Here is a 72089-nt window from a genome sequence, read left to right as displayed (position 1 = left end):
TGTTCTCTTCTCATGCTCCTCTCTTTCTTCTCATATTCCCCCCTCTCTCCTCACACTCCCTCACTCGTTCCTTATAGTCTCTACTCTCTCCTGATATTCCCCCTCTTTCCTCATTCTCACCTTTGTCTTCTCATGCTACCCCTGTCCCTATACTCCCCCTGACTTCATATTTCCCCCTCTCTCCTCATACTCCGTCTCTCTCTCATCATACTCTTTTTTATCTCCTCATGCTCCCACCTCTCTCCTCATACCTCCTTTACTCCTCATACTCTTCCATCTACTCATATTTTTTTCTATGCCTTCATAGTACCCCTTGTCTCTTAATACACCCTCTCTTTTCTTATACTCCCGTTTTCTCCACATTCTTTCCCCTCTCTTCTCATACTCTTCCTTCTCTCCTCATACACATTCCTCTCTCCTTATACTTCTTTTCTCCTTATACTTTCCCCTCTTTTTCCATACTTCTCTACACTTCATATTCCCTCCTGTCTTCATATTCACCCCTGTCCTCATAGTTTATTGTCTCCTCATAGTACCCCCTTTCTCCTTATACACTCAGTCCTCCCTTATATTTGTCTTTTTTCCATATTTTTGTCTCGCTCTCTCTTTATATTCCTTCCTCTCTTCTCATACATACTCTTCTCTCCTTATATTCTCCCTTTCTTCTTATACTCGCTCTTCTTTGCACATACTCCCTATTCTTTTCTCATACTTCTCTCTCTCTTCTCATACTCCCCCTCTCTCCTCACACTTCTCCTCTATTTTCTTATACTTCCCACTCTCTCCTGATATTTCCCCTCTTTTCTCATTATCACCGTTCTCTCCTCATTCTCCCCCTGTCCATATACTCCCCCGTCTTCATTTTCTCCCCTCTCTCCTCTTACTTCTCTCTGTCTCATCATACTACCCCCTTTTTCTCATATTCCCTTTTGTCCTCATACTCCTTCTCTCTGTGTTCATATTCTCCTATCTCTGTTCATATTCCTCTTCTCTTCTCATTTTTCTCCACTCTCTTTATACTTCCCCTTTTTCTTCATACTCCCTGCTCTTTTCTCTTTTTCCTCCCTGACTCTCTGCATACACTCTGCAGCACTTTCCTCATACTCCCTGTCTTTTCATACTGACCTCTCTCTTTATATTTTCTCCTCTCGTCATACTCCTCCCTCTTTCCTTATACCCCTTTCACTCTTCATAATCCCCCATCTGTTTATACTCCTCCCTTTCTCCTCATACTGTACCCTCTGTTGTTGTACACCTCTTTTCTCCTTATGCTCCCCTTTTCCCCACATTCTCCCTCCTCTCTTCTGGTACTCTCCTCTCTCTCCTAATACACACCCCTCTTTCCTTTTACTCCTGTTTTGTCCTCATGCTTGTGTCTCTTGCCACATATTCCTTCTTTTCTCTTCATAATCCTTCTCTCTCTTCTTATAAAGGCCCCTTCTCTCCTCACACTCTCTCTCTCTTCTTATACTCTCCTTTCTCTCCTCATACTCCCACCTCTCTCCTCATACTCCCCCTTTCTCTTCATACTTTCCACTCTCTTCATACTCCCTTCATACTCCCTTCATCCCCTTATACTGCAGTGTCTACTTATACTCCCCCTCTCCTCATATTTTCTCTTGTCTCATACTTCTCCTTCTCTTGTTGTAACTCCTTCTATTCTTATACTCCCACCTTTGTCCTCATAAACCCCTCTTATAAGTAATAGAATAGTATATTTTATATATTTATTTTTATAATGTTATATATATTTCGTATAATAGATTCTATTTATCAACACTGAAAAAAATTCATCATGCCTTCAAAAAGTTAAAAGAGGAAACAACAAAAGAAAGCGTATTATTTAAATAGAGAAGTCATCCACAAGATTTACCTAAAGAACAATGTGTGAACAAAAAGAAAAAAAGTCCTGGTAACAGAACAAAGATTGTTTTGAGGAACTTATCAAACAAAGGAGTAGTGTGCACAATGTTAAAAATACAAATTTTGTATCTGCAAATAAAAAGAAAAGCAAGAGAAAAGAGAACAACCATGGGAATTCATCTTATAAAAAAACAGTGTATAGTAAAAGGAGGAAGAATCAATTTCAGGAAATTAGAAAAATAATTTTTCATAATAGAGTTTTGTCGAATTTGAATAAAGAAGTGAAGAAATGTAAAAAAAAAACAGCATTTTATAAGAAGAGGAAACGTATAGAAAATATGGTTGAGAAAGCTTTTGAATTGAATTTTTTATTTTCATTTTAATAATCAATAGAATTCGATCACTAGATAAGCCAATCCATTTAATGAAGGCCAAAAAGTAAGTGGAGAAGAGTAATTAACAGAAGTAATTTTTCTGAGGTTTTTTGGGTGAATGGAAACAAAGTTCGAGTTCTGAGCCTTTTTTTAATGAAGAGAGTAATATTCAGAGTAATGATTTGTTGCATGCAGTTGATACTAGTGGTCGTGCTTATAAGGTTAGAAATGGTTGTCCGATTGAGAAAGAGAAAATTGTTCCTAGAAATGGAGAAGGTGTTAGCTGATGAGGTTTTAGGGAGACGTTCTAAAGCTCCAGTGTACACTTGCAATTTCAGTAGTATTTGTAGTGTACAACAGGAATCTATTGTTTTTTTACACAATTTCTTACGTAACTATACTAAGAAAAGTGTTAAACAAAAGATTAAGATGTTGCAAGGACTAGACCCTCGCACAGTGAGAGAAAATACTGGTTTGCAAGGTCATTGTCTGGCTTGTCTTTCTAAAAAAGTATGTCAAAGTTTTTTTCACCATTTCAGGATGTTAGCAGTACATCATACTCAAATGAGGAAATTAGTCTGAACATCGGATTACGCAAAAAGTCCAGCACTAATGTTAAAAAAGTTGAACAGTGCTCTTTTGCGTGGATCTGTATCAGATGTAATGAACGTTTGTGATGAAATTCAGGTTAGTTACTTTGGTCCTGAGGCAGACAGTGCAGAAATTGATACATTAATAGAAGGAAATGTGGAAGAGAATGTACAACATTGTAGTACAGAAAATTGTGAGCAAGAAATTACAAAGGTTAAGGTGATTTCAGGTGAAAGGCCAAATTATTCTTGTATTTGTTGTCAACGAACTCATAATAAAAATCAGACCAGGACTGTTGATCTGAATTTAAAAAGTGAAAAGGAAAATAATAATGAGTGGATGGAATTTGCAACTTATTTGTTGGTAGAGGATTGTTTTGATTTGTTTTCTGATCAGCGTATTTGTAAATAATGTAATAACAAATTGGACTGAATATTCCTTCTGAACTGATGGATTTAAATACCTATGAGTCTATTCTTATTCAATGTGTGCATCCATTTCAGGCTATTGTTCGTATGGAGCCTAAGACAGGAAAATTGCCTACTTCAGATTTACAGAGAGGATTAAAGGGAATAGTTGTATATTTGCCTCTAGATTTAAAGAAAAATATTGAAACAATTGGTGTAAAAAATGTAGAAGATGAACCTTTAGTTATTCTTGTTAATGACGTTCCTACTAAGTGTAAGAAAATCTGGCAAGAATTAGTGGATGTTAGGAAAGTGAAAAAGGCAACGTTGTATCTGGTAAAAAATAATCAATACTATAAAATTGTGTATGTGGGAGAAGATGAAATAACTGTAGAAGAAGATTGTGACTCGCCATCTGGACAAATTGAAAAAGTGGATGTGTCCAGAACTGAGGAAATCTACGAACATTACAGTGTTCATCCACTTCATTCCATCCAAAGAAGTGATGGGGCCTACTATAGAGTAATTTCAAATGAAAGAAGCAAAGGGAAGTCCCATTAGTGTATGGAAAAAAAGTTTGGAAGCTCATTGTTTCCCTCAGTTGTTTCCAACAGGAAAAGGAGGATGATATGATGACCGACCTGTGCAGGTTCCTGCATCTGAATCTCGGACATCAAGATTAAATGCAGAAAATCCAAGATTTCGACAATGTATTCTGTATTTTTTTCATCTTTTGTTTGAGAGTGACTTGTCTGGACTTTCTTATGCAGTGAACCATTTATTGAAAACAGGTGTACATCTACAAAATGTTTCAGCAAAATAATTTATGGATAATGTACAGCAGAAAGATAATGTTTTAGAATCTCAGCTAATTAATCTCATGGCATGTCAGCGTGAAACTAATAAGTATTGGTACAGTCGTCATGGAGAACCTAAATGTATGCTAAGGAACTTAGGAACTCCTAGCTGTGCTGAATATGCTTGGGATGATTTACTTCAATTTCTTCGAGAGGCAAATCCAAATATATTAAATATTGAATACAAGACACCTGGAGAATTGTGCTCTTTGGATCCAGTTAATGTATGCAGGTGTTTCAATCATAGATTTGAAGGTATGATGTCTTTTATCACCATAAAAAATTCTCCTCTTGGAGAGGTTCTGGATTTCTTTTGGAGAAAGGAGTATCAAGCGAGATGTGCTCCTCGCATACATATGCTAATATGGATCAAAGATGCTCCCAAGTATGGAACAGACTCAGATGATACTGTGTTGTCTTTTATTGAAGAATATGCTACATGTGATTAACCCTAAAGTAGAAAAGATAAGGACTTAAGACAACAAGTCTTACGATTCCAAACCCATCGTTGTGGGAAATACTATCGTCGAAAGTACAAATCTAAGGACAAATTGTACACCAAATGTCATTTTGTATTGCCACGTCCTGTAATATCGAAAGGAAGAGTGAACAGTTTTATGTCATCTTTGCGACATACTATTACAAGAAAGTCTCCAAATATTACCTACAACTTAAGAAGAAACGAAGACTCAAACTACATAAATGACTACAACCCAGTCATTTTGTCCATGTGGAATGCTAACATGGATATTCAATACGTTGCAGACAATTCCATTGCTGTTGCTCAATATGTAACATCCTACGTAACAAAATCACAAAACACAGAATTGAAGGAAATGTGGGAAGAGATTTCCCACCAGAAGAGTCTAAGTAAGAAATAACATACTTACAGTTTGAAGATGTTATCTCATCGAGAAATTGGAGCATATGAATGCTCGGATCGCTTTTCAACTGCAAGTCTATACTCCTAATCTAGAAGAATCATTTGGGTGAGTCTAGGTCTTGCTGCAACATGAAATTGAGTACTTTAATCTGTACAAGAAATTTAATTTTTAGCTGAAAAAGAGCCAGAAAGTACAGATATTGTGAAAACTAATATGTTGGATACATATTATCCAAATAGAAGTCATCATCTTGACAACATTTGTCTCTATGAAGTGCTGCAAAACTATATTTTTAAAAGGAATATTACAGAAAACATCAATAATGGTATATATGCTGTGATTGGTTCTGAAGGATGTTTTGTAAAACAAATAAAAGGACCGTAAACTGAGCTGCAAAACTCCTGACAAAAGGGAATAATACTATTTACCTCTTTTGCAACTTTTCAAGCCGTGGCTCTCAGAATTGGAATTACTTGGAGATTTTGAGAGCTATGAAGATTCCTTCAAAGCAATTAAAGATACTATAGAATGTCCTGTTTTTGCTAATTATGTGAAAATGTTGAACGACGAAATTGAGCAAGAAGCTCCATTTGCAGCTGAGATTGCTAGAGACAGTTCTCAAGACAGTCAAACTTCTGCTCCGTTGAGTCAGGATCCACTAGGAGAGCGTGATGCTACCTCTGATAGAGCACTGGTCCTGCTCTGGTCGTTGCACTGAGTATATGGGAAGTAATAGGCAGTGAGGAGATGGTGTAAACGTTTCTATGTGTGCCCCGGTGTTGCGATATGACAAGCTTCTGTAAAATGGCGGCGCTCTGCATTATACCTTCATCAAACCCATGGCAGACGCTGCGCAAGTGAGTGTGCAGCTGGCGCTGGCGGCGATCTTGTAGAGACAGCGGAATTCTATATCTAATCCCCATGCTGGGCGGCTATGAGGTGGCACTCTATGTGATATTGGTGGCAGTGTTTAGAGTGCATATCGGAGTGCTGCAGCAAAAGTGCAACACAAATGACGCTGACTACGCGACGATCCAGGGACCTATGTCAGTTGGTGGGATGCCTGCAGCCTGAGAGACAACGTGGAGCATGGACACTGAGAGAGCCTGGGAGTGCACACAACAGAAGTAGGTTGAATCCCTTTTAGAAATGTTTGGGGGTTATCAGATCTTCACACTGCAAGAGGCCCGAAGAGCTATCAGGCTGACGCCCCGGTACACCCTGGTCAATTTTGTTTCTTGGACACATTCTGACAAAATTGATACACTTGGACACATTTCACTTCGGTTCACCTAATTTAGGCGCCATTTTCTTCCTTTGCTTGCTTCTTCCTACCCAGCCATTTTGAGGCTTCTGATTTCGTATGAACCAGTGGGACAGAAGAGGTCCTCACCATTGAGATAGAAAGAGGACTAATTGAACTTTTGCAGCTGCCATCTTGGCTTCGGCCAGCACCTCTTTACCCGACCTGTCCATTTCAGACAAATTTGACCAGGTCTTAAAGACCATGCATCCGGTCTTAAACATCGACCGCTAGGTCACAGGAAGCCAATGAAGCTGCTTCGTATGCATCACCATGCTCCAGCAACTGTTTGTAATCATGTAACTGTTACCAAACGACCTATCCCCTCCCCGCTCTACTCCTCTCCTCTTTTCTACTACTGACCTCTCCCCTCACCTGTCCTGGTCCTAGTCCCCACCCTTTTTACCTGCTAATTTTCCCTCGTCATTTGAGATCTAGCTATTTTGTCTGATGCCCGATGGAGCTACCTGGTTAGCTATAGGGGAGACAGGTCGGGGATTCCCTCCTTGGACGTCACCTACCCAGTCGGTCTTTAGCCAGACTTCCTTTCATCTCTCCTGTCGTCTCTTCCTACACCCTCCCTCTATTTATGTCTCTCCTTCTCTCCTCTCCCAATGTATTGAGACTGAACTATTTTGTCTGATGCCCGATGGAGCTACCTGGTTTAGCTATTGGGGAGATGGGCCGTGGACTCCCTCCTTGGTCGTCACCTACCCAGTCGGCCTTTAGACAGACTTAATTTCATCTCTCCTTGTTGTCTCTTCCCCTATCCTTCCTTTCTCACTGCCCATCTACGCTCCATGTTTTTTGCCCTCCATGTTCTTTAAATGTTTCCCATTGAGACCCAGCTATTTGGCCAAAGCCCGATGGAGCTACCTGATAGCTGTAGAGGAGATGAGTTCTGGGACTTCCCCCTTGACCGTCTGGACTTGAGCAGACTTTCCTTCGTCTTTCTGCCATATCTCCTTTCCACCCGTTTACCCTTCCCCCCATCCCTTCTACCCTTCACTTATCTCGCTTTCTATGACCTTGTAATTGTTTGTCTAGGAACTGATGTAAATTGGAATTGATGTAATCTTGTAATTTTGTGGAACCTCATTTAAAGCGCTCTGATACCTCCGGGTCTAGCCAGTGCTATATAAAACTCTTAAAATAAATAAATAAATAAATAAATAAATAAATAAATAAATAAATGTTGAGCAAAAACAAATATATGAGCAAGTGAGAGAACAGATTGACCATGGATTACTTCATGAAAAGAAAGAGTGCCTTTGCTCATAATTTCAACCTATCCAAATGTATGTCAGTGGACAAGCTGGAACAGGAAAAATGTTTTTTAATTAAAGTAATTACAACTTATCTACAGAAAAGAACTGAGTCGCATTTGTCTTGTATTGTTACTGCTCCAACTGGGTTGGCAGCTCACAATATTAAAGGAATTACTTTACATCATTTATTAATGCTACCAGTAGAGCATGAAAACAAATCAGAATACCACAAGCTATCTGGAGAAGCTTGTTGTGAAGTTTCAAGAGTATTGAAAAAAATGAAACTGATTATTGATGAGGTAAGCATGGTATCAAACCTAATGCTTGCCTTTGTGCATTTAAGAATGCAGCAAATTCTTAAAACAGAGTATGACGTATTATTTGGAGGAAAGCACGTCATAGTTTTTTGAGATCTACTACAACTAACTCCTGTAAAAGGACAACCAGTGTTTAAAACACTGGCGCATGAAGATACCAGAAATTCTTTGGGAAGCATTGGAAATGTTAACATTTGGTCATTTTTTGAATATAAGGAACTTATTAAAAATATGCGACAGGCAAATGATGCTGATTATGGCAGTATTCTTCAAGATATAAGGATTGGAATAGTGACTGAACATGGCAAAGAAGCTCTACAGAGACGATTACTTTCCAATTTGTTTCCAAATGAAAATGTTGTTCCTGAGAAAATATATATGAGAATTGCAGAAAACAAAGCTGTAATCTGCTTAATGCCAACTTTGCGTGAATGTTCTATAGTCAATGAAGACATTTTAAAGTTGGAAAATGGAGAAATGATTCAATTGGAAGCTATTGATAAAATAGAACATGCAGGAACCACTATTATTCTGAGCAAAAAGATGAAGTGGAAATTTGATTCTTTAGAGAAATCGATAAGTAAAACTGCTGGTTTAGAAAATAATTTATATGCATGTGTAAACTGTAGGGTAATTTTACGACGTAGTTTGAATGTGGAAAAAGGTTTAGTAAATGAAGCAATGGGTAAAATTGTTGATTTCCTTAATTATGTAAATAGAGATGGTATTCAATTTCTAAAAATCAAAATTGATTAAATTGAAGAAGTACAGCAGTTTAGTCGTTGTTAAGCTCGGTTTTGCTTGTAAAAGATTTGTATGTTCGCAGAAAACAGTTTCCTATTTCTTTGGCGTATGCAGTGACCATTCATAAATGTCAAGGTTTAAGTGTAGCTAGTGCTTTAGTGAATATCGGAAGTACCGTGTTGAAAAGAAGGTATGACAATTGCTGCTTTGTCTCGAGTGAGAACTTAATCTGGATTGTACTTGATTGATTTTGATGAGACAAAAATTAGTGCACATGCGAATTGTGTGAAAGAGTATAATAGGTTAAGAAGAGAATATGCACCCATTTTAGGTCAATATCCAGTATTTGAAAAGCGTGTGGTAGGTAGAAAAAAAAGATTTGAGAATATCTGTAGTGAAGTTGTAGAGAAAGAAAAAAACAACATGAAGTTGTGATTGCAATCAAAAAGAAAAAGGACAGTGATGGAGCAAGCTTCAGAAATGATTTTATTCTGGCTCGTGATATAAAACTCTCATAACTTGAATTAACATATTAATGAGTTATTGCATGGTTTGATGTATTAAACCAATCTAGAGTAAAATTCCATATCATTACATGGGACTAATGTGCTTTATGTTGCATTTGCAAGTTTGTTTAATAATTCATAACTAATGTTGTTTTGTCTGTCCTTTTGACTTTGTCAACATTAATGCGGCTGATTAATTAATGGCTTGTGCTCATTTCATATGTGCTTTTGTCTATGTTGTGTATGTTTATCTTTTTCAGATATATGAAGAATCCTGCTGGACATTATGAAGAATGGTAGATTTTAAATGTGCTGCTTTTCTGTGTGCTTCTGCTAGGTGACTTATACTAATGGGTTAACATTAGCTATGAAGGTTCGAAACAGAATGACTTTCATTTCCTGAATTAATTATTGTTTTGGGTTTGTTTAAATATTAGTTTTCTGAAAAAGTGACGCGAGCTAAAAGTGGCGCAGTTACGCAAGCAAAAGTGGCGCAGAAAATTGATGCTTTCTGAAAAGAGGCCTGCTGATGAAAAGTCACACGAGAAAAACTTATTTTGAAAAAGATGAGAAGCCTATGAACTTTTATTGTGAAAAGTTTTTGAAAAGAACTGCAAAAGGCGACTCTGTGGAAAAGTTTGCTAATGTGCCATGGGAAGCTCAGAACGGACAGGCTCAAGGCCAGGAATGTGAGTCGCAGCATTTTTGTGCACTACATGAACAATCTTTGCTACAAAATGTAGCAGCCTAAGGAAGTGCTGCCAGGACTCTGTGCATGAACAATGGCTTTGTGTAAAAGCCTGAACTTGAGGTGGAAGATGTCACAATTTACTGTGGCGTGAGGTGGTTCAGCCAATGGGGAGCCAGAATTCAGCTGTTGGAATGTGAAATTAGTTAGTTTAGCCATAGTTTTGGGGTATAAGAATAGGCTCTAGTAGCAGATTTTTGGCTTACGCTTCTTGATTCCAGAGGGACGTGTTCGGCTGTTCGATGAATACACGTAAGGAAAGGTGACTTTAAAAGACTTTGTTTTCAGGCGATGAGGGTAGAGACAGAGAATTAGTTAGGATTTGGAAATGCTCTTTTTCACTTATTTCTGCTAATGAATAATATTTTCTTGAATTAAGCTCTATTTATAAATGCTGAATAAAACTTTCTTATGACTTTTTAAAATGCTTGCTTAATAAAGTTCCAAAACCTAAGTTTTCCTGAATATGTTTGAATAAACTTTTAAAATGACAAGCTGGTCTTGTTTATTGTAGATAGTTTAAACAACATATCAGATCCATTCACCTCATGATTCAGCTGCTCTGTTATTCTTATGGGCCTGGTATTGATTGGTAAGTTTGGTGGTAGATAGTGACATCATTTTTGCAGAATTTTAGTACGAGCGCTGGATCAACAGTGTTGAAGAGAATGTTGGTTATCAGTTTGAAAATAGTTCTGATGTCAACTGATATGCTAATGTAGTTGTTAATGTTGTTTTTTTCCTTGAAAGTTTGCAACAGCAAATTGTTAAAAATCGGGAAGAAAGATTCTTTTCATTGTTGTAATCTGTTTATGAGAAATGTAGTAGTGCTAAAAGTAAAATACAAAGTGTTTCTGATATTCAAAATGTTTTGGACAAATTTTCTGGCTGTACTCAATATATGCAGAATATTCAGCAAGATTGTCAGGAATTTCTAATGTATATGTTTGTTGTATTAGAAGATGAAGGTATAGATATTGAAAACCTTTTTGGCCTTTCTTATAAATGGCAACATGACTGTGAAAATTGTTTGTTTACATGTAGCACTAACATAGACACTGAAAGATTTATATATTTTACTTTACCAGACTGTGAATCAGTGTCTTTTAACAATCTACTTAGAGGAGCAAGTCAAAACATGGAGTGTAGCCAATGTAAATCAGAAATGTCATAAACATTATTTATAAAAAGATATGGACATTATGTAATTTTATTGCTGCAACGTTGTAGAGCTGATGGAAGGAAATTAGAAACTTTAGTTAAAAATGTTATAGCTACTCAACTATCAATATCAGGAAGAACTTTTGTAGCTGTAGCAATTATTTTTCATGATGGACCTTCTACAACATCTTGACATTACACTGTTTATTTAAAAAGTCTGAAAGGTTGGCTACATTGTCATGATATTCAATTGCTTTTTAAACATTTGCCTAAAGAGTTACCAAATTCTTACCTTATATTTTTAAAGCCAAAATTTTAGGAACAAAATTTGGCCTTTCAGGATTACTGCTGTTAATGTAGGTTAGTCTGGTGTTGTAGAGTAGTTTGTAAGTGAGGGTGAGGAGCTTGAAGGTGACCCTTTTGTTGACATGAAACCAGTGAAGATCTGTCAAGGGGTGGGTGCTGTGGCTGTGGCAGGGGACATTGATGATCAGTCGGGCGGAAGTGTTTTGGACTCATTGTAGTCGTTGTAGGTGTTTGTCCGAGTTGAGATTTAGAGAGTTGATCCTCATGCAGTTGGTAATGTCTTTCGGTGGTGAGTGGCTCCTTGGTGAGGAAGAATATGAGTTGGGTGTCATTGTTTTAGCAGATAATGTTCAGGTTGTGATGGCAGGCTACTTGTGTGAGGGTGCCGTGTTGATGTTGAATAGTGTCAAGTTGGGGGACGTTGCAAATGATGTCGGTGGTTTTGGATCAGAAAGGTGGGAGACGGATGCTGAGGATTAGTATTGAAGAACTTCTGAACTAAGAATTTGAGATATACTATTTGGCCATGAGGAAAAGTATGTAAAACCATTAAGGACTATTTGTTGTATATTTTGTCAGCATATATCTGTAAGTAACTTTATTTGCAGTGTATGAAAATTAATGATAGTGTTTTGTTATTTTAAGATTGTTTGAGATATCTCATAGTTATGTAAGAAATTGCTTTTAGAAAAAACATTTACCATGTGTTTTATTTCTATTTTCTAGATTGTTATTGATAATGTTGAAAGTTTTTTTTTAAGATAATCGTATTGATTGTCTTTGTTTTGCCCGCTGTTATGTGATGAGTACTATTGAACTCACTGTTTCTTGTAAAATTCAATATATTCTTAGAACAGCAAAAAATGCAAATGAAATGCTTTACAAAATATTTTATGTTGTAAAAGATATATTGTAACTGTGTTTTTTTTGTCTTCCACAGATGCTAATTTTATAATATATAATTTTTTTATTATTTATTATTTTTAAGGTAAGTATAAGTAATCAATACAATTATTATCTTTTACTCATGTATACAGTTATATACACCAACTGAGTTATGTATACACACAACACATCACTCATTTATGCAGAGACTAAGACATACTTCTTGTCTTTTACAATCACTGATACAAGCAGACACTCATTTATACACCCATTCTTCAAATAACTTACTCTCTTGTATAGTCATTTATATACTGCATCACTCACATATACTGCTTTAAAACATATTTAGTTACTCACACATATACCACTGAGACATTCATTCACTCACCAACACAGCCATACACACAATCACTCACCCATACAGCCTTTTTCCAGATGCACTTTTTTGAATGCATACAACCAGTGAATCACCCACTCAGACATCTGTGCACAGTTACACCCCCCGTCCACCGAAACACACGGACACTCAGGCACCCATACAGATACTCAGACTACAAATCAATAACCTACATAGATGCTCATGTAGGTATTGACCAACCCATGCTGCGGCTTACACACCAATTGAGAGCCTAATACAGCCTTTCATACAGTTCAGTCGCTAACCCATGCATTCAGTAAGACTTGTTCAATCACTCACTTATACAGTTAGTCACGCACCTACTAAATAATCCATTCAGGCACTTGTGAATCTACTCATTCTTCAATACACCTTGGCATAGATATATATGAAAAATATGTAAAGTTTACAGAAACACACATTCACTGGATGATTAATCAGTGCAGTGATGTCATCAGTGATGTCATTTGAGATGTCATCAGGGATGTCATCACTCATGTCACTGACCATGTCATGAGTGATGTAATATGTGACGTCATCAGCAGTGCATTGCGGGCGAGCAAGTTATAGTTAGCTCAACTAACTATAGTTGGAGAGTTTCTCTGGTTTTATATGAGTCAAATGTCCAACTAACTATAACCTCCCTGAAACCTATGTTTTGTTCTGATACATATATATATATATATATATATATATATATATATATATATATATATATATATATATATATATATATATATATATATATATATTTATATTTTCACTTAAAAAACCATAGGTTTTAGGCCTTATATAGTTAGGAGTTAGCATTTTAAAAATCTTGCAAATTCACTTAAAAAACCATAGGTTTCAGGCCTTATATAGTTAGGAATTAGCATTTAAAAAACCATTGAAATTTCTCCTATATAGTCAGTTGTACTAACTATATTTCGCGCACCCGCAATCCACTGCTGATGATATCACATATTACATCATTCATGACATGGTCAGTGACATCACTGATGACATCACTGATGACATCTCAAATGACATCACTGATGACATCTCATTTGACATCACTGATCACATCACTGATGACATCATCCAGTGATTGTGTGTTTCTGTAAAGTTTGATTATGTTTTACATATTGAAGAATGAGTGGATGTATAAGTGTCTGGATGAAGGATTTAGTAGGTGCGTGACTGACTGTATGAGTGAGTGATTGCAGAGGGGGAAATAATTCTCCTTGAATACTGGGGGTCCCTGGGGGCCAAGTAGCCCACCAGGAACCACCAGTATGTGCTAGGGGGCTGCCTTGCAGAGACATATTTATTTTATTTATTTATTTAATTTGTATAGCGCTACAGCTACCCACCAAGGGGTTTCCCGGCGCTAGTAGTTCAGAAATGTGTATTTTGCCAGTCAATATCAGATGTTAAAAAGCCACGTTTTTAATGCTTTCCTAAACTTCACATGGCTGGCTTCCGAACGTAAGGAATGAGGCATCTTGTTCCAGAGGGATGGGCCTAAGAAGGCAAAGGATCTTCCCCCCATCCGTGATAATTTGATTTTAGGAATAATGAAATTGTTAGCGGTTGCTGATCTAAGGACTCTCGAAGGTAAGTAAGGATGCACAAGGTTCCGCAGATATTTAGGAGCAGTTCCAGTTGAAATTTTGTGCATAAAGCATAAGGATTTGAACCTAATCCTATTTTCAATTTTCAACCAATGGAGGTCACGGATGTATTTAGTAGTGGGGCAGGACATAGGGATTTTGAAAAGAAGTCCCGCCGCTGCATTTTGTACTAATTGCAGCCTTCTGATTGTAGCTTTCTTTGCCCCTAGGTATAGCACATTACTATAATCTAGCCTTGAAGTAATCAAGGCATTGATGACAGTTTTTTTGGTGCCATCAGGGGGCATCCAGCAGATCTTCTTTAGCCATTTTAAGACTGCAAAACATGTAGCAGAAGTCTTAACGGCTTGCTGGTGCATATCTAAAGATTCGTCAATGATGACTCCCAAGTTACGTGCCTGTGAAACAGGTATAGGAAGAGTGCCCATTTCAGATGGCCAGTGTTGTGGTCCCCAGGCCTCTCTATTTTTTCCAAGAATAATTAGCTCCGTTTTCTCGCCGTTAAGCTTAAGAAAATTATCCTGCATCCATCCAGCGATCTTACCTAACCCTAATTTTAGCATGGAAGGATGGTTACTTTCGGCTGAAGAAAGAGAGAAAAGGAGCTGTGAGTCGTCAGCATATGAAAACATATTCAAACCTGTCTCCTCAACTAATCTCGCAAGAGGACTCATATACAAATTAAAAAGCAGTGGACTTAAAATTGAGCCCTGTGGTACTCCATGTTTAAGAAGTAAAGTCTCAGAGCAGGCAGACTGAGAAAAAACTTGAAACATACGATTGCTTAACAGTGACTCAATCCAATTTATGGCTGCGCCATGAATACCTATGGAGGAGAGTGTTCGTAACAGCACCACATGTGAAACAGTGTCGAACGCGGCACTCAGGTCTAATAATATGAGTGCCACAGTTTCTCCTCTATCTATCATGGCGCAGATGTTTTCTGTCACTCCAAGCAACATTGTTTCCGTAGAAAAACCTACACGGAATCCAGATTGTTGTAAAGGAAGGAGATCGTGTGTTTTTATGAATTCCGACAGCACCTGATGCACGTGCTTTTCCAAGATTTTTGAAAAGATAGGCAGAAGAGATATTGGTCTAAAGTTGGAGGGCATATTTGGATCTGCTCCAGCCTTCTTCAACAATGGGTGGACCATAGCATGCTTCCATTCTGCTGGAACGTATGCTTCCTGAAGAGAGGCATTTAGTAGATCTGTAATGGACGTCAATACATTTCTATTCAATTGTTTTAGGACAGAGCAGGGTAAGGGGTCCTTTGGTGAGCCGGATTTGATCGTATTTAGTAAATTGACAACCATGTCGGCATTTAGCGGTGGCCAACATTCTAAGGTTGCATGTCTTTTGTCAATGGCACAAGAGTCCAACTCTTTGGAAGCATCGCCAACTTCCATAATTGGATTACCAGGAATGATCGTATTAAGCTGGTGTTGATCGTTTTGTGCGAGCTCTATGCCCTTATGAATTTTGTCCACTTTGTTGACAAAGAAGGAAGCTAACTGATCACACTGTAAAGAGGCCACACTCCTTTTTACACCTCTCTGCAATGCAGCCCCCTGACGCATACTGGAGGTACCTGGTGGGCTAGTTGCCCTCCAGGGTCCACCAGTATTCAAGGGGAATTAGTTCCCCCTCTGCAAACGCGCCAGGGGGAGCATTTGCAGAGTGGTGCACTCTGTCACCTCAAGCCCTGCCCCCTCCCAGCACCTCTCAGCAAACACGCCCACTCGCGTGTTTGCAGAGGGGGAAGTAATTTCCTTTGAATACTAGGGTTCCCTGGGGGCTAACTAGCTCACCAGGTACCTCCAGTAGGTGCCACGGAGCTGCTTTGCAGAGTGTTGTAAAAAGCGGGGTAGCCTAATTACACCTCTCTGCAATGCAGCCCCCTGGTGCATACTGGAGGTTCCTGGTGGGCTAGTTGGCCCCCAGGTACCCCCAATATGCAAGAGGAATTAGTCCCCCCTCTGTAAACGCACCAGGGGGCTGCGTTGCAGAGAGGTGTAAAAAGGCGCGTGGCCTCATTACACCTCTCTGCAATGCAGCTCCCTGGCGCATATTGGAGGTTCCTGGTGGGCTAGTTGGCCCCCAGGTTCCCCCAATATGCAAGGGGAATTAGTTCCCCCACTGTAAACGCGCCAGGGGGCTGCATTGCAGAGAGGTGTAAAAAAGGGTGGGGCCTCATTACATATCTGTGCAACACAGCCCCCTGGTGCAGGGACCCCCAGTATGCAAGGGGAGTTAGTTCCCCCTCCACAAACATGCCAGGGCGCTGCATTGCAGAGAGGTGTAATGAGGCCACGCCCCTTTTTACACCTATCTGTAATGCAGCCCTCTGGCACATACTGGAGGTTCCTGGTGGGCTAGTTGGCCCCCGGGGACCCCCAGTATTCAAGGGGAATTAGTTCCCCCTCTGCAAACGCATCAGGGGCTGCCTTGCAGAGACGTGTAAAGAGGCCACGCCCCTTTTTACACCTTTCTGCAAGGCAGCTGCCTGGCGCATACTGGGGGTTCCTGACCCCCTAGGCCTGCTCAGGGGGTCCCACATGTTACCTCAGGCTCCGGCCCCTTCCTTCACTATTGAGCACAATATTCCTCTAAAATCAGTGGAACTATGAATTCCGATGTACTCACCTATTATCACGAGAGATGTCAGTGCTGCATCTTTAAGCCCAGTACGGACCCTGAAAAGTAAATCTAAGCGTACTTACCAGTAACTTGTATTTCCTTCCATAGGAAACTATTTTGTGGTTTTCACCAGAAAAGTTTCTGTCTATTTTTGAAACGTACAAATATTCCTCTAAAATCAGCCGAACTACGAATTCCGATTTACTCATCTGTTATCAGGAGAGACCTCAGTGCTGCATCTTTCAGCCCACTACTGATCCTGAAAAGTAATTCTAATCGTAGTTACAGTAACTTGAATTTCCTTCTATAGGCTAACATTGACTGATTTCACTTGGAAATTTTTCAAAGTGTGCAGTTTTGGAACTTTAAAAAATTCCTCAAAAATCAGCCGAACTACGAATTCCGATTTACTCACCTGTTATCCGGAGAGACCTCAGTGTTGCATCTTTCAGCCCACTATTGATCTTGAAAAGTAATTCTCACCATACTCACAGTAACTTGAATTTCCTTCTATAGGCTAACATTGACTGGTTTCACTTGGAAATTCTTCTAAGTGTGGAGTTTTGTAACTTTAAAAAAATCCTCAAAAATCAGCCGAACTACCAATTCCAATTTACTCACCTGTTATCAGAAGAGACATCAGTGCAGCATCTTTCAGCCCACTACTGATCCTGAAAAGTAATTCTAATCGTAGTTACAGTAACTGGAATTTCCTTCAATAGGCTAACATTGACTGATTTCACTTGGAAATTCTTCTAGTTTTGGAACTTAAAACAATTCTTCAAAAATCAGTCGAACTACGAATTCCAATGTACTCACCTGTTATCAGAAGATACCTCAGTACTGCATCTTTCAGCTCACTACTATTCCTGAAAAGTTAATCTAACTGAACTTACCTTAATGCATATCTCTTTTCCAACTCCTTAATCCTATTCAGTTTAGACCATATATGTTGAAAAGTTGTAATTGCCTAAGCTCCCCACTTTTGAAGGTTTCAAGGATCTAGCTAATCAAACCACTATATACAATCATTTTTAATATCAGGTCGGCTTTTAGATTGGGTGAATAGCCTAAAACTGCTGCCTGAATATCTAATGATAGTTGCAATGTCAATGTATGATTGCAAAACTGATTGATCTCATTCCAAAACTTGCACATCCTTGAGCAGCCCCAAATAATATGTGTCTAATTGCCCCCTCCTTCTAGATCACATGTAAAACAATTTGGGGAAATCTGCAGGTTTATACTATGGAGGAAAGGGGGGTTCCATATAGAAGCCGCTTTAGTATAAAATTCCATGCGTCTTGGCTCTCTTTAACAAGGAGAAGTTAAACTCATCAATTTATCCCATGCTGAAGAGGATATCTGGAGATTTTCTTTGGACTGTCATTTTGCTTGCAATTTTTCATGGAGTTTAACTACCCCATGACTGCGCAAGGAAGAAGCCCAGCTACTGATTGTCTTACGGGTGTTAGATTCAATCTATCCTCACCCAGTTCTATAGTTGTAGTTATGCATGTGGGATTTAAGTCCCGTAAAAACTGTCTGGTTTTTAATAAAGGACCATTGCGTATTTTTTTTTTTTTACATAACTTAATGCTAGGCTCTATTTTGCTCCAGTTTTTCCAATTTCCATCCAGAAATGGGCCACAAGGTGATTATAGGGAAGAAAAATGGGAGAGTTCTTCTTTAATTTTTACAAGCAGATTAGAGATTACACGTAAAAAATACGTAAGGCGACACAATTGCAGGAAATGCCAATCCATTCAAATTTATGATATAATACTTATAATTGTTTGCGTATTATGCACTTTACTTTGCACTTACACTTTAAGAAATCAGTATGCGCTGCATCCAAAGGAATGGTGCTGGGGAATGTGAATGCCATCTAAAGGGATGTGAGATAATCTGACTTTAGCCGCTTTCTTAATATGGTTTTAGTTTGTCTGCCCTTTACTCAAAAACGCAACTACACACTTTATATCTGTGAAATAATGCCTATTATTGTTTATGTCTTGTGCACTTTACTTTACACTAGCACTTTAGGACTATTGTGGAATTTGTGATATCAAGTTTGATGTCAATGAGAAAGCATTGGAAAGACTGGTTTGTGGAATTGTTAGGATGATTCATGAATGGTGAACCTGGGAATTACAACTACATTTCCAGCATGAGAATGAGAAAGGTTGAGCAATCTAAGTTAACCAGGTCCTGGTGAGAAATATGATGTTGTGGATGTGAATTAGACCCATAATTTCTGAACAAATAAGATGGCCAATACACAATTGAAAAACCTGCAATGCAGACAGGCATGGTCTTCTTATTTGGACTTCTGCAACTATGTTTCCTGAATATAAATGTTGTTGTATGGTGGGTGGACATTATGGAAATGGCAGGGGCTCTAAGAGACCGTGGGTCGCCTAGGGAATCTGATCGGAGATTGAATGTTCTGCAAGAGGTTCAGACTCTGTATGTGCTTTGGAATATAGGTATCAGGTTCAAGTGTGTTATTTCAATTGAGTTGTATCAAACTCAACTGAAAACTTCTCCACATACCACACATAAAACCCAGAACAAATGATCCACCTGCTGCCTCAAGGCATCGCAGGACCCTCCATCTGAGCACTGTTGGACCCACATTAGGAAATATGTGACTAAAGTCAAGAGTAAATACCTCTAGTTACAGATTGCAAATACTGGCTAATTCACAGATCAGTTTTGCTGAAACAGGTGACCTTGAACATATGCTCTTTTGCTCTCTGCTGCAATCCTTTCAAAAACATAATAATAATACAATCAACAATATTTTTCACTGTAATATGACCCTAAATTCATTTCTCATTAGCCTATGCCCATAGATCAATGCCACTTTACTCCCACTAAACAACACGGAGCTCCATGTACTAGATCTACTTCTTACAGTAGGTGTTAAAATGATACTTTGTGAATGGAAAGACTACAAACCCATATCCTACAACAGCTGATGGGCCTCGGTCTGCTCCCTTAGAAACTCTGACAGTATTTATGTTCACAAAGATTACAACCATACTGCCTCTAGGCAGCTATGGTCACCTATAGTTGCTTACCCACGGGAACTAAAAAGTGAAACATTATCCCCATCACCACCCTACTCTGCTTTCCATGGACTTGGGATACCTTTCGATGTCTCCACCTCCCGCTCTTCGCTCCCCTCTCATTCCCTTGGTCTTTATTTCGGATTCTTGCTCTTTCACTCTTGCTCTTTCACTCTCTCACATCGGAGTCTATGTATGTCCTTTTTGAAAGCTTTCCAGGACAATGCCCCCTCCCAATACAATTCAGCGAACCATGTTTGTGGCTTCCTATGTAACATTTGTATTTTCCTCTCTGTGGAAACATGATACATCTCATGTTGTGCTCTTTATAGTACTGTATTATTGAATTAGGTAAGGCATGTCAATTCAAGTATAAGTACCACTATTAAAGGGACACATTTAAATTTTGCGCAGGAAAAAGTGCAATGACAAAGACCAAACTGCTTGCACATTTATACTATCGCTCTAGATTGATAGTGCTACAGAATCTGTTATTATTCCAAACATTTTTTGTTCTGGACACTTTGATCTCGTGGCCTTTAAAATCCAAGCCAAGTAAAACAGGAAAGTGTCCTTTGCTCCCTGCCTTGAATGTATTCTCCTGAATTGGCAAGCTATGAGCTGATCACGAGGAGATATGAGGGGGTACAAGTGTGCCAGCTGCTGGCAGGATCTCAGTTGAGCTTGTGTCAAAGATGGCGGTCCCAGGGGACAATGACTAGACTCTCTCCTCGTGGTCAGGAGAGAAGGGACTTAGGACCTGAGCACAATGAAGGGAATAATTGGCCATGAAGTCCCCTCTCGACCCAGATAGGACCTCAGGGCTGGTGAAGATGAAGAGAACATGACAACTGACACTTTCCCAGCTAAGCTTGTACAAATACATGCTAATATTTTCGAACACAAAAGTGGGAGATTTTGAAAAAAAATCAGGACCATGTAGTTTCCACATTGACGACTTCTGAAGCAGAGGCAATTTCAGGCGGAGGACAGCCAATATAAAGCTATCTTTGTCTTCGCATCTGAATTGGGTCTGTTGGCATGTGTGTGTACATATATGTGTACAGGCTGCCTTCCTGGTTCTAAGAGCTGTGTTCAATGGTCGCCAGTACTGTATTCTTTTAAAGAACACTGTTTAAAAATATCCGTTTTAATCTGATTGTATTACCTTGTTATGGCTGCAAATATTTTTGCTTTTCTGGTCACCTCCTTTTTTTGTGTAGTTAAATGCACGGGACACTTTAATGGCCGTCACTGCTTCCCGGGGATTGCTCCATTCCTGAGGGAATCGGGGGCAAGGAGCAGGGCAGCCATAGTAGTTGCATCGGTACACCTTGTCCCACAACCCTCACCACCCAAATGATACACAGACAAGCATGTTGGGAATAAGAAGTTGCAGGTTTATTTGTGATACAAATAACAGAACAGGTTAACTGACAGGCGACCCCCTATACCCCGCAACCCCTTGTTGCAGGGTGCCTGAAGTTGAGCCAAGGAAGCAGACACCAGTGGCCCTAGCCAGGTGTTGAACCTGGGAGGCAAAACCTCCCACCGGTGGACCTATCGTCCACCTGCCCCACCCTCCGGACAAGGGAGAGTCAACTCACACCTTGCCCAGCCAGGCGGGGCGTTATTAGCAAACCCCCGGTTGCTCAGGCTTACAACCGCCCTAAGGACTAACGGGGTGCCGTTGAACCAAGTCCCCAAGAAGGGCCCCTCGGATTATGTATGACTCAGCACTGTGCGTTTCGCACTGGGGCTTCAGGTCCTGTTCCTGCGCCTGTCCTGCATGGGGGTCACCTTGTACCTTTTCCACAGCCCTGGGCGTGGCACCCGCTGCACCCAGAGCCCCCACTACCTAGCCCTTAGTTCACTCTTATCTGCATCCGGCTGTTTCTAGCGCCTCCCCCAGGTCTAATAGGAAAATCGCCATGCCCACTTTGGACAAGTGTACCCCGTCAGATTCCCAGCAGCCAATGGATTTGGCGTGCAGCAAGCCATGCCTGATGAAACCTACCCCTCTCTGTTCGCTGAATTTGCGCATTGCTGCGTTGACGTGCCTGCGAGTGACTTCTAATGCCTCCTGCGATATTGCTCCATGCCAAATTGGTCTAGGGGAAATTTCTGACCAGTATATGTTGCACTGTCCTAATTCGCCGCTCAAGATGCTCAAATCTTTCCTCATTGCGTCTAACAAACACCTCTTGCCTAATGCCACCAGGTCGTTCCCCCCTAGGTGCACCACCAGGATGTTTGGCCTTTGCCTGTGTTTCTTCAATAATTTACGCAGCGTCCCTGTCAGTGCTGCCCAGTGCATCCCAGGAAAGCCGAACCACAATATATTGGTGTTGTTAAAACCGTGCTTCCAGGTGTTGGCATTCACCCATCTCGCCAGTCTCGTGACATAAGAGTGCCCCATTACCCATACCTCTGTCCCTGCAATAAAACACAGTATGTTGTAAAATTGTAGTTTATTGACACACTTAAAAACACTTCAACGACAAACACCCACTGAGTGGCAACTGAAATATGAACCACAATGCATTACTCTTGTCATGGCTTAAAAATTATTTACTTTATTTACACGTCATTAACCACATGTCTGCTCACAGGGCATATTACACTCATTGGTCTCACATACCTCCTGTAGCAGTTGGATTCCCACCGACCCACTTTTTTAATTGCTTCAGCTGGGAGACCTACCCTAAAGGCCGTGGTAGCCGCACCTATCCTGAAGGAATGTGAGCTAAACTTGGCACCTTTTGTAGTGTATCCTGCCAAGAATAAGCACCCCTGCATCACTTGATCCACCTGATACTTTGTGACCGGGGAACCGTGAGAGTGGATAAGTAGTAGCCCATCTGAATGTGGGCGGCGGGACAGGAAAGTGGCCAGCAGAGCCACCGGGGCAGTACTTGTCGTTACCCAAGCGCTGTAATGAAATGTTCCTACCCTTGCCTAACTGGTCTGTCTTGGAGGATTGTAAAAGGATCTCAACTGACTCCGCTGTCAAACGAACGTCCTTGACCGAAAGGGCCCTGGAGTTGACCTCTTTTTTGGACCGAGCCACCAGTTCGCCTATCCTAAAGGCTCCGAAAAATGCTAAGCTAAACGTCACCGCAAAGAGGGCTGCCTCATAAGCGGAATGTGTAACTGTAGGCAGGGCATCTAACATTTTTTTTAAAATGTCATAATCTATGGGGGCCCTCTGATCTGCAAGTTTGGGCATCACTCTCGCCCACCCTTTGAGTGCCGCCCTTGTTGGAAATAACGTTGTTGGGTCCTTCTGACCTAAAAGTCGAGCATGGTGCCCGATGGCAGACAAATGCCCCGCCATCCATGAGTGGCTCTTCCCCTCATCCTTCGCCCAGACCATGAATGCCTGCACTTTTTCAACTTGTCTCGAAGCCTCCCGTTCCCATGGGCCCATGATCTCGCAGAATGTCTTTACACAAGTCTGGTATCTCCTCATAGTTCTAGGTGCCAAAGACATCTCGCCTAGTTCCCTGATGCGCTGCGCCACCGCAGCAGATCCCAAAGCCGAGCAGGGAAAGGCGTAATCTCTTCCCTCGCTCTCGGCCACGCCTCTCGGAAACGCTGCCAATGGAAACGTGAAAGTGCGTCAGCAGCCATGTTTTGAGCTCCCGGGATGTGCTTAGCCTTGCATTCCACATTATTGTATAAACATACTTTGACAAGCTCCCTGAGTAAACATAACACAAGTGCACAAGAGGCCGACTGGGTATTGATGGCTTGGACTACCGCCATATTATCAGACCATAGAACCACTCTTTTCGCAGACAGCAAGGCAGGCCAAAGGTGGAAAGCCACAATGATTGGGAACAGTTCTAAAACTGTTATGTTGGAGGTGATCTTTTTCTTCCTCCAAACATTGGGCCACCCCGCCGCGCACCAGTCTTTGTCGAGAATTGCCCCAAAGCCATCCCTACCTGACGCGTCAGTGAACAACGTCAGCCCCTGGCTGCTGGTCCAAGGTTCCCTCCATATCACAGATCCATTAAAGTGCTTGAGGAAGTCCCCCCACACCTTAAGGTCCTCTTTGACCCCAAAACTCAACCTCACTTGATGGTGCTTGCGCCTTATTTTTGCTGCTGTCCTGGTCAACCTGCGTGCAAAAGCCCTACCCGCTGGAATCACTTTTGTGGCGAAGCTTAATCTCCCATGCAGGCTCTGAATGTCGTCCAATGACACCTTGTCCTGCCCTAGCACCTGTTTGATTTGTGCAGCTAGCTCTGTGACCTTGTCTGCTGAGAGCCTGGCCTCACCTGCTAACATGTCTATTTCTATGCCTAAGAAAACTAAAGCTTGCGCTGGACCCACAGTCTTCCCAGGAGCCAGTGGCACTCCCAGATACCTAGTCATTCTTTGAAATTTCACCAGCACCTCTGCACAATCAGCTGTCTCTGCCCTGCCTACAAACAGGAAGTCATCCAGATAATGGGTTACGTTCTGAACCCCCTCCACGCCTTGAAGTACCCATTGCAAGAAGGTGCTCAAGGCTTTGAAGAATGCGCAGGAGATGGAACAACCCATGGGCATGCATATGTCATAGTAATATTCATTGCCCAGCCTGAAGCCCAGTAAGTTTTGGCTGCTAGGGTGCACTGGCAGGAGGCGGAAAGCAGACTCGATATGAGCTTTTGCCATCCAGGCCCCTTTCCCAGCTCTCCGCACGAGGTCCATGGCCACATCAAATGAGCAGTACGAGACAGAGCATACCCTTTCCTCTAGATTGTGATTGACTGACTCTCCGTCGGGGTAGGACAGATGTTGGATCAGCCTGAATGTCCCGGGCTCTTTTTTGGGTACTATCCCTAGTGGGAATACCACGAAGTTGTCTAGTGGTGGTCGCGAGAATGGGCCAGCAACCCTCCCCAGCTCGAGTTCCTTACCAACTTTCACTCTCACTACCTCAGGATTGTCCCTTGCGGATTTCAGATTGTCTGCATCTCTAGCGGCAGGAACCCCTATGTATGGTATAACAAAACCTTCAGCAAAACCCCCCAGGAGCAATCTCCCATCCAATCTGTTAGGGTATTTGTTCAGCAGTGCCACCATTCGATCCAGTTTTATCGGTGAGGGCCCTTTCACTGCGCCTAACTCTAGTGGATTTGGTGGCAACGCTTGGGCAGTACAGGCTGGGGGTGTCTTGTTAAGCTTCAGGGTGCCGGTGGGGTGTGGCAGGGTGGGGGGGATAAGTGTGCGAGGGATGTGGATGGGTTACTTATTCTGCCAGGACCCACCTCTCCCCCCGTGATAACTACCTTGCTTTTGTCCTTTGTTTGACCTACACGTTCCCACCTGGTGCTGCCCTCCACAAATGCTACATGTATGCGTGAATTTGCAGGATCTCCCCCAATGGCAGTGCCCACCGTTGAATAATCTGCAAGACCCTGGAGATGACTTCCCGCCTCCCCTCTTTTGACCTCTCCCCCTCTGGCCCCCTCGAAAGAGCAGCATCCTCTGTTCTGTCTGGGCCGTAGTGTTGCTTTTGTCATTAGACCCCACCAGCGTTTCTTGCACTTTACTGTTTGTAGTTACACCTTCAAGTGCCCTGGACCCCATATGGTCCATCCACAGCTGCACCTCTTTGTGATCCCAACGCATATTGGGAGATCTTGACATTTTCTTCCTGAACTCCCTATCGTATTCTAACCAACCTACACCTCCCCACTTCTTCGCTTCATTTTGAATGAGCCTCCCATACTGAACTAACGCTGGTCCTTGGTCGCTAAACTTCTCCATGATAACAGAGGACAGTATAGCAAAGGCTTCCAACCAGTTGTCAATGTTCTTTTCTGGCCAGGGCTGAAATCTCACCTTCTTTTCATCTTCTTGTAACCCTGCCTTGCTGTCCCAGCATGAGTAAAGAGAAAATATCAAAAAATTCTCGTTTCCATATTAATTCCTTCGCTGCCTGCGGGACCTCCCAGGACAAGCAGGAACGACCTGATAGTAAAGGAGCGTCGAATGCCACTTCTTCCTCACCTGGCAGCGCTGGAGAAGGAGCTGGTAACGTGGGAGCAGGCATCGCTGTGTTGGAAGGGGGCGCTGGCACAGCTGGGGGCGGGGACGCAGGGTTCGGTTGCTGCGGTGCCGAAGGTGCAGGCAATGCCGGATTAGCTGGTGTCATGTGCGGTACCGGGGGGGCAGCAGGTAGTGCTGGTCTGGGCCCCGGTGGTGCAATTGGCAGGTTGGATAGGTCGGTACCCTCTGGCCCTCCCCCAGATGCTCCACATGCGCCAGGAACAGCAGCTCCGCTTCCCCGCACATTGGATTGGATTACCCCGCCATTGGCCCCAGACGTCACACTCTCCCTCATCTCCCTCATGAATACTTCCAATGTGGACATGATCTTACCCAGATCGCTTCTAGTAGTGTATTCCATTGTTGGTTGCCCGTTAGCAGGCAAGTTTGATAGGCCAGGCAACTCCTGAACCCTTGCCGACAAATCCGAAGTGCCCGGAACGCCATGTACTACTGCGACCGTGGTGTTAACACTGCCCTTCTTTTTAGAGGGCGGCGGGAAGTCTTTGTTCGTAGGCACCTTAACTCTTTTGACGCTCTAACGTGTCCTGCACTACGTGTGTCCTCCTCATCGACTGCAATGATGTCATTGTTCACACATGGGTTCGCCGTGTTGCCCTTAAGCAGATTGGTAGCCCATGCCACACCGTTCGTCTCGACTAGCTGTAGGAAAATCGCTGCATGTGCTGCTTGAGCTTCAGAAACCGCCGCCCTTGCTCCTGCGCCAGCTGGTCTCATTTCTGACATCTTGTGTGATCTCGCTCCCTGCAAGAAAAATTGTTGTGACTACTGTGCAAATTCCCCTCATGTATCCTTAGCCTTACTCTAAAATTTGCATTCTCTTGACCCTTCAAATACTTACTTTGAGACACACGAACTTGTTAAAACACAGGGGGGGGCTCAGACCACGCTATTCCACGAATACGTTGCGGCGACGCCGGTTGAGTGCCACGGTCCTGTATTGATTGATATAAACATCATTTTGGATTACCCCTACCCCTTTCCTTGCTAAACCGAAGACCTAGGGGTCCAGACCCTAAACACCGGTCCCCGGCCCAACCCACTGTCCCCACCATACCGTGGACCCAGGGGGACCAGACCATGAACACCGGCCCCCCTGGATGCGTCACCCGTACCCCTTCAAGGGCCAACCCCCCACTTTTTAGTTCTTACCTTCCACTTGAGGGGGTGGCACTGTACTCTCGCTGCGTTATGTCGCAATCTTTATTTGCCTAGAATTGGGGGAACACGCACTTACGACATGCAGCAGGAAGATGCAACCTTGAAGTCATATTACATTCCATCCCTATTGTAAGAAGTCCAACTTGAATTACTAACATTCCAATAGCTCTAATACTGTCATTAAACATTCCGTTGGTGACCTATGCGAGTGTACGCATGGCTTGTTCCGCAGCGTAATTAATAATGGCAAGTTTATGAAATTTTAAAATTATTAGTTGTACATCCTGGCCTGTGCGATTGTGTAGCTTATTAACACTGATCCCTTTAATAACGCTACAAGCTTAATTTAAATTTATAAACGCCGGAAACATGTGCATCGATTATCATTTTAGGTACTTCCTGAGCTCAAACCACACAAACGCAATTGCTGCATGACTAACAGAGGAGAGGGTCAGGCCTGAGGGTACACGGTGTCAGTGGGCAGTGCACAGGGCACAGTGACCCTGGCACTAGGCTCTACCATCACTCGCCCGTTGCTGTTAACTTCTACAAGAGTGCAGGGCAGGATGGCAGAGCGGGTCGCAGAGCCCGGGCTGGCGCTCGAGGGATTTGAGGGAGATTAACATACCTCGCAAGATTTGTACTTTGGTTGTTCCAAGCCTGCGTGCCCTTGTCGCGCTGGGGACCGCGCAGCACCACCATAACAACGGAGGAAGCTGCCCCTTGCACCCCGCGGGCACAGCACTTGTAGTGTTAAATCACCGAGTCGGCCTTGGCACTGCCTTGGAGAGGTCTCCGTGGCCTGGAGGCACCAGCAGGGAGTGGAACAGAGCCATGCCCTGCTATGCCTTAGTGAAGGTTGTGCCATTTTATAGCACCGTGCCACAGACGTGTGTCATCTCCCTTTGCGCCCAGCGTTTCACGCTATTAAGGGGGGTGTAAGAAGACTGCTTAACCGGTAGGGACGGACATTTTGGGCTTTCACTGGTGCTTCGTAAACATGTACAGAACGCAGCCAGATGTTCGCTCGCAATGCTGCTGACCTGACGTGCCGGTCGTCTGTGTAATGCGGAGTCGAACTACAGAAAGGGTCATTCTAAGTATTTGCATTGCTGACGGCGGCGAGACGAGAGTGACGACAGGGGCTACCGCAGGCCGGGCAGTGCTTTCGAGCGCTGTATGGGCCCAAAAGCAGGACTGCTTACTTTCCATTTGCGGACTAAACCTCATTCTGGGAAAGGGTACGGGGGATGGGAGTATTTTCAGGGGTAGCATGACGGAACCACGCACTTATGCCTACTTGCCCTTGGCAGTAGCGGCAGCCCCACACGTCGATCCCCGCCAACCCTCACTCCTCGCTAACATGCAGCGCAACCCGGCCCCCTCGGCACCATTTGCAATGCCCATCCCCCCGCCCGCACAACAGACCCCGCACACCAACAAACGGGGTCTCTTGAGGCAACCCGGCGCTTCTCTTGGTGCTGCTCGCTGTGCCGGTGGAGCCACATGCCGCTCCCCGCCACCCCTAGTCTGCTGCCCTGGGGCTGAACGTTCAGCGTGGATGCTTGCGAACGGCCGGGGCAGCCCGCCCATATGCTTATTCGTTGTTGGCGGTGGTGGCGGACCCACACGACGATCCCCGCCACCACGACCGGGCAGCACATCCCGGCCCCATCGGCGCCATTAATCAATGCCTTTCCTACCCCCCCCGCACAACGCACAACAGACCCCGCATGCCAACAAGAAAGGATCTCTGGGCTCCCCCGTGGTAGAACCACGGAGCCCTGTCGACTTGGCTACTCCTGAGGACGGGGCCCGGGGGGAGGCCTGATAATCCCTTACCTCCTCATGAGCATAAATCGCGGGCCTCGCGTCCGGCGTCGGGGGGGAAGTAGAGGGGGGGCTGGGAGACCTAATGGCCTAAGGCTGGCGAGGAGCAGCCTGGCACGACCGACTAGTGAGGGTGGGCAGCAGCAAAGAGGGCGCCAGGAGGGAGGGGCTCCCCTATTTCATGTCCCAGAAAGGGGGATGGCCTACCCTTGGGTGACCCCGCCCCACCTCCCTCCCCTGGGCTGGCCTATGGTTCCCTACGCCCTACTACGGGGTTTGCCCTCCTATGGGGTCCCCTGCAGGGACCTCGGGCCTCCCGCATTAAGAGGTCAGCAGGCTAGTTGTTCTTAGTCTCTAACTATATGTAGGCACGCTGACGCGATTACGAAGCGCTGCCTTCCTGGTTCCAAGAGCTGTGTTCAATGCTCGCCAGGACGGTATTCTTTTAAAGAACACTTTTAAAAAAAATCTGTTTGAATCTGATTGTATTACATTGTTATTTCTGCTAATATTATCCCTGTTTTGGTCACTTCATTTGCTGTGGTGTAGTTAAATGCACAGGACTCTTTAGTGGCGGTCACTGCTCCCAGGAATTGCTCCATTCCTGAGGGAATAGGGGCCAGGGAGCGGGGCAGCCATTAAGAGGTCAGCTGGCTAGCTGTTCTTAGCTGTTACCTACATATAGGCACGCTGATGCGACCGCACATCGCTGCCTTGCTGGTTCCAAGAGCTGTGTTCAATGCTCGCCAGGACGGTATTCTTTTAAAGAGCACTTTTTAAAAATATCCATTTGAATCTGATTTTATTACCTTGTTATGGCTGCTAAGATTATCGTTGTTCTGGTCACTTTGTTTGTTGTGCTGTAGTTAAATGCACAGGACTGTTTAGCGGCCATCACTGCTTCCCGGGGATTGCTCCGTTCCTGAGAGAATCAGGGGCAGGGAGCGGGCCGCAATTAAGATGTCAGCGGGCTATTTGTTCTCAGCTTAGCCGCTACCAACATATAGCCACGCTGACGCGACTGTGCATCAGACGCGTGCTGCGGGCGCGCCTCTGGCGCACTAAAGGCCTGCCTAAGGTAAGCCCGTCTGCACCGTCTGCGCTCGGATCGGGGTCAGGGCCCGTCCCCCTGCTTCTCCAAGGTCAGACTTGCTAACCTATTCTAGAGACTTTCTTATGGAATTGGATCTCGAGGGCGGTAATAAAGTTGCCGAAGGATCTTGCCTAATGCAAATCTGAAAAACCAAGCAGGTACGTTTCCATAATGCCATTGGTCTCTTTCCTACATCATGACCCACCCCATTAACTGTTTGGTTAACCTGAAAGGAGAGACTAAAAACCAAGGTGATCTTGCCCCCCTTAAATTCTTACTTCTTAATGCTAGGTCGTTAATTAAGCATTGCATTGAATGTGCACTGCTTATTGAGGAATATAATATCAAGCTGGCTTTTATAACTGAGTCCTGGTCATACAAAGCCTCAGGACCCAACCTTGTTAAAGCCACACCTCCAGGCTTCCTCTGCTATGTGCTAGACAGACCAAATAGGAGGGGTGGAGGGCTGGCTGTTATTTATAATAGTACCATAGAGCCTTCCTTCCTCACAGCCTCTAACCCGGCCTACGAATCACTGTCATTAGGTGTACGCACTTCTTTCCATGACATATTCTAGGCAATCCTCATCTACCGCCCTCCGGGCCCTAGAGGCGTGTTTCTAGAGTCATTGGAACGCTCCTAAAGGAAGGGATCTGTGCCAACTCCTTCACAGTATTGGAGGACTTAAATTTTCATCTTGAGGAGCTCAATGACCCCAATAATATGAGGCTGCACCAAGTTATGAGTGGAGGGGATCTTAAGCAGCTTGTAGAAGGCCCTCCAAGTAGCAGGACACATGCTAGATGGTATGTATTCCAATAACCCCAGCCTCATTTGTACGGGAGGACTTCCACTCCCTTGGACCGATCATGCCGCTATCTTTTTTGAATTATCACAGCCAACTCATCATCTACATAAAATAGAGCCCAAGGATACAATAACAATAAGGGCGTGGAAACACATCAGCAGCCTACATCGAGGTAATCTCTTGAAAGCAACAGCCCACAACCTTCCTTCCAGAACTGAGGAAGCTATGGCTGCCTATACAGAATGGGTAGATGCCGCATGCAGCAAATTAGCCCCGGTTAAAATGTTTACCCCCAAGCGGGCCCTTGCATCAGCCCCTTGGTACTCAGAAAATGTAAAAAAGCATAAACTCGACTGTAAACGACTAGAGGATGCCTGGAGAAGACAGAATTATAATATCGATGAAGAGGCATATAAAGCAAGTCTGCCGCTTTACAAAAAAAAATTACTCCTTGATAGCAAAAGGACATATTTTACAGAGCAGATTAATCAGGCCAAATATTCCTCCAAAGTACTCTTTAAAACCATATCCAAACTCACAACACCCACCATACCCAAAACACATAGTAGCCCCAAACTATGTTGAAACACTTGCCTCCTTCTTTCTGTAAAAGTGGAAGTCATCCTCTCTTCATTTACTATTATACAGAAAGGCAGCCAGGATGGTGCCCACAGACTCCAAAATAACACCTACTTTAGATGGCGTTACACCATTAGAGACACACAATTCCATTAAACTTCTGATGGCGATTCTATCTGTGTGCCCTTTGGACCCTTGTCCGGCGTCGGTGATTAAACAAATCCCTGACACCATTGGTTCAGCCCTTACCCCCATGTTTAATACCATCTTTAACCTGGGCCAGTTTTCCAAAATTTGGAAATTAAAATTGATTCTCCACTGCTAATAAACCCAAACCTGGATCCTTAGGACCCAAATAATTACAGACTCATCTCGCATCTCCCACTGCTGGCAAAAATTATTGAGAAGGCCATGAATGCCCAACTTAGCACGATTTTCAAGACCAATGGTCTTTTGGATCCTACCCAATACACTTCCATGCTGAACATAGCACTGAGTTAGCCTTGATTAAATCCACTGAGGAGGTAAGAGAGGCTCTGGACCAGGGAGGTGCAGCGATATTGATCATGTTGGATCTCTCTGCAGCCTTCGGCATGGTCCATCATGAAGTTTTGATGGACCAATTTTCTTCATTATATTTGCCAAAAACGTAAATCTTTGCATGCCTGATTGGTGGCCAGAGGAAATGGGAATCCTCCCGACCCCGAATAAGAAAGCAAAGAACTTGGGGGTGATTGTGGACAACAGACTCACTTTTGGTGATCAGATAAGTGGGGTTGTCTCTACAAGCTTCTTCATCCTCAGAATCCTGAGGAAAATAAAATTCCTTCTTCTGGAGGACAGCCTCAGAACAGCAGTCACAGTGCTCATTTTGTATCATCTGGACTACTGTAATAGTCTTTACTTGAACATCCGAAAGAGACATATGAACATACTCCAGATCGTGCAAAATGCCGCACCTAGGCTGTTGATGGGCACACCCAGGTTTGTCTCCGGTAGGAAGGGACTTCCACATCTCCACTGGCTCCCAGTAAAGCAACCAGCACAATTTAAAGCCCTCTGCACAGTCTTTAAGGCCTTAAAGGGAAATGGCCCCAATTACTTGAACAACACCTACAATGGTACGTTCCCGGAAGAACGCTGTTCTCATCAGAAGCAAAACAAGTGATTGTCCCCCCAATTAAAAAAGCTAGCTGGGGTGGCGGGAGTTTCATCACCTTTGCTGTAAAAGCTTGGAGTAGCCTACCTCTGCATCTCAGAAATTCAACTGAGCTCCTTTTTCTCAGGAAGGGACTGAAAACCTGGCTCTTCACTTAATAGTCCCTTCATCATTGGTAACCAATTAGGCAGTGTTCAGAACCAGGACACCCTTGCGTAACAGTTGCACTTTAGAAGTATTAGTAACATAACATGCCATGAATGTGTGTCTTTACTCTATCGGCTGACACTGAAATATACTGTACATATTGGTCTGGTCTGTTGGTGTGTCTGTTAGTGGGCTTGAATACACGGAAAAAGTGTCTACATATGTCTACATATATTTTTGTCTCTCTCCATGTCTGTTTATTGGTTTGAGTACATGCACATTTACCTACATGCAGTGTGTGGAATGAAAAAGGTGAAGCTCTCCATAAGGGGCAATGCCTATGAAGTATCACTAGGGATAATTTCCAAGAGGCCAGTGGTCACTCCTCTGCTCTGAGAGCCATGAAAAATGGAAAAATAAAACAATGATAACAAGGTTATTATACTTTTCTTTTTGGTTGCTGCAAGCTGGATTTGTGCACAGTGGGGCTGGTTGCTGATGGAGCAAGGTTTTGTACGTAAAGCTCCTTGCTTGGACTCAGCCGTCTCGAAATAACTGTAAAACACTAATAAACACGTTTCGTATTATTAACAATGCAAAACACGACATTTCTAGTATCTAGGGGAAGCTTTTCTATGTGCTTTTACTAACCGTATCTCAAAAGCATTCAAATGGCCGCCGTAACGCGGGAACTTTTCTGCGCATGTGTCTGTCACACTCACGTGGCATGACGTATTCTCGCTGCTTGGTGGGAAATTCTTGCTTCTGCGCACTAATACTAAGATGGCTACTCTGTGTGCGAACATGATAAAGCTTGCAATGCTGCTTTTACTAAGTTGTTTGTTCTGCTTAAGACTTAATGCTATAGTTAAAATAAAATAATGGAAATAGCGTAGAGATAAGTGGTATACAGTGCATTCATTTATTCTATGTTCTAAAACGGTTTTTCTAGGACTTTGCTATTAGCTCGTGTTTGTCCAATCAAAATACATTGTTGCTCCATCTTGGGTCCCGCAACTGCGCATGCTGTACATTTCCAAGAGTCCACAAGCCATGGCATTGAATGAGTGCCAGTGACAGCCTGACAGGAAGATGTGCCTGGGAAAATTAACTTTTACCCTCTGAGGAAGACAACTTACCAATATTCATATACATTGTATTTGTTATTGAAGCATCCATTGTTGGGTGGAATAAAAGTGCATGGGAAAATAAAATCATGGGAGGGAACATCAATTTGAATAATTTAACGAAATGACCTCATAACTGGTATGGTGTGATGACCTTTCCTCCTCTTTTGACCAATCAAATTGAGGGAATTCACACATTTGAAACATTGGGGGGTGGTACACTGCCCAAGTAGATTGACCTAAGACAATAGATACTGATGAAGCGAGCTTCAGAAAATATTTTATTCTAGCTCGTGATGTCATACTCTCATAACTTGAAATAATATATTAATGAGTGTTTGCATGATTTGTTATAATTAAACCAATTTAGAGTAAGATTCCACATCATTATACAGGACTAATGTGCTTTATGGTGCATTTGCAAGTCTGTTTGGTAACACGTGATTAATATTGTTTTGTTTGTCATGTTCGTCCTGTTGTCTTTGTCACTATTAATATGCGGCTGATCATTCATAGCATGTCCTTTATTATATGTGCTTACATGTTTGTCCTATGTTGTGATTGTCTGTCTGTGTATTATTTAATCATCTTTTTACTCTTTCAGAAACTTAAAGCTTGAAACGATGAAGAATGGTAGATTTTAAATGTGCTGCTTTTTCTGTGTGCTTCTGCTAGGTGATTTATACTAATGGGTTAACATTAGCTATGTAGGTTGGAAACAGAATGACTTTCATTACCTGAATTAATTATTGTTTTGTGTTTGTTTAAATAATAGTTTTCTGGAAAGTGACGTGAGCTAAAAGTGGCGCAGTGACGCAAGCAAAAGTGGCACAGAAAATTGACTCTTTCTGAAAAAAGGCCTGCTGTTGAAAAGCCACATGAGAAAAACTTATTTTGAAAAGGATGAGAAGCCTATAAACTTTTATTGTGAAACGGTTTGAAAAGAACTGCAAAAGGCACTCTGTGGAGAGATTTGCTAATGTGCCACGAGAAGCTCAGAACGGACAGGCTCAAGGCCAGGATGTGAGTCGCGGCATTTTTGTGTAGTACATGAATGATCTTTTGCTACAAAATGTAGCAGCCTAAGGAAGTGCTGCCAGGATTCTGTACATGAACAATGGCTTTGTGTAAAAGCCTGGTCTCGTGGTGGAAGATGTCACAGTTTACTGTGGCGTGAGGTGGTTCAGCCAATGGGGAGCCAGAATTCAGCTGTTGGAATGTGAAATTAGTTAGTTTAACCATAGTTTTAGGGTATAAGAATAGGCTCTAGCAGCAGATTTTTTGGCTTACGCTTCTTGATTCCAGAGGGACGTGTTCTGCTGTCAGATGATTACACGTAAGGAAAGGTGACTTTTTAAAGACTTTATTTCCAGGCGATGAGGGTAGAGACAGAGAGTTAGTTAGGATTTTGAAATGCTCTTTTTCACTTATTTCTGCTAATGAATAATATTTTCTTGAATTAAGCTCTCTTTATAAATGCTGAATAAAACTTTTTTATGACTTTTTCTAATGCTTGCTTAATAAAGTTCCAAACCTAAGTTTTCCTGAATATGTTTGAATAAATTTCTAAAATGACAAGCTGGTCTTGTTTATTGTGAATGTTTAAAAACAAACAGATTAGATCCATTCGCCTCATGATTCAGCTGCTCTGTTATTTCTATGGGCCTGGTATTGATTGGTAAGTTTGGTGGTAGATAGTGACATCATTTATGCAGAATTTTAGTAAGAGCGCTGGATCAATTTACATACACATGAGAAAGCAGTTAGTCTTAAGCAACCTGGAGTAGATTTAGAAGCACCAGATGAGGAAAATGTACATTATAGAAGAGCTAGAAGTAGAACTCATTTAACACCTTGGCTGCTCGAGATGATCTGAGCTCGTCATGAGCACCGAAGGGGTTAAATGAATTTGCTAATCTGTTAGTAAATTATGTAGGAGCTATGGAAATCAGTGACTGCTACGTGTGCATGAAGTTGCCCACATCAGTAGCTGAAGGGGTTACTTACCATCACTTACCACTGACCTATTGTATTTCATGTAGAATTTTGGATAGTCTGTTTTATAGAACTGGAAAATTACAATATTATTATTCTAATTTTGATGTAGTCTTTTCTGAAGTTCCTTTACGTAAAAATTTAAATCGTATTTCTAGTACTAGAGACCCTACACACTTTATGGGAGATTATTTTCAAACAGTAGGATCAATAGATGTAGCCAAGGCTCACAAAAATAATCTAACATGTGTATTACAAGAGAAAGAAAATATGTTTTTAGATTTAGTCGAGAAAAGGAGACAGGATTTCCATAGAAAAGCCACTGGTCATAAGCAAAAGATTTCTAAATGGGCTGAAAGAAAGAGTTTACCTCTAATGGCAAGACTCAAGCTGATATGTTGCTGGATTTCGAAAAATAAAGGGAAACTCTGTCTCCATAGAGAGAAAACAGATTATCATAACAAATGTATTTATTGGTTCCAGTGAATGTGAACACAATTTCAAAGTTATTGGGGGTTGGGGTTTCAAAGATGGAACTGAACCAGTATTCCCTGGAATTTATTACATTTGTGGGAATAAGGACTATTTTAAATTGCCTGATCATTTGTACGGAAGTTGCTATTTTGGAATAGTATTCCCAAAAGTGTACCACGTAGAGAAAATCACTGGAAGCAATAAAGAAACTAATGGACTAACTCGTAGTAAATGAGCATCATTTGCTGAAATTGTAGGTGACATATTTAGTGCAATAATACCTTCAGTGGGACTAGTTCTGAACACTCGAAGAATCTGCCAATTGTCAACAGTAGTGGATCGCTTATCGACTGACACTGCTAGTGGATTTTTGATGATCAATACCAAATTTGTTGCGGTAAGATCAATGGTTTTACAAAATCGACTTGCTCTTGACATATTATTGGCAAAAGAGGGCGGAGTCTGTAGAATTCTGAAGACGCAACATTGTCGCACTTACATTCCAGACAAAAGTGTAGACATTAAAAGGTACGCGAGAAATATTACCAATTTGAGAGAAGAATTGAAACCACTGGAGGTTGACAGTGCATGGAAGAGACTAATTAGCGGACTCTCCTCAATAGGTAGTATGTTCACTAACTTAGGAAAAGGTTTTGTTGGTAAAATAGTGATGCAAGTGGTGGAAGTAGCACTACATATTTTAGAGATAATCATTTGTTGCAAATTTCACAAACATAAAAAGACATATAAAATAAATCAGAGAGGAAAGAAAAGAAACTTCAGTGAAATTGAGCTTGAAGAATTAAATAGGGATTTGTACAAGAAAATGAAAAACTTCCACATGAATGATGGGGAAAAGCCTAAAAGAGTGTTTAAAGAAATAGAAATGAGTAAATGTTGAAAAGTTGGCATCTGTTTCTGTAGTTTGTGATAATATAAAATATCATCAAACAGGGGATTGATGGAGCAAGGTTTCGCACGTAAAGCGCCTTGTTCGGATTCAGCCCTCTCAAAATAAACTGTAATACACTAATAAACATGTTTTGTATTATTAACAATGCAAATCACAACATTTCTAGTATCTAGGGGAAGCTTTTCTATATGCATTTACTAACCGTAACTCAAAAGCATTAAAATGGCCGCCGCAACGTTGGAACTTTTCTGCGCATGCATCTGTCACACTCAAGCGACAAGACATATTCTCTCTGCTTGGTGGGAAATTCCTGCTTCTGCGCATTAAAACTAAGATGGCTACTCTGTGTGTTAACGTGATAAAGCTTGCAATGCTGCTTTTACTAAGTTGTTTGTTCTGCTTAATCCTTAATACTATAGTTAAAATAAAATAATGGGAATATAGTAGAGATAAGTGGTATACAGTGCATTCATTTATTCTATGTTCTAAAACTGTTTTTCTTTGACTTTGTTATTAGCTCGTGTTTGTCCAATCAAAATACATTGTTGCTCCATCTTGGGTCCCGCAACTGCGCATGCTCTACATTTCCAAGAGTCCACAAGCCATGGCATTGAATGAGTGCCAGTGGCAGCCTGACAGGAAGATGCGCCTGAGAAAATGAACTTTTTACCCTCTGAGGAAGACAACTTACCAATATTCCTATACATTGTATTTGTTATTGAAGCAACCATGGTTGGGTGGAATAAAAGTGCATGGGAAAATAAAATCATGGGAGGGAACATCAATTTGAATAATTTAAAGAAATGACCACATAACTGGTATGGTGTGATGACCTCTCCTCATCTTTTGACCAATCAAATTGAGGGAATTCACACATTTGCAACATTGTGGAGTGGTACACTGCCCTGGAAAATGGCATATCTAAGGTAGGCTTAGCTAGTTAGATTGTCCGACTTGTCCGAATAGCTGACCTGTCACTGACCCAACGCAATCAACAGGCAATCGAGAACAGAGGTGTTGGTGGAGCGCTCTCTCAGAAGATTTGATAACCCAATTGGGGTTCTGGGAAGGAGATCAATAACCCAATTGGGGTTCCTGAGAGAGAAGATTTATTAACCTAATCAGTGTCTGACGGTTAGCTGCAGAGAGGGGTGTGACACTGGCGTTGCACTTTATCTGTGGGTGGCGGTCCTGACCTGTGATGGTCCTGTCCTGATCCGATTTGGTCCGTACTTATCCTGATTCTGGGCTGCACCTATTCTATCCTGTTGGCACCTACACTTTCGGTGTCCTGTCCTTTATCCCAGCCCTCGGCCAGGGTTGGTCTTCACACCATTCTAGGTAAATATAAAGCTGAGCGGGATATTTGATTGTGCTGTTTCCCTCGTCTTACCCTTCCTATGTTTCAATGTTTAAAGAACATTTAATGATAATTTCATATCACCTTGCTTTTTATTTTATTCTTTCTAATTGAACAAGCTCTGAATAATTTGGTATGGACTCTAACATTTAAAGAAATTATTTAGATTAAGCGTTTATATCTTTCCCGAGTTTGTGGTTATTTTATGAGTGCAAATGTTCATTTACTGCCTATTATTCTAACTCCCTTGATACCTTAGGACTCTAGGTACTAGTAACTAGGATTGGTAAGTCAATGGAATGGGTCCTAAAAGTTACAATTAAAATCATTGGTATAGCATAGGTGTACCTGTTCAAAGTGTGTATGTTTTATGGGCCCAGGTGAGTATGGTAAAATTCTGGGCAGGTGAACCTGCGCTCTATCATTGCGAGGAGTGCGAGGAGTGCACTGTGCACACTGAGTGCAAATGACTGCTTGGCTCGCCATTTTAGCCAGCCAACCAGTTTTGGGCAATTTGCATATTCCCTGTAATAGACAGCCTGGTGTTTAGTATGCACAGGCTCCCTGTCCCGATCTGACTGCCAATCCATGAGACTCAGACCAATCACAACGTTGCATTGCAGCGTTGTAATTTGCTCATGAGAGCCTGTGTGTCAGGTGATTCCTGCAGCTTCTTTCTTCACTGGAATCAGTAAGAGCAGAAAAACGGAGGAGAGAAGCGGCTTTCGAAAAGGTAAGTGTTTTAAAAAATATATATTTTCAACCCCCATTTCCTACCAGCTGCCACTGCAAGAGGCATGAATTATCTAACTAAGGTCATGGATTAAAACATGCAAAATACAATCATGTCCTTCACACAAATGCCTCTTGAACAGTATATGGGTCCCTCGTGATTGTTCTATAATTAAAGTCAGGCATGTAGCACTACAAAGCCTAATATAATCCAGACCTATTGGCTTTGCTAATGCTGGTTTGCAATATCAAATGAATGAGCCACATTTTGTTTTGTGAGTGAAAGGAACTGAAAAAGGTCCTAGCCCGTAACTATGAGACTGAACTAAATATTACCAAGGAGCACTTTCTTTTTCTGTGATGCTGTCCATATTTTGATATCTATTGATCCCCCTCAAACACTTTCCCACAATTCTCAAATATGTGACTGTCACTCTGTATGCTCTGCATAGAGTCCAAGGACTGGATGGGCATGAAGTCTGCAAGCATTCTGAGAAACTCGTCTTGCCTCCAGCCTCAGAGCTCTCAAACGAGCCCCATCTGGAACAGAATTGACTCATCTCACAGCATGCATTAAATACGTCATATGTTGCATGGAACAAATTACAGATATACAACACCTGGCAAAAGCAAAAAAATGTTATAAAATGCAGGATGAAGCAAAACGTGAAAGGTAGAAAGGGACTTCGTTGCTAACATAGATAACCAGTAAGGGGTTAAAAGTAATTGATGGGAAATTGATCAATGTTTTTGCCTGAGATCCGTGTCAAAGTTCGTTTTTAATTACTGGAGGGTCTGAGACCCAGTGTGATCGAACCACTTAAAGCGCAGGTCTGCAGGTATGAACATGCATGTCTGTCAGCATGTGTGATCTTAGGTGTGTTGACCTGTATGCTCATCTGTGTGCTTGTTTGCCGGTATGCAGGAGGTCTGTGTGCATGGGCATTAAAACACAGAAATGTATTGGTTTTGTCAGTGCTGGTTCTCGTGTAGTTAAGTCTCGGCTCGATCTAACCTTAAAAAGGCACCCAGTAACAGTAAAACCACCCTATCACGGTTCATTTTATGCTTGTTATTTATATATTAATTTAGCTTTTTTACTTTTTGATTATGGTGTTCTACGCGAATTGCAGGTTTTCTTTTTGTTTTGGGACAATTATGAATAAAAAAAAGTTGTGCGGAGCACAGCGTATTCTGTGATCAATGCACCACAACAGTCGGTAGCCGATTTTCCTACATAAGTCTGGTGAGAGGTGCTTACAGCGTGAGGAAGAACGGCTTTCTGCACAAACAGGTTTACAGGTAAATCATTTGCTGCTTCCGAGCATCACGTCGATGTCCCATCAGGTCCAAGGAGCCAGTCACGATAAACAGGTTATCACAGTCACACTGAATATAGACGTAAATGAAACGAAGGCCAACACTCGGAAAAGGTTGTAAGTGAGTCAATCTTTAGTCGCTTGCTCTCCAGGAGGTACGCGATGGGTGAGAGCAGGAAAGGTCATTTAAAAGGAAAACGGGCCTGCGGTGTCTGTGTACCACCGGCGTCAACAGGCTATTGACTATTGGAAAATTTCTACGTGGGAGGTCTGACTATAGACGGCCTTTGCACAGCGATGTTGTTCAGATTGCCTTATTCATCATAATGGGTGAAGTTGAGCGAAGGTGCTACTTCAGGCAGCGAGGGTCTAGCTGTCAATAATTTCATCGATCTACTTAGCCCTCCTATTGGGAAGTTGAGATGAAGACTCTTGTCCAGAGCTGAAACAAGAATCAGACTGCAATCTAGAAAGCTTTCACCAGATCAAAGTTCGAAGTGGGCAGAAACTACTGGGATTGGCGTTCCAATACTCTGTTCATTATTGCAAATCAGTCCCTATACTTTATAAAAAAGAATAAGCGTACCCTAATGGGGTGCCAGCACAAAGCATTATATCTTTCAAACAAGTTCTCCTTCTGCTGCAGACATTATCGCAGGCGGGCACGCTGCAGAGGCGTTTCTTAGCCTAGGGCACACGTCCGTCTAAGGACTTTCATTGTGCTGGGCAATAGAGTGTGGTAGTAAGTCACTTTGTTCCAGATGAGTGTAAACTGTTCATCTCTGCCATTCTGATACATGATAGGCCAGCTGTGCTCATCTCCTACATTTCGCTGAAGCATCTTTGATTACTCTGAAGTACCCTCGAATCTTTCTGTAAGAAAGTCAGTTATTAATTAGGGTGGATAGTAGTTCACTTAAGCAATAAAGGGCCATATGTATCAACACATTTTCCCATAGACACAGAATGGGCAAAACCCTTTGATACATTAGGCCCAACGTCACTAAACTGTTCGGTCCAGTCAAAGGTTTGAGAATTTTAAATCTGAGCTTAATCCCTCGTAGCTATGGCACATGGCAGACGGGGTTAACTTAAAGAAAATGTGTAAATCATTTAGAAGTACCAAAAGAAGTAAAAAGAAAAAACAAACAAAATAAAAATCCTACTCTAATTTATAAAAATAGAACAAAGGTTGCTACACAAAATGGCACCAATACAGCGAAAATCCAAAAAGGGATATGATTTTTTTTGAGGTTCAAGTGTGCCAAAAAGCACTAAGTGCTAATGATAATCTATGGTCTGAGTAGATTGAGATTGAAGTGTGATTTTAGGCTGATCACAAAGTAGTGCGAGTCAGGATACATCAACCAGGTTCATCGGGTCAGAAATTTCACTTTGAAACTCAGGGTCTGATTTATATCATGACCGTATGGCCATCCGTCCATTCATTGTGATGAAGGTTTAATTCTGGCCACTGACCTTGCGAGGTATGTCTTGTCCGATTTATATATAAAGTTGTGAATCCACAGTGCCTCGTTCAGGAGGGTGATCCGTCGCCCTTACGGGACTACGCATGCGGTGAATAATCCTCTGCTGTTATATATCACTCCATGGTTGTTGGTGTGGCAGAAATTCCATCCACCAAATGTATATATTACAGTCAGTGTAGTGGGCTTGCAGCATTGTAGTGTCAGAGGAAAAATATAATGGAACCGGATGTACGTATTAGAGCATTGCATCTGAATGATGGATGCTGAAGTTAAACACCTGATAGTAATGTCCTGAGTAATCAAACCTGTTAAGCACAATATAAAGTAAATTTCATGCTATAGCATCCTCCTTTGCATTCCCTCAGAAGCAGCCAGCAGCAGATAGTCATTTTGGGGACCGACCATTAGTTCACTGTTTGCTATATTTAAAAAAACAATCCCTTAATAGTAACAATTTTCTTCCCTTTTTTAAACTACCATATGTTCACTTTTTTTTCAACCATGGCTGGCAGAAGGAACCCCAGATTTACAGATATAGAATTGACAGTCGAGGTGGATGAAATCATTAGGGTAGAGCCCCAATTGTTTGGGTCACTTGTCCAATCTACAACTATTGCTCAGAAAAGGCACATGTGCACAGAATTGTCTCAAGAGTTAATGGTGAGTCTAACACCAGGTCACCTTAGGAGGAAATCAGGAAGCGATTGAGTGATCTACGGGGGAGAGTCATTGCCTCTTTTTTGAAGCATGCCAGAGAGGGGATTCTTCTGATGGCGGGTGGGAAGGAGTTCCATATTCTTGGTGCAGCCCCAGCAAACGCCCGATTATGAGTTTTTTTCCCCGAAAGCGTGCAGGCTGGAGTAGGAGGGCACTGGCCGATCGTGAGTTTCTGCTTCCTCCGGATATCACAAGTTTCAGTGCAAGATACGATTGGGAGTTTGAGTGTAGGGCCTTGTGTGTGATGCATGCCAGCTTGAGATAAATCCTAGCCTCGAGAGAAAGCCAGTTCAACGATTTCAGATGAGGGGTGATGTGATCAAATTTCCTTGTGCCGGTAAGTAGTCTGGCAGCTGCATTGAGGCAGGCTTTTAAGGGTGCTAGGGAGATCTTAGATAAACCAGAAAGGGTGGAGCAGCCATATTCCAGCCTGGAAATAACTAGTGATTGGACTGCAAGTTTTAGGTCCGGAGCGTCTTGAAATGGTTTCAATTTTCATAGGTAGCTCAGGTGGAATCTGGCAGATTTGGCCATTGAGTTGATGTGGTCTCGCATGTTTAGGTTGTAGTCCAAGGTGATACCTAGAGATTTGGCTGAGTCCACAATGGTCGGTGGGCAGTTTAAGGCTGTGATAGCGTTAATCCATGTCTGGATCTCTGAGTTGCTTTTAGGTGGGCAAATTAGGAGGAACTTAGTTTTCTTTGCATTGAGTTTGAGTTGGTTGGAGGAGAGCCATTGGACGGTCAACTTCAGGGCCTCATTCAAGGTGAGGATCTCCTCAAGAGATGAGATTTTTATGTAGATCTGAGTGTCGTCTGCGTATATATGGTGGGAGATATTTGTAGTGCGAAGGACCTTGGCAAGGGGTTCTAAATAGAGGTTGAAAAGGGTGGGGGACAACGTTGATCATTGAGGGACTCCGAATGTGACCAAGGAGGAAGCGGACAGGTTGTCGGTGATAAGGAATCTCTGAGATCTGTTTTGGAGGTAGGAACTAAACCAGTCGAGGACAGTGCCATCTAATCCCACCTAAATTTGAGGCGTTCGAGTAGCATCTCATGGTTGACCATGTCGGAGGCTGAGGATAGATCTAGGAAGATTAAGAGACAGGTTATGTCTTGGTCAAGGACTTGTAGGGCATCATCGACGATGTGGAGCATGGTGGTTTCAGTGCTGTGCCCAGGTCGGAAACCAGATTGGCAGTCATCGAGTAGATGGAAGTTGTTGATGTGGTGACTTAGCTGCAGTTGCACACACTTCTCCAAAACTTTAGCCAAGAGAGGAATGTTGGAAATTGGGCTGAAATTGTCTGCGGAGGCTGGATCCAGCGACAGATTTTTCAGAATGGGGAGGACTTGGCCCGCTTTCAGAGAGTCCGGGATTGATCCCTGCCGGAGAGAGGCATTGATTATCGCAGTCCAGCTAGGAATAATGGATTGGGCAGCGGTCGCAAGACAGTTAGAAGGGAGCGGGTCATTGAAATGATTGTTCGGGTTTAAGGTGGAAAGGATTTTGGTGACAGAGTTTTCGTCGTAGAGTGAGAAGTTGATCCAATGTGCTAGGTGAGGACTGTGGAGGCAGGGGGGAGAAGGGGGAGGTCAGGGGTTGGTAGAGATAGTGAGGCAGCACTGAGTTCGTTACCTAGGGTTTTGATTTTGTTTGCAAAAAACAAGGAGAATTCCTCAGATGAGATGAGAGACTTGGGGTTTTCTCTCACTGTTTTGGTCAGTTTGGTCGATTGATGTTTGACCAGCTCAAAGAGTTTGCGTGGTCTGTTCTGGGCATTTCCTAGTTCCGCTTGAAGAACTCTTTTTTTAAGTTGAGGATGTTCTTGTTGAATGTATTTCTGGCCTGGCAGAGAAGTTTTAGGTGAGCGGCTGAGGGGTGCTGTCTCCAGATTCTTTCAGCTTGTCGGAGGGATCTCCTCTCGTTATTGAGGGAGCTGTGAACCAAGGGTTTCTATCTTTGACCTGAGTTCTTTTTGGTTTAAGAGGGGCTAGGTCATCCAGAATGTTCAACATCGTTGTAGTGTAGTGATCATTGAGGTCACTGACCGATGTGATATGTAGGGGGGGTCGGATTTGCAGCGGATCTCAAGTTCCATTGTGGTCCAGGTTCTTGGTGTCTCTGACCCAGCGTTTAGGACTTGTGGTGTTCTTATCTTGTGGGTGCCAGGTAGAAGGAAGGTGATAGTGTGGTGGTCAGACCAGTCACAGGGGTCTTTAGAGATAAGCTTGACGGTTGCCTCCTTAGAGATGATCCAGTCAAGAGTGGCCCCTTTCGAGTGTATTGGGAGTCAACATGCTTGGGTCAGGGCTTGATCGGCCAGGAGGTCTTTAATGGCGTTGACATGAGGATCCTTGAGATCGTTCCAGTGCAGGTTGAAATCTCTGAGGAAAATGTCTTTGGTGTTGAAGGAGCTCTTAGCTATGATAATTTCCCTGAGGTGGTCAGTGAAGGGGTTGTTCATGCCTGGGGGGTTGTAAAAGATGTGCAGTTTGCATAGATGGGTGGTGTTACTGCAGATTGCGAGGGCTAGATATTCGCTCGCATCGGTAGTATCCGCCAGAAGCTCGGTGACAAGGAGGTTACAGCGATAGATGCAGGCGATGCCGCCACCTTTCTTGTTATGTGGTCGGTCTAGCCTAGTAATGTTAAAGTTGGGGGGTACTAGGAGGTCAAGGCATGGGGATGAGGAATCATTGAGCCATGATTCTGTTAGAATAGCTAAGTCGGAGTTGTTGTTCAGAGTGAGGGCAGCAACATCGGTGGCATGCTTTACTTCTGATCGGCAGTTAATTAAGAGATCAGTCAGGGAAGGAAGGGGCAGTCGGGAGACGGGGCAGACAGGGGTACAGACACTAGATTGCTTCTGATCACCCTTCTGTTGCAGAGGGGAGCTGATCTGCAAGGGTTGATAGCGACTGTGCAGATGGGGTGTGCAGCACTCACGTCTGATAGACAAGGAGTGAATGAGGTTGCATTATGGTACTGGAGAATGTCATGGATTTCCTTTTCAGTAAGGTCTAACGGCTTTGGAGTGATGAGGGAAAGGTTGTAGGGGAGGGCGAGGTCAAGGGTTTCCTCCTCTGATTGGCAGCTAGGGTGCTTACGAGGGCGAAAGTGCCTCAAGGATGTCGGTAGTGGGTATTTGGGGTGCTCTGGGGTAGGAGGGGAAGAGTAATTCAGCTGAGGCTTGAGGCTGATGAGGGAGAGTTCGGCGAGATGAAAGAGGTTCGTTAGATCCAGGATGGAGAAGTGGATGTTCTGAATTATTTTAGTGGCTCTGGAGTCCAGAGTGTGGATATCTGTGGAGGGGGGGTGGGAGGGTTAGGTTGGACTGTGTTAGGGGTCTTAGAAAGGGTGGATTGAGTGCTAGTGGGGCTAGCTAGACCTGCATCCGCAAGAGTCGTTGGAGGCATACTGGTCTTAGAGTCAGAGTGGGGAGCATAAATGGAGGAGACCAAGGGTCCCGAGTGGATTTCGTTTGGGAAGGTGGTAGGAGGGCTGAGGGGGTTAGGGTGTGCTGTGTTGGAGACCGTGGAGTCCGAGTGGGGCGCATGAGGGGAGGGGATCAAGGGTCTTGGGACAATTGCGTTGGGGAGGCAGGTAGGAGGACTGCGGTATTAGGGTGTGCTGTTTTGGAAACAGTGGGGACCAAGGCTGAAGATAGCAGGGAGGAGACCCGAGGTCTCGTGGTCGACGTGTTAGCAAGGCCAGTAGGTGTGCTAGGGGGGTTAGGAGGAACAGAGTTGGAGGCTCTTATGTAGAAAAAGGGTAGGGCTGATGGCCTTTTTCAAAGTTGCCCGGGGCTAACCGCCTCTATACCATTCTAGTTACCAAACAAAGAGGCAGGCGCTGGAGACTGGAAGGCAGGAAACAGAAGTTTTATTCCGACGGAGCAGAACACATCAGATCAGACAACAAGGTATTGTTTCGAGGTGCTCTAACAGCCTCTCTGAGGCCCGGTCTCTTATACCCTGGTTTATGACATGTGAGCATTCTTTATTGTAATAAAAGACACTTTGAAGTATGAATGACATCCCCGAAATCCCCGTTTCAGGCCCCTTCCCACACGTATCTATAGTAGAGATTCCCCCCCCCCCTCCCCACATACAATAGGAGGGGGCTATCTCGCAGCTGGATGTTCCACCGATTCTTAGAGTGTGAGCACCTGATCGGATCTCAGGGGGTGGGGAGGCCATGATCAATAATAGCTCCTTTGAAGAGGAGCGACTCCATACAGCAGGGGGGGCAATAAACTGTATCCTCCAGCTAGGTGCTGGCCTGGGACCCGTGCAGACAATCGGGCTCAGAAGAAGGGGTCGTCAAAGGAGAGGTATTTATAAAAGGAATGGTCCGCGTGTACAATTGAGCGTAGAGGAAGGGTTCATCAAAAGAGGGGTATTCATGAAAGGAAAGGAGGTGATGGTCAGGCGCGGGTGTGACTCCCAGGGACAGAGTCATGCGGAAGGAGAGGGTTTATGACTTGTGCATGTGAGAGTGGGGGCAGCCAGGGTGAGCGGGGGAAGCTCGCAGGGTCAGGGGAGCGCGCTGGCGATCGATCGTGAACAGGGAGACCATGGTACCTAAAATGGCTGCCGTGCATGTTGTACGTGAGTGACAAGATGGCGCAGATGATGTTCAGTCCGCAGACTAAAATTCCACAGTTCTCCCTTTTAACATGTCTCGCCAACTTGTCAATTCGGATCTATCCCCATAAGGCCACGTATTTCTACCTCATAGAGGGGACTCATGTGCTCAGTTCCGAAGTCCAAAGTCTTAGGGCACACGCAGTTAGAAATCAGTACACACAAAGATGGCAAGCATTGAATACCTAGGCAACACCCACATATTACTACAACCGGTATCAATATAAATGTAAACAGCCTCCATCCCCAGTCCTTCAAAATGTCCCAAAACCAGCTCCCAAGCGACCATCCTTCTTGCTCTTGGTGAACCTCCGAGGAAAGTCTATGGAGGTGTTCAATTGCTTTGTAGACTGAGGGTGGGTTATCTGGCACGTAGGTGCAACAGCTAGATCCGATGATGCGGCATGCTCCTCCTCGGTCGGCTAGAACCACATCTAGAACAAGGCGGTTTTGAAGGGCCACGAGGCGGACCGCCTGAAGCTCAGCCGTGTTGTTAGCGAGGATGCCAGCAGTGATGTTGATGGTTGTTTCTACTGCCTGAGTCAGGTGTCGAATGGCGCGGCTGTTCGCCATTGGGCCCCACAGGGGAACAAGTCACTTCACCGCATCCAGGAACTTTGCTCCAGTGGAGTCGGCTTGTCCAATGTCACTTGCGCGTCTCTGCCGGTGATGGTCTGTAGCGGCTACAAGGACGGGGGGGGAGAACGAAGGCGATGTAGCAAGTACCCCTCCAACTTTCGGGAGCCAAGTGTACGCTTTGGTGCCACAAACAAAGTACATATTCGTAGAAGCGACAAATGAGGGGCGATCAATTGAGTCTAATGACCTGGTGATGTGGCAGGCACTGTGACCCACCAGCTGCGTTCCCAGTCCTTCGATGCACACAAGGCCCGTGACATTGATAACAGACAGAGCCACAGTCAGAGTGGCAGCGGTTCGCTTCCGTAGGTAGGAAAAGGTGGGTCTAGCTGGGTTATGGAGCACTTGCATTTCTACCCGCTCTTTGGCAGGGATGTCCATATGGAAGGTGGAACCAGAGGGCACGGGGCAAAAGGGAGCAGATGTCCTTCCAGATTTGTTCAGCCAGAACCCATAGTAGAAGTGTGACACTGTCTGACCAGAAGTGGCGTTGTCCTTGTGGCTTTCTTGCAAGAGGATCAACCAGGCAAGGCAGGAGCCATGAACTGAGAAAGGAGAAGGGATGAAGGGGATGGAGTGACCGGTGGCATGCGGGAGCAGTCCGCAGATCCAGCAGTTGGTGGCATTTGCAGCAGGGTTGTGCTGGTGCAACAGTTGCACAAAGGAATTGTTCCAGAACTCCTTACGCCACTCTCGGAGCTGAGGTGAGAGCGAGATCAGGTGATGCTCTTTCATAGTGGTTGTCTGTGCAGTGGTTAGCAATATCTGATGAGCAGGTGTGTTTTACTCCAGGATCCAGAAGGAAGTCATGAGGAGGAGGCAAAAGAGGAAGACAATGAAAAAGCGATTGTCTTTGATTTGTGCATATTGTCAGTCCTTGGGTTTCTGTAGTGGGTGTTTCCGGCTGCTTCCATCATCTTCTTATATGGCGCTACCATCATCTTCTTATCTGGCGCTTCCATCATCTTCAAGGTGCTCGGTAGCGGGCAGAACCACAGACTTCGTTTAGCTTCTCTCCGGGTAACCCTTGGTGGTATTTAGGTCACCGTTCTGAGATTTAACTTAGTCCGTGGTCTACTTAGCCGAAGCTCCCTCCTTTCGACGCAGGAAATACCCTTCCCTGGATGGCACAGTGGGATCAGGGAATTTTGCAAGTTCAAGTGCCTCGGTATCAGGATAGCAGTTCAGTGATGGCCGATCCTTGTTCAGGAGCTCTTCCTGGTTGTCGATGTTTTCGGTTGTGACCCGATACATGTCCCGGGTTTTTGGGTATCGCCCGAGACATGGCTCGGGTTTCGGGATAACTTCCCTCATCAGTAGAGAAAATGGTTTAGGGGTATAGGAGAAGGCCGCCAAACAACAGTCAATGGCCTCGATGCCCGAACCGGCACGCAGGGCAGCATCCAGGAGCCCGTCGGCTCAAAGCTCAAGGGAGCCAATTAGTAAAAACCACCGCAATGGAGCGCACACCGCTATCATGTATCGGGTCTAGAGATTCATCAGTCCAACAAGTACCGACTTGCACCCACCTGGGTGATCCACTACTGAACTACAAGTACCAGAATCCCGAGGGGCGATCCGGAGGAGGGGCTAGCGGTGTGCGCTCCATTGCGGTGGTTTTTACTAATTGGCTCCCTTGAGCTTTGAGCCGACGGGCTCCTGGATGCTGCCCTGCGTGCCGGTTCGGGCATCGAGGCCATTGACTGTTGTTTGGCGGCCTTCTCCTCCACCCCTAAACCATTTTCTCTACTGATGAGGGAAGTTATCCCGAAACCCGAGCCATGTCTCGGGCGATACCCAAAAACCCGGGACATGTATCGGGTCTAGAGATTCATCAGTCCAACAAGTACCGACTTGCACCCACCTGGGTGATCCACTACTGAACTACAAGTACCAGAATCCCGAGGGGCGATCCGGAGGAGGGGCTAGCGGTGTGCGCTCCATTGCGGTGGTTTTTACTAATTGGCTCCCTTGAGCTTTGAGCCGACGGGCTCCTGGATGCTGCCCTGCGTGCCGGTTCGGGCATCGAGGCCATTGACTGTTGTTTGGCGGCCTTCTCCTCCACCCCTAAACCATTTTCTCTACTGATGAGGGAAGTTATCCCGAAACCCGAGCCATGTCTCGGGCAATACCCAAAAACCCGGGACATGTATCGGGTCTAGAGATTCATCAGTCCAACAAGTACCGACTTGCACCCACCTGGGTGATCCACTACTGAACTACAAGTACCAGAATCCCGAGGGGCGATCCGGAGGAGGGGCTAGCGGTGTGCGCTCCATTGCGGTGGTTTTTACTAATTGGCTCCCTTGAGCTTTGAGCCGACTGGCTCCTGGATGCTGCCCTGCGTGCCGGTTCGGGCATCGAGGCCATTGACTGTTGTTTGGCGGCCTTCTCCTCCACCCCTAAACCATTTTCTCTACTGATGAGGGAAGTTATCCCGAAACCCGAGCCATGTCTCGGGCGATACCCAAAAACCCGGGACATGTATCGGGTCTAGAGATTCATCAGTCCAACAAGTACCGACTTGCACCCACCTGGGTGATCCACTACTGAACTACAAGTACCAGAATCCCGAGGGGCGATCCGGAGGAGGGGCTAGCGGTGTGCGCTCCATTGCGGTGGTTTTTACCTCCCTGGGGCACCACAGTTCCTTTCCAGGGTTGTGTTGCAGACAGATAAGGCACTGCTGGACCAGGCGTTTGGCTGAGTCGGGGATTTTGTCGTTGTGCCAGACTTTGGAAATGAGTTCGATCATGGGGGCAGATCCTATGTGTGCGGGGGAATGTGCCATAGTCAGTATGGGGATCAGGTATGAGTCAGGCAGCAACCATTTGTTTGCATCTTTTGTCCGCCAGCAGCCTTCATCGTCCTTCAAACCCACCTGTGCCCACTCGGTCAGTTCGTGAGGGGTGCTGGCCGACTGGATGTCTCTAATCGTCTCCTTAGCGTTAGCCCATTTCTCTGCTTGTGACCTGGTCACATACATGCGTGTCATTGTCCTATTCTCAGCTGTGGTTCATGCAGTGATATCGGCCAGCGCGTTTCCTTGTCCAACTAAGTCCGTCACCTTCTTGTGTGCCTGACACTTGATCACTGCTAATCGTTTGGGGAGAAGAACTGCTTCAATCAGAGCGGAAACCAGATCTCCGTGGAGGATGGGTGTGCCGTGGGACGTCAGGAATCCCCTTTCCCTCCACAGGAGCCCAAAATGATGAACCACCCCAAAGGCATACTGGCTGTCTGTGTAAATGTTTGCTGTGGTCCCTGTTGCTATGATACATGCCCGTGTGAGGGCAATTAGCTATGCCGCTTGCGCGGATCGTTGTGTGATGCGGGCTGTATCAACTACTGTTCGGGCTGTCGTTACCGCATAGGCGGCTGAAGTGGTGCCATCTGGGAGTTTGATGCATGAGCCGTCTACCCATAGCTCTCCATCAAGGTCTGTAAAAGCAGTGTCTCGGAGGTCAATTCTACTCCTAGTCTGTTCGTCCGTGAGGGTCACACAGTCGTGTATGGGAGGCACATCGGGGTCATTTTCAGGTAAGGGCAGTAGTGTGGCAGGATTCAAAGTCGTACATCTCTTCAGAGTGATGTGGGGTGCAAGTAGTGTCAATTCGTACCCCGTCAGTCGTGCACTAGTCAGGTGTTGAGTTTTGGTCTGGTTCAAAAGGGTGTCGACCGCATGGGGTACTAGCACAGTGAGGGAGTTCGAAAGTACGATTCCCTCGCTCTGACGGATAGAGACAGCAGCAGCGGCTACTGCTCGAAGGCAGGCAGGCAAAGCTCTGGCTACGGGGTCAAGAGTGGCAGAGAAGTAGGCACAAGGGTGCTGCTTAAGGCCGATGGGCTGAGTTAGAACAGACAACGTGCATCCCTCCCTTTCGTGAGTGAAGAGGGAGAAGGGCTTGGAGTAATCCGGTGTTCCCAGGACAGGTGCTGAACAAAGGGCATCCCGCAACTCTTTAAAGGACGCTTGGCATTCGGGGGTCCAAGGGAGTGGGAAGGGGACATCTTTGGCCAACAAGGAAAGTAGGGGTTTTATAATGAGGCTGAAATTTGGTAACCATTGTCTGCAGAAAGAGGTAAGACCCACCAAAGAACGGACTTGCTTCTGTGTTTTTGGGATGGGGGTGTCTAGGATGGTTTGGATTCGATCGGGCGTAAGTTTCCTCCCTTCTTTGGACAGGAGATGGCCTAGGTATGTCACTTGAGGCTGGCAGAACTGCAATTTCTTTTTGGAGACTTTGTGGCCATTTTCTGCAAGAAAGTGTAAGAGTTGGACAGTGGCTGTGATTGCAAGGGGGGTGGTGTCGGCCGCCAAAAGGATATCATCGACATATTGGATCAACACCACTCCATCTGGTAGCTGGACGGCGTCCAGCTGTCTCTTGAGGGCCTGGCTGTAAATGCTGGGACTTTCAGTGTAGCCCTGGGGAGCTCTACAAAATCGGTACGAGCGGGATTTTAGGGTGAAGCCGAAGAGATAACGGCTGTCTGGGTGGATGGGGATAGAGAAAAATGCATTTTTGAGGTCAATGACAGTGAAGATGGTGGCAGTGGACGGGATGAGGGTCAGAATGGTGGTGATGTCTGAGACTACGGGGTACTGGGGTACCACCACTTTGTTAACCTCCCGCAGGTCGAAAATGAAGCGGTACGCTTTCTCATCTCCCTCGCCTTGCTTCTTAACAATGGGTAGGATAGGGCTGTTGCAGACATTGCTAACTACTTCCTCTACCACTCCTGCATCTACCAGGGACTGAATGATCGCTACCAGTGCCTTCTCACCCTCGGGCGATATCCGATACTGTGGGAGTTTCGGGAGCATTGCGTCTTGTCTTACAGTTATGTGCACAGGGTCAATCATCATTCGTCCTACATCAGAGTCATTTTTGGCCCATAGGTACAGTGGCAGGGTGTCGAGCAAGGACAGGTCAGCGTCAGTTATGGAGTACATGTGTCGTGCTGAGCAGGATTTGGACATGCTCGGGTTGTCGTACAGGATGACTCGGACTCCATCTGGGGAACACCTAATGGTAGCTCGAAAATGCTTTAGTAAATCAATGCCCATAATGGCGTCAGGGGAGTTGGAGGAGAGCAAAAATGTTGTGTCAGTGGGGTTGTTTTCTAGGTCAAAGGAAATAGGTACGGACAGGGGGTTAGAGGAGGGCGTCCCATCGAAACCTATCGATGTAATGTGTGAGCCAGACAAGGGTGCCCTTGGAATCAGTCGTTTCGATAACACACTACGTGTCGCCCCAGTGTCTACCAAAAATGGAGACTTTGTACCCAGGACCTTAGAGGTGACGTAAGGACCTTGCTGGTCAACACAGAGCTCGACTGGATCCCTCCCTTGCCCCTGGCAGTCCTATGCAAAGTCGGGGGCATTCTCACTGTCGGATAGTTGATACTGGTTCTGTCGGGGACGGTCAAACGTGTTCGATCTCCCTGGTCTGTCGTTGTTGGTGTCATTTGTGTACCCTCGTCCCTGTCCTCTATTTCTCGGTCCACCCGCTACGTCCTTGGGGTCACTATTTCTGTTCATCTCCAACAGAACCGGACACTGGGATTTCCAATGGCCGAATCCTTTGCAGAAGGCACACTGGTCCTCGCTAATGTCTCTACGTCCAATGTGGGGTGTTGGGGTGCGATCTTTAGGGGGTGGATTTCTAGGGGCGGTTGATTGGTAGTTCCCCCTGTGGGGTTCTCTTCCGACCGTTACCCCTTGTATCTGGGCTATCATCACCCTTTCTTTCAAATCTTTCTTCTTTCTCTCGGATGCCCTATCACTCTCATTCTTTTGATGTTCGTAGTACTGAGCCATCTGAAGGATAGCTGCAGGTTTGGAGGCCCCCCAACTACTCTCGCTCGTCTGTAACTTTTGGGAGACCTCTTGCGATAGACCCTTTACATAATTTTGCACAAACAGGTGTTGTCCGGTGGCGGTGGTCATGTCTTGGCCACTGTAGTCCGAGAACACCGTCTCAAATCGGGAGAAGTATTCTGATACGTCTTCCTGGGGATTCTGACGGCAAGCCGTGACTATCGACCAATCTACCTTTTTCTCTGGGATCAATGTCTTTAGCTTCTGAACTATTTTGTCTGGGAGTTCCAGTATGTCTTTTGCGGGTTTCCTTCCGGGCTCTCGCTGCCGATCTAGCTCACTGAATTGATTCCAGGTATGTCCGAACAGATCTGTGTGGTCGGCTTTCCGGGTTTGCTTCCACACGTCAGCCGGCAGACATAACCCGAAAAACAAGTCAATGTCCGCTAAAGTCATTATCGTCGAACCTAAGGCTGTGCCTAATTCGGTATAAAATGCTGTCGGGTTCTTTCTTAAATCGGGCAAGGTTTGCCTAAAAGTTAAGATATCTTGTCGATCCCATGGTTGATAAACCCAATTGTACACAACCCTCCCTTTTGCATCCGCGTGGTTGATATCGTCGTTTGTTCCCTGACCTCGTGGCGGAATCCAGTAAGGGGCCGCTTCTCTAATAGGCATCATAGTGTTGGCTACTTCTAATGAGGACTCGGTCGTTTCAGGGACTGTAATCTTGACTTCTGGTTTCTGTTCCGTGAGGTGGCGGAAGACTTCAAGCGTTTGCATGAAGAGGTCCCTCACAACGTGTTCAGTCCCATCTCCAACATCGACCTTTCTATATAGAGCTGTCAGTTTAGCGGGGCCCTTATTCTGATACCTATCCTCATATGCGTTCAGGGTGTGGTAGCTGAATCGTAAAATGAAATGCCTTCTGTGGCTACCGGCGTGTGAATTGTGCATATCCATCGTGTATTCTTCGCTCTCCTTCTGTTCTACTAGTGTCTTCACTATCTTGTCAATTCCATCCCGCTCATCTTTGCTCAATCTATTTGGTCTGGCTGGTGGTTGCTTGCTAGCCTCGGGGTCATCTGATGTCGTTACTAATGCGGCTGGTGCGGAGGCCGTGAGGGCTGGGGCACTAGCGCTAAGGTCACTCTCATTCGCACTCAGAGCTGGCAGGTGCTGTTGGCAGGGGGCGTATGGAGGAGGCATGTAGATGATCGGAGGGCCTAGCAGTAACTCATTGTTCGCCCGTTGTTTGGAGGGCAGCTCGGGGTAGAGCGTAGAGGGGGTCCTAACAGGGCATTGGCCTGTCGACCCTGATTCTTGCTTTTGTCTAGCTTCCTCTCTTTCTTTTGTTTCTTCTTCTAGTTGCTAAGCGGCCAGGTGGGCTGCCTTTCGTAATTCTTTCCCTATTTTTGCTTCTTCTCTTTTCTTCTGTTGTTCTGCTTCTTTGCGCCACATGCCGACACTATCGAGCATGGTGGGCGTAGTCTTATTTTTCTGGAGCGCTGCTTCTAATGTTTCTATTTTATGATCATCAAAGGAACCTATCAGTGGCCACTGACTTTCGGGGTCCTTCTTTGTATATTTATGCCATAACTTCTTATAAGCTATAGCGACTAGTCCATACTTAATGAACATGTCCTTATTAGGGGTGCCTTCCAGTGGAGCTGGATGGTTCATCTCTAATGAGCGGTCCGGGCTAAACAGGCTACCAATCAGTGGGGAGAAGATAGGCATGACGGAATACAACGGGGACAAAGGTTTGCACTACCTATCTTATCACTGCGTGCAAAGACTAGATAGAATATTTCTATTCTTCGTTGTTTGCAGGCGGTGAATACCTCAAAAGAACCAATATCGAACACTCAATGTTCGGTTAATCAAACAATCAATGGGGAGAATAAGTAGGCACGACGGGTTACAACGGGGAAAAAAGTCTGCGTTACCTACCTTTTCTCTACCTGCAAAGAGAGAACCTGTTCTTCCCTGTTTGCAGACAGAGAATCTCCAGAAAACAATCCGCGAACAACAGTTCGGGCCTAAAACAATCAATCAGTGGGGGAGGAAGATAGGCACGACGCATTACAACGGGGACAAAAGTCTGCGTTACCTATCCTTCACTGCTTGCAAAGAGAGAGCCTGTTGTTTCTCCGTTTGCAGACAGTGAATCTCCAAAAGAACCAACAAAAGAGTAATACTAGTATTATCCAAATCAAACAATCATTTCGCAATTTGTCGCATTTACACGACCTTACCCGGACCGCATGGACAGTTTCATGTCTTCCGAATCCAGCGCCCGATCGTCCTCTATTCTTCGTGATCTTCGCGGCACTCCTGATGGTTCCCAGTCAGGACTGTAGATCACTCGAGAGAGGTCTGTTCGGAACCAGTGAAGTTCAGATGATCGGCTGTCAGACGGGAGATCGTTGCAGTCGTTCACTCTGTCTTCAGGACCTCTCCCACTGGATCCACGAGTCACTGATGGGCCCCACGTTTGAGACGCCAATTGTAGAAAAAGGGTAGGGCTGATGGCCTTTTTCAAAGTTGCCCGGCGCTAACCGCCTCTATACCATTCTAGTTACCAAACAAAGAGGCAGGCACTGGAGACTGGAAGGCAGGAAACAGAAGTTTTATTCCGACGGAGCAGAACACATCAGATCAGACAACAAGGTATCATTTCGAGGTGCTCTAACAGCCTCTCTGAGGCCCATCCTCTTATACCCTGGTTTATGACATGTGAGCATTCTTTATTGTAATAAAAGACACTTTGAAGTATGATTGACATCCCCGAAATCCCTGTTTCAGGCCCCTTCCCACACGTATCTACAGAAGAGATTTCCCCCCCCCCCTCCCCACATACAATAGGAGGGGGCTATCTCGCAGCTGGATGTTCCGCCGATTCATAGAGTGTGAGCGCCTGATCGGATCTCAGGGGGTGGGGAGGCCATGATCAATAATAGCTCCTTTGAAGAGGAGCGACTCCATACAGCAAGGGGGGCAATAAACTGTATCCTCCGGCTAGGTGCTGGCCTGGGACCCGTGCAGACAATCGGGCTCAGAGGAAGGGGTCGTCAAAGGAGAGGTATTCATGAAAGGAATGGTCCGCGTGGACAATTGAGCGTAGAGGAAGGGTTCATCAAAAGAGGGGTATTCATGAAAGGAAAGGAGGTGTTGGTCAGGCGCGGGTGTGACTCCCAGGGACAGAGTCATGCGGAAGGAGAGGGTTTATGACTTGTGCATATGAGAGTGGGGGCAGCCAGGGTGCGCGGGGGATGCTCGCAGGGTCAGGGGAGCGCGCTGAACAGGGAGACCATGGTACCTAAAATGGCTGCCGTGCATGTTGTACGTGAGTGACAAGATGGCGCAGATGATGTTCAGTCCGCAGACTAAAATTCCACACTTAGAGAGGTGCCTTGTGGGAAGTTAGTCATGTTGGGCAAGAGGGTCGGAGGACCACCAGGACTGGAGTTGGTCGTCTTCCCTACGACCAGGCCGGAAGATGAGTTAGGACGGTTGGGAGGAACAGCGTTGGAGACTCTTAGAGAGGTGGCTTGGGGGAAGTTAGACGTGTTGGGCAGGGGGGTCAGATTAACGTCAGGCCGGGTGTTGCAGGCACACCAATTCCCAGCATGACGGGTGAGGGGCTCAATAAAGCAGGGCTCCTGATGGCGTATATTTGTGTGTAAAAGAGAGTGAAAAAATTAGGCCTCACTGACAGGAAGTGTCAGAACTTCAGTTTTGCATTTAGATTCTTTTTTTAAACACAATTGCACCCCCCCCCCCCACTAGTTATGTCCTGTCTATCTGTTTTGCTGTAGTGTAATTAAGAGGGAATGCCTCAATCACATCCAGTGAAGACCCATCATGTAGCTATGTCTCTGTCAGGAATAAGGCATCCAGATTATTATCCCATAGAATATTAAAAGCATGTTGCTGGTGTCCAGACAGAGGCAGCTTATGCTATACAAAAATTAAAGCATTAACACCATCAGCCCCAAGCAGTGCCATTTTAGGACTGCACTCTATCCCTGACACTGCATTGGACCCACCATCCAAAAATAGAACAGAGAAGTCACAGCAGTTGTTTATTAGTAGGTGCATTTGTAAATCTAACATCTGACAGCTTGAAGGGCAGCCGGGTCTCAAAGCTAAAAGTTGAGTGGACAAATATGTCAGGCAGTTTGATAAGAAAGAACCAGGGTTCCATGGCCGGGCCTCAGTCAGGCGCTGACGGGTGCAACTGGCTTGCTTTAGGCGATCCTGCTGCGCACCAGAGGCACGTCTGCACTGACCAGATGACTAGATAGCAGTCATGGCAGAGCTCACTAGAGAGCTGACCTTGAAAATAGCCAATACAGGCATGAAGTGGAGAAAATTCAGCTAATGATCCCCTCAATCAGCACCTATTTTCGGAGCAGCGTCGGCCCAATGGGAAGTAAGACACTGCAATAAAAAAGAAATACATTAAACTCTTTCCCAACACAGTTCACAAATGCCCAGACAACAGACACCACAGAAATAAATTAACAGTTTAAAAAGTCTCAAAAGGAAAGTTTGCTTTTAAAACAAAGTAAGAAACATGCGGCATGCAGAGCACCAATACCAGACTAGACACTGAACTTTAGGTTCCTGTATCTTCGGAGCCCTAAGTGGATTGATAAAGTGGTGATATAGCAGTTTGTGGGGTCTAGGAGTAATTGGCGATATCCCACATTAAGATCGATCTCGGAGAACCGCTGTTCTCCACTGAAGGTCTGCAATTATGCTGGCCATTATTGGCATGATGTGGTGTTTGCAGTTAATAGTCTGATTGCGGAGTCTCATGTCCAGTGCTCATGTCCTAAAAAAGAAGTGGGGGGGCTCACCAAGTTAAGCAGAATGGGTGTGACATCACCACACTTGACATCGCCATGCGTGACATCACTGTGTGTGACATCACAGGGAGCAACATTGCATGTGTCATCACAAGAAGTGGCATCTCAACCCCTGACCTCACAGAAAGTAACATCAGATCTTTAGACCTCTTATTTGTTTAGCAAGTCGATCATGAATACATTTGACCACATTACAATATTTAACAAATGAAATTTAGCATTGGGGTTGTGACAAAATATTGATGCAACCCAGATGCAAAACATGGGTCTTAACTTAATACATTTTGTTTTTAAACCCTACCACAAATAAATTGGCAACAGGGAGAAATGTGGCAGTGATTTTGTTCCACGAAATTGGTTGCAATGTCTGTATTTTAAAATATCATATGGGGTTAAGGCACCTGCTGCAGAGATCTTTATGTGCCAGCTAAATCTCAGGGAATAACAATAACGGTTAGAAAACCCTAAAGGATAACGTATTTGATGGAGAAATATGTGTTTTGTCTAGTCCTAGTTTTGCATCATAGTATCATAGAGGGTTAAAATGTCTACTGCAATGCACATTATATAGCATGCAGATGACAGATTTTTATTTTATGTACATGGGTAAGTGGGTTGCTGCTTTAAATAAAGAGATCATTTTGAAACTTGCAGTTCATAAATTGTAATCCTTCTAAGATAGCACAGTGAGGTATGAAGGACATGTGGCTCCCACACCTTGTAGCCCTCACTGTCTTATGTAACACATTCTTTATATTGATGTACACACATATGATTTATTGTCAATGTATAATCTGTAGGTGTGATGTAAAGTGTTCTGACACCCTGCATTGGGATGAGTAGTGGCATCACATGAACACAAGTAACAACTCGAGTCCTTCAGATGTCATTCCACAGGCGTACGTAGCCCGGTTGCTTGTGTTTGGGTGCAGAAACCATGGGGACACCTGCAGAGTTGATGTTCATGTCCATGGCTTCCAGCCACTCCAGCTCCTGTTCCACTTGAAGGTGCAGATGAAACAGTCTGCTCTGGTGCCACAAGGCAACCGTTTTGATTGTGTTGTAAATGTGCAATTTGAATTTGTGGCTTTCGAGACAACCTAGTCCATGAAACAGGCATTCAAAGTATTTGAAGGTACTTTTGGTCTGCAGTCATGGACTTGTTGTGAAAAGAAGAACAAACCGAGGTCTTCCTCTATGTGGCAGCTCAACAAGGCTCCCCCCCAGGTGGTGACGTATAATTTAAATTCAATTATATTTGAATTGTGGCACACTTCATCCTCAGAGTTTCCAGCAAAAGGCAGTGGTGACAGACCTCTAAAGGCATTCATTTTGGTGTTGGTAGGGCAAAGTTTTAGGCAGAGTTTCAAAGCCTGGAATTGCTAATGTTTCAATATTGTTCACTTATGCCCGATATCTGTTAGGGCTTTGATGTAATTCCTCTGATATTAATATCACACATGGGATGAGGCCTTCTTGATCTCACCTCCTTCCTCGCATAGGGACTCAGGGAGAACTACTCTTCTTATTTGCCTGATTCATACTTGGCAGCAGTCATTGTAGGGTTTCATTTATGAGCTTGGCTTGCTTGTGATTGTGCATGCCATAAGAGGAGTGGCATTTAGTCTTTCGATCTCACTTCTGTCTCCACCCTCATGCAAACTTCAGCTTGCATTTTCGTTCGAGGTGTCCTTTCTTCAGAATCGCATCCTCAATTTCCTCTTGTATTTTCAGAATGGATGATGGTCAACTTTCAGGGATACTGATAAAGTGCCACTTTGATTTGCTTAGCTCTGCTATTTGATTCATTGTGGCAGCACAGGGCTGGATTTTAATGCAGAATATTTCAGGGCACCATAAAAAACAAAAGTGGCCCACACTGCAGTGTTTTAAGTAATATGAAAGGGAGGAGGGTTGTTTAAAGAAGACATAGGACATATGTAGGTAATTTCCATTTTGCGATTCCCAAATAGCGATTTTTAAGGAATCGCTATTTGAGAATAGCAAAATGAAATGTAGGTTGTGATTCACAATTTTTTTTCCGAATCTCTAACATTCCTTAATTGCTAAGATGCTCATAGGAATGAATGGGGATACATTCTCAAATTGCGATTTTCTATGGAAAAATCACAATTTGAGAATTGCAATTCCAAGGGTGCCAGGGTGTCCAAAGGACACCTTTTGCACCCCTGGAATGTGTCTCGAAGTACATGTGCCACACATACATGCCCTAAGGGCATGTCTGTGCACCACATGACACGTTGAATTGTAAAAAAAAATACATTTTGAAAGGAAATCGCAATATACCATCAACTTGGAGTAGGTGGTATTTTACGATTCCTTAAGCCACAATCGCATTTCAAAATTCACTCCTACATAGCATTCAAGGAATCGCAAAATTGCGATTCCTTAAATTCTTGAGTAAAATAAGGAATCGCAATTTTTGCGATTCCTTATTTTGCTAATATGCCCCTACATACCAAAGCACTGTTTGCGATTCGCAAAAGCCGGAATTCTGCAAATTCCGGCATTTGCGAATCGCAAAAGCCTACCTACATATGCACCATACTTTCTTAACTTCACTGAGATAACAAAAAAATGCAAATGTTTACCAGGACTTTTTGTGCACAGATTAGTTCACACTGGTGAACCCCACCTGAATATAAGTGAGGCTACTTCTGCTCAGAACCCCGCTCATCCGGTAAACATTAACAGGCCAGCCCAGCCAGAGACTGGGAATGACACCTCTGTTCCAGTTAGTAAAACGGAGGTAATAGAGGAAGTCTGCCTCTGCTAAGGCCGCTTAGGTTCCCACTTGGCCATTGGCGGCATCTGATTGGAACACCCATAGCCCAAATTAGCCTTCATGCTGCCCAGAAAGGCGACCCACAGCTGCAACCCAGATAATGGCCATTGTCCATTGCCCAAGTGCCCGCCTTTCCAATCTGACCCTGGGCTGTAAGTAATGAGGTTCTGTGACAATTGTAAGTGGTGTTTTCGACTCGCACGAATATGGGCGAGTCTAGTATCTATGAACCGCAAATGACGAGTTTAGTAAGTGTGCGCAGTTTCGCTGTGCTAACTTAAACCGTTCGTTTGTTGCGTGGGTTTTTCATCTGTACCCACGGGTTCCATCTTAGATACGGCATCCATTTTGTCTCTTGCCCTCAAGTAGCCAGCGAACGGACGCTGTCCGCTTCGCGACCCTGGGACTCCCAAGATATTTGCGGAAGACACATGTTCTTTGAAAGTGTGTTTATGATGAGGGGGTTGCTGCTGTAAGACAGATGATGCCGCTCGAGGCTCATCTTGCCGCACGGATTTATTGTCTCAGCCGTGCATCTCATTAGGCACGTCCCTTTGATGCCTGTATCTCGTGCTTCTCGATACCTCCCTTTTTTACACCCTTTCCGATCTCCCTACTGTCTCCGTCTTCCTCTGCACCTGTCTTCGTGCCTATTTCGATCTACTTTATTGCTGATTGGAATTTGCTAATGGTGGGAAGATGGGTTTTTACAGTTGGGAACCGCCAAATGTTTCCGCACTTATGTTCCGGACCTTGTGTGTTTCAAAATGACCAAAGCGACCCCTCTGAGAGCGACTTGTGGGAACCAGGTTGTAAACTATTGTGTATCATGTTATCCTATGGGTAAAAACTGTATAAAAGGAACGATCCACAAATACAATTTGAAGCAGTCTCCCCGAACTACACTCGATGTACTTCCTGTGACTTCTGTGTTCCCTGCAGTAAATAAACCTTGACTCTTTGACGCCGAAGGAAGTGTCCCGTGTCTCTGTGACTTGTACGCCGGAGCAGGTTACCCACGAAGGTTTCAGGTGTTGTGCCCTGGCACCGCTGGGTCCAAAAGAACCCAGTCCTTCAGTTGGCGCCCAACGTGGGGCTTCATCAGTGGTATCGGTCCAAGCCCGACGATCGTGAGGAACTTCGTGTGAAATCTCCGAGGGAAGGTGCACCCCGCTTCATCGATCCTGTTGTCGAAATAAGTGGCCCGAAGACTTTTCCCGCGAAGATTCCCGCCTCCTAACGGCTGCGACGGACTGCTGCCCTGACTGTAGACCTGTTTTGGCGCCTGGCGTAGACCTTGGTATAGCGAGACGATTGACGGGCCTTCCTGAGGACGCCATTGATCTTTGAGTTAAGTATTTGTGGGTCGCTCCCAGAGTTCTTTGTTGTAAACACTTTAGCGAGTGTTTTTGTTGTAGACACTTTAGTGGGTGTCTTTGTTGTACACGCTGTGTGAGTGTTTTTGTCGGTGACACTTTGCTAGCGTACTTTGTTGTTGTTGTATTTTGTTTGACGACTGCAGCCGCCAAAGACCGAGGGTTTAGTTCTTTGCTGGGACTTGGTAAATCCCGAAATCCCGTAACCCTTGAAGTTTGTGAAACTCGGCTAGTGTGCAAGATGCCTGGTCGTAGTACTTTGTTCAGTTGCTTTAGACCTTGTGGTGCGGATTCCCTGCTGGAGGACTCGTGTCCGATACCTCCGGTTGGAACTCCTACTTATGATTTATATAGCAAACATGGGCTAGGCCCGATTGCTTTTAACGATTATTGGATAAAATATACAAAGAAAGACGGCGATCTTCGTTGGCCACCTCACGGTAGCTTCGAAGCGTCGATCTTAGATAATTTGGAAATAAAGTTGTTCGAACGCAAATCTAGGCCGGCCATGTTTGATGCCTTTCGGTTCTGGCGCAAAGAAGCCCGACAGAAAGAGATCAGACAAAATAAACGTAGTCAGCGAGATACTGTTGTTACTATAGTGAAGAAAGCTGAGCAGTTTCAGCGTGATAAGGAGGATAAGGATAAGGAAGTGTTTGAGAGATTACAGCGTATGTCCATAGACAAATGCTATCCTGCTTTGCCTACGGAGTCGGATAAGAAGGAAGAGGCAGTTGAGGATTCTTTAATGTCTTATCTTATGAAGTCGCCACCTCCGTACGTACAGGGTACCGCAGCTCCTGTGGTCCCTGCCGTACCTGTTCTTCCACCTGTTATTCCTCCACCAGTTCCTCAACCTGCACCCGCTCTTCCGCCTGTTCCTGCTCCTTTGCCTATTTCTATTCCTACTGCTCCTCCGCTTCCACATACTCCTGTTCCCGCTACTGCTCCTGTGTTGTTAACCCCTGTTGCTGCTAATGTCTCTACTCCTTCTCTTGTTAGTCCTGTGTCTTATTCTTCTCCCTCTACTCGTAATCGTAATTCTCCCCTTGCGACAAACTTCTTCCAGTCGCTCGGACCTGTTTTTGGGTCTGCTGGTTCTGATGGTCCTCAGAGACGTAGCCAGCTTCCTGGTAATAGAGAACGTGTTGCGCTATACAATATGGCGATGGGTTGGATGATAAACCCTGTTAGAAATCCACCTCGTGTTGTCCTCGAAACGTTTGATCAATTCAACATACCAACTCAGAGATATGTGTTTGATGAAATGTGCAAGTTTTTACATGATCAGATAGTGGTTAATGCGCCTGACGAGGTGCTGACCGCCCTGTCTGAACTTCGGCTCCAGTTCGCAACTGGACTGATAGTCGACACTAATGTTCGACGTGCTGTTGAGCACTTACTATCTCTTCGTCCCGCTCCTATTCCTCATGCATTGTTCGTTGAGGACATCGAAAAACAAACCGAGTCTGGCCAATATCCTATGCGTGAAGTTCCGCCAGTTTGGATACCAATTGATAATACTGGTGCCCAGCCAGTTCCGGCACATTTCCAGAGAGTGTGGATACACCTCCCATGGAAACGATCGGAAGTGCTTCAGGTGAAACAAACTTTGCCCGATCCTCGCAAAAATCCTGCTGGGTATTACAAGGAATTATCGCAGCTCGTAGACGCTACGATAATGAATCTTGCCGATATCGACATGTTGTTCGGTAATATCGTACCACAACCGGTATGGGCGAAGATTCGTCACCAAGATCACGCAAATGAATTAGGTGGTGATTGGAATGCCATTACAGCGGCAGACGCTGGACAAGTGGCTGCCACTAAACCCGATCAGTTGATTGCTGAACTTCCTCAGCGAATCATTACATTAATGAAAACGCTTATGCCAGCTATGAAGGTAAATTGGGATAAGTTGTCAGCCTGTAAGCAAAAGAAAGATGAGAGTGTCTCGGACTTCTTTACGAGGTTCGAGGAAGCATTCGTTGATCATAGTGGACAGGATATGGGTACTGAGGGTGGACAGAGGTTGTTTGTGGATAAGTTTGTGTCAAACTTATTGCCCGACTTGAGCCATAAATTAAGGAATTCTGAAAGTGCGTGGGCCGTTTCTACCTCAGCTCAGATATTGGCTACGGCACAATATTACGAAAATAGAGAAAAAGAGGAAAATGACCGTGCTGATAAAAAAACGAAGGAGCTAAAAACTAAAGTGTTGTTACAACAAGTATATCCGCCGCGTTCTAATCAGAATGCGCCTCAGCAGAATAGATCGCAGTCGCAATTGAATCGATCGCAGCTGCGTAATGATTCTTCTTTCCAAAGATCTTCATTAGGGTACAACCAATGTGCTTATTGTAGACAGGAGGGACACATTAAATTCAATTGTCCTGCTTTAAATGACCGTAGTGGTGGTAATTCGTCTAGAGGAGGTCGTGGTGGTGCACAGCATGCATCACGTGGTAGAGGTCGTGGTGCTCAGAATGATCGCTCTGACCATTCCTCAAATTCTAATAACTGTTTCGATCAACGTGGATCATCGCAAGGACGATCTGCGCAGTACAATGTAGACGATTATTACGTCGATCAGGGAACTGACGATAGTAATTACTAGGACAGCCAAAGACAAGGAAAGGGAGTGGTATCAGTTCCGGTTGATCAGAGAGGGCCTTACGTCGCAGTTGCTACATCGGGCGTCGTTGAGCCTTTTCTGTTGGACACTGGTGCAGCGAAAAGTTCTATCATGCATTCGAAACTCCCTGGCGCACCTTTGTCTGGCTTAACAAATGTTTCCGTTGGATTCTCTGGCGCCCCCGTTAGCAATCCAGTTTCGCGCCCTTTGCCCCTTAAAATTGGGCCTCGTGAGCTCGAAGCTCCATTGATGTTGTCTACTGGTTGTGGCGAAAATCTTTTGGGTCTGGATTTGCTGAAACGCTTGTATGCAACTTTGTATTGTTCTCCTGCGGGTGTAAAGCTTACGTTAGGAGAGAGAGTAGTCTCTCCCATGTACTTGTCTCTCGATAAGCTTCCACCGGAATTGGATTCTCTTCCTGCGTCTTTGTGGGCGACGGGTCCAAATGATGTGGGCCTACTTGATATCTCCCCTTATGTTGTTCAGTTGAAATCTAATGTGCGCTTGCCACGTATTCCCCAATACCGTATCTCCCTTGATGGTGAACGAGCTTTGTTAACGATCATCTATGATTTGATCGAGAAAGATGTCATTGAAGAAACTCGGGGAAACGTGTGCAATAGTCCTGTACTGCCCATTCTTAAACGTACTGATCCTACCAAACCGCCTGTTTATCGTTTTGTTATCGATTTACGGGAGGTAAATAAAATTGTGGTTCCTCAATTCCCTGTTGTGCCTGACATCACGGCGCTACTGACTCTGATTCCAGCTACTGCTTCATGGTTTTCGGTGATTGATTTGAAAAATGCATTTTTCAGCATCCCGATTGCCGAAGAGAGTAGGGACCTTTTCGGTTTCTCTCTTGGTGGACGTAGCTTCCGGTTCAAACGCGCTCCTCAGGGCTACTGTGAAAGTCCATCGATTTACAGTCAAGCTTTGAAGGTTCAACTAGATGCGTTTAGGTTGCCGGTTGGTGCGGCTTTAATCCAATACGTCGACGACTTATTGGTGGCGGCTGATACTCAGGACATCTGCAAAATCGCTACAGTGTCGTTGCTGCAACATCTCTGTGAGTTAAATCACAAGGTGTCACCTTCTAAACTCCAATATTGTTGTCAAGAAGTCACCTACCTAGGTCACTTATTGTCGAAGGAGGGAAGGAGGTTGACCCCGGAGAGAATTGCAGCGATTGCACGCATGGCTGTGCCACAAACCCAAAGAGATGTGCGTGCCTTTTTAGGTATCACGTCGTACTGCAGGCAGTGGATTCCTAATTTTTCATTGCTAGCGAAACCATTGGTGGCTCTTACGTGCAAGGATGTTTCGACTCCTTTACCATGGACGGAAGAATGCCAGAATAGTTTTTCTGAATTACGTGATTCATTGTGTTCGGCTCCTGTGTTAGGTACTCCTGATTACAGTAAACTGTTCACGTTATATGTTCACGAGAGGGAAGGTTGTGCTTTGAGTGTCTTAACGCAACCTTTTGGTGGTAAACAACGTCCATGTGCATATTTTTCCTCGACCTTAGACCCAGTAGCTAGAGCATTGCCGAGTTGTTTGAGAGCAACTGCGGCAGCTGCGGTCTCCATCCGACAATCAGCAGGATTGGTCATGGATAATATGCTTACGGTGATGGTTCCGCATGCAGTCGATACTCTTTTGAATCGTACGAAAACTCAGCACTTGACGAGTGCGAGGTTGTCTGGGTACGAATTGACGCTTCTGGCAAGCCACATTCAGATAAAACGTTGTAATGTCCTAAATCCGGCAACTTTGTTACCAGTTAGTGCAGAGTCAGATGAAGTAGCAGAACATGACTGTTACTTGCGGACAGAAGAGGAAACAAAAGGTCGTGTGGACCTTAAAAACACCCCATTGGAAGACCCGGATGGCACCCTGTATGTGGATGGGTCATGTTTTAAGTTGCCGAATGGTGATGTGACTACTGCTTATGCTGTGGTGACATTGAATACTGTTGTTGAGACTGCGAGATTGAATCAGAATTCTGCCCAAGCTGCAGAGCTGATTGCTCTCACTAGAGCATGTGTATTAGCAAAAGGTAAACGTGTGAATGTGTACACCGATAGTCAGTATGCTTTCGGTGTAGCGCATAGTTTTGGACGGTTGTGGCGAGAGCGTGGTTTCTTGACGTCGCATGGCACGAAAATACAGCATGGCCAGCTTGTGAACGATCTTTTGGATGCATTGACTTTGCCTGCTCAAATTGCAATTATTAAGTGTAGTGCGCATCGTAAAGTGACGGATGATGTTGGTCGTGGTAATGCGTTTGCAGATGAGATTGCTAAGGAGACTGCTCGGAACCTTAGCACTCGAATGTATGTGACAAGTTCGGTTAGGTGGCCTACAGAATCAAGTATGTGTGAAAATACCATAGAGAGTGTGAAAGCTATTCAGAATGAGGCCACCGACACTGAAAAGATGAAGTGGAAAGAAAGTACGGGAAGGTTGGATGTGAATGGTTGCTGGATTGATTTGTCGGATCAGAAAAGATGGATGTTGCCTGATGCGTATGTACTGGCCGTTGTGCAAATGGCACATGGGTTAGCACATATTAGCGCGAAAGGTATTTGCAAGTTGCTGGCTGATGTGTGGAAGAATGATGGAATTACTAAGTGTGCTGAACGTTTGGTGAAGAATTGTATGGTGTGTATAATGTACAATCCTGGCAAAGGAACCCCAACTCCTCCTGGCAGTTTTGCTCCTCCTTCGTATCCCTTTGAGGTGATCCAATTGGACTTCGTCCATATGGAGAGATGCAATAACCTGAAATACGTTTTGGTTGTGGTTTGCGCATTCTCCCGATGGATTGAGGCCTATCCCCTCAAAGACAATACTGCTTTGTCTACTGCGAAAATCCTACTGAAGGAATACTTTCCTCGGTATGGAATGCCTAGAGTCGTGTGGTCAGATAACGGAAGTGAGTTTGTTGGAAGTGTGATGAAGAGTGTGTGTAAGGGCCTTGGAATCAATCAGAAATTCCATAGCGCCAATCATCCTCAGTCAGCTGGATTGGTTGAAGGGTACAATGGCACCCTTAAACTAAAATTAGCGAAGATTCAAGCTACGACTGGACTTTCGTGGCCTGATGCTTTGCCCCTAGCATTACTGTCAACTAGGGCGACTGTACACTCCCGAATAGGGCTTAGTCCCTATGAAATAGTGTTCGGCCGTCCTGCGAATGTGTGGGGGGTTCCTAGGCCAGGAATGTTCTCTGATCTTGAGTTTCCGATGTTGATCGATTACTTACATGACTTGACTGCTAAACTGAGGTTAATTCATCAACAGGTTTACGACGCCTTGCCGACGCAGACGGAGGGTCCAGGCCACCAGCTCCAGCCCGGGAACTGGGTGGTTACTCGTAACTTCTCACGAAAAAACAATCTGGACCCCCGATTCACCGGACCTTACCAGGTGCTCCTGGCCACGAGGACTGCCGTTCGTCTTGAGGGGCGGAAAAATTGGGTACATGCTACCCATTGTAAGCGAGTCCCTATTCCTTTGCCGGCAGACCCGTGGATAAGGAAAGGCATCGCGTCAACAGAAACAGAAACATTGCCGGCGTTTGTTCCTTTTAGCGACGCACAGCTTGTTGGAGAACCCTCAGCGCAGCAGAAAGCCACTGTTGAACATTTGTTAGCAAAAGACTCAAGACCAGATCAACGAACTGATCAGCAGGACGCTGTCTCTTCAACAGATCCTTTGTTCGACGAGCAGACACGTCCAGGGAAACATCGATATTCTTTGCGATCTCACACTAAGGACAAATAAAATTTGCTTGCTTTGCTGAGATTGATAACTGCAATATCCTCGTTTCCCATGATCAATTTTGAACATTCGTATCATTGAAAGTTTTTGTATATATATCAAGCTTCTTCCTTGTATCTTTTTCCTTCCACAGCTGAGAAATATTGTGCTAAATAAATACATATTGTGTATTGAGGGCCGTAGGGCCGCGCGCGTACTTCCTTCTGGACAGTAGGTCTTGACGCTAGGTTAAAGACCGTCGGTTCCTAGGAACTCCTGGGGATTGACTATTGCTGCACAGAACGAAGTGCGTCAAGAAACGTTGCGGACGGTCGTAGGGAAATGGCATTTTCGAAGCTGAATGATTTGGAAGGAGCTCAGGCGTATAGAGTCAAGCTGCAGAAACTTAGTCGTACGAAATGTTTTGTACCCCAATTGTTTGTTTTGTTTTTGACTGCTTCTGCATTTTTGGCGGGTGGGGTATATTACGCTATATCTTACGTTTTCCTTGCTACTCCTACTCCTTACCCTAACCTTACTTCTACTGCTTCTCCTCATTCCTTTCATATGTTACCAGAACACGAACAGGCTAGACGTGTAGAATTCCGCAATAATTCCTTTATCCAGCTCCTCCATCAGCATCAGTTAGTGGTTAACACTACTAATTGTTGGGTGTGTGGGTTGATGCCACATACTACGGGTAAGGGAATTCCATATCTGGTGTTACCGTATAGTTCCCAAGGGTCAGCTCGAGCATTCCAAACAATGTTTCGAAGCGCACTGGGTTCCCACCCCACGCAAGAACAACGTTCCCCCAACTTTGGTCCTACCTCGTATCAGAGGCTGCTATCGATGGCTATAGAGGATATGGAAGATGAGATCCATGATCCTTTTCTTATCCCTAGAGAAGAGGTACAAGCCTATAGGGTCCTAAGTAGAGGGGAATATAGTATGTTCACTAATGAAAAGCAGCTTAAAAGCTCGTCTCCAATATGGGTCGTACCCCACACTGGTAATCTTTGTCTTGTGGGTTGTGGCTCGCAAGCCTCACTTGGAGTAAGTGCTTGCACTGAAAGTTACGTTCTGCCAATGTCCCCGTCCCCTGTGTTCCTGGCTGCCAAGGGTACATACTTTATCTGTCATGATCGTGCATACACATGGTTGCCCGCAGACTTCATGGGCTCATGTTTCGTTGCAAATCTGTTGCCTCCGACGTTTACTGTAGATGCCGATTATCATAAGACTAGAGTTGTACGAGGCGTAATTAGCGAAGAGGATACTGCCGGTCAAGAGGCAGGAGACTTTTTCAAGGGTTTCCTCCCGTTTTGGGGACCTATGGTTAATAGTAGGAACCTGAGACATTTGACTCGAGTGGTAGAATCGACAGCTAATATTACTGCCAGTGCCCTTGGTAATATCACCACAGAACTTCAGGCGGAGAGACTTATGACATTACAAAACCGTATGGTTTTAGATGTTGTCCTAGCAGATCGTGGTGGGGTGTGTAAAGTGATCCATTCGAGCTGTTGCATTTTCATTCCAGATAATGCTCCTACTGTCTATCAAGCCATCTCGAAGTTGCATAAGATCTCCGAATCCATACACGTGGATGTAGGGGATTGGACGCTACTTGGTTGGTTTTGGGGCCTGGTGTCGGCTTGGGGTTGGAAGATTCTGACGATCATCGGGGTTGTGGTAGTGTTCCTGTTCACGTGTTGCCTTTGTGTGCAGTGTGGTCCTGCCTTATGTGGCCTCTGTGCTACAACGTGTATGAGACAACCATCTGTTACCAAGGGGACTCGATCGGACAGAGCTATGCTACAACGACATCTTGATGGTCTGATGAATATCGAATATGATTCCGACTAGTGCTTGCCTACATGAGGGCAAAAGGAGCGTCTGAGGTTCTGTGACAATTGTAAGTGGTGTTTTCGACTCGCACGAATATGGGCGAGTCTAGTATCTATGAACCGCAAATGACGAGTTTAGTAAGTGTGCGCAGTTTCGCTGTGCTAACTTAAACCGTTCGTTTGTTGCGTGGGTTTTTCATCTGTACCCACGGGTTCCATCTTAGATACGGCATCCATTTTGTCTCTTGCCCTCAAGTAGCCAGCGAACGGACGCTGTCCGCTTCGCGACCCTGGGACTCCCAAGATATTTGCGGAAGACACATGTTCTTTGAAAGTGTGTTTATGATGAGGGGGTTGCTGCTGTAAGACAGATGATGCCGCTCGAGGCTCATCTTGCCGCACGGATTTATTGTCTCAGCCGTGCATCTCATTAGGCACGTCCCTTTGATGCCTGTATCTCGTGCTTCTCGATACCTCCCTTTTTTACACCCTTTCCGATCTCCCTACTGTCTCCGTCTTCCTCTGCACCTGTCTTCGTGCCTATTTCGATCTACTTTATTGCTGATTGGAATTTGCTAATGGTGGGAAGATGGGTTTTTACAGTTGGGAACCGCCAAATGTTTCCGCACTTATGTTCCGGACCTTGTGTGTTTCAAAATGACCAAAGCGACCCCTCTGAGAGCGACTTGTGGGAACCAGGTTGTAAACTATTGTGTATCATGTTATCCTATGGGTAAAAACTGTA

Source organism: Lissotriton vulgaris, chromosome 7 (genome assembly GCF_964263255.1).
Source record: "Lissotriton vulgaris chromosome 7, aLisVul1.2, whole genome shotgun sequence".
NCBI classification, from domain to species: Eukaryota; Metazoa; Chordata; class Amphibia; order Caudata; family Salamandridae; genus Lissotriton; species Lissotriton vulgaris.
This window is presented reverse-complemented; position numbering follows the sequence as displayed.